A 71,711-nucleotide genomic window follows, 5' to 3' on the forward strand; every position below is an offset into this window, starting at 1 on the left:
TATTTGTTTCCATATGGCTGAGTTGATGATGCAAAAATACGATTGAAAGCGGGTTGAAAACTAGCAGAAAACTTCTGGTGGCAGGCGTTTCCTGTAAACGCAGCCCCATGGTACCGGGTAACAGAGGATTAAGGCAGAGCCATTTTAGCTTGGAGTCCAAATTCTATTTTGTTTCCTTGGGGACACGTTGTTGTTCTAATTCCTTGACTTCAGATACAACTGCTTCAGAAACTGTTTATTTCTGTTCATAGACTTCTTTTCTTTAAAGGACATAGTTACAAATCATTATAGCAAATTCAATTGTATCTGTTTGGAGAAATTTATGTGACAGAGTTTTTGGTTTTTTTTTTTTTTTTTTGAAAGTAGAGAGAAAGAAAAACTATCTCGTTACTGTTGTGTTTATGGGTGAGGAAAAAAAAAAAGAAGGAACTTGGTAAGAAAATACTTAGCAAGATGGTCTTTAAAAGCCCAGGATCTGAATCTTTAATTCTTTTCTTTTTCTTTTCTTTTTCTTTTTTTTTTTTAAAGTTCAGGGAAGATGGTCCTATTATCCTCATTTGCTTTTATACTGTTTTCATCCCACTCAACGGCGCTGAAGCTGTTCCTCAAAGCAAGTGGGAACAAAACATAATCTCTTAAAATATTTTTAAGAGGACATGCAGGCTTGGTATTTGTAAAAATATGTCAACAAAATGTGCTAACGACGTTTGAAAAAAAGTTGTCAGAGAGGCCAAGGAGATTAGTTAAGTAGAAGGGCTGATTTAGGACGGGGAGACGGATGGCTAATGTCGTTTTGGCTGACATTTACTGAGTCAGTTTTAAGGTTTTTAAGGTCTCATCACCATCAGCCCATTTAACCCTTAAAGGCGCCTGATGCATTGGGGACTATCATTCCCATTTTACAGGTGAGGTAGAGAGGCTAAATCATCGGGCTGCTGTCCCCCAGCAGCTGAGCAGTGGAGTCAGGATTTGGATCCAGGAAGCCTCTGGAGACTGTATTTTATTCAGTTCCGGTTTCTGGGAAAACTTGCTGTGTTAGTGTTGGGAGCTGCTGCAAGTGAAGTGGTGAAGTAGCTGGTTTGGGATTAACTATGCTCCAGAAATTTAGGGCAACTCTCTGATCTTTAGTTTAGACCCAGGGATTTTTTTGGTCACTCTATGCCTGTCAAGGGTATGGTTCAGACCTTAATCTCCTCTCCAGCACTTCTCCCAAATCCCAATATTCTATTGGAGGGCGTGGCTTGAGAGGGGCACACCTAAAGTCAGGAGATTCTTCTGTTCCACATCCTTTCCTGCTGCCACTCACCTCTGACCTCCTCCTTCAGGGGTCGCTCAGGCCTTGCTTGACCTTCAGTTTGGAGAAGATGCCCAAGGAACACTGAAAGGTGGGTTGTCTCCGAACTTCCTGGAGGATCACCCAGATTGAGGTATGTATCTTTTTTTCCAGGGAATTCCACGTACTTAGTCTACATTGGGTGGGCGCTCAGATGATTGAAAGTGACTCAGTTCTGGAGAGGACAAATCTCTCACCTCTATAAACACACTTCTCTTCTCCAACCCATGAATAAATACCCTGGCAGGGTCCTGCAGTGGGTGAGTTTCTGTGACCGTGGGCAATAATCTTCATTATAATAGTGCGTCTTAATTAAATGTTTACCATGTGCCAAATTCTCTGCAAAACATTTTACAGGTGAGGATTTATTTATTCCTCTTAGATACACTTGTCAGTGAGTATTCTTACCTCCATCTGTAAAATGGGGAGAACAGAGGCAAAGAGAGCTTAAGTGAGGTGGCAAAGGCGGCACAGCAGGGTAGTCCAGAGTCTTGGTTTGAACCCAGTTTTATGAGCTCAGCCCTTTAACCACTATCCATATGACTGCTCGGAGTTGCAGCTTTCTAATCTGGGCGAAGAAGGTACTGACTCTGCCTGGGTATCCAGTAATGGTGCATACAGTGTGCTTGGCCTATAATAAGTACTTAATCAATGATCCCTATTATTACCCTCTAGCCTCCTAAGGCCAAGGTAAACAACTTAGGGTGAAAAAGAATGGCATGTGGCAGCATGGGGTTTGGAATTAGACGGGGCGAGAATTTCACTTCATTTTTTTTTATTTTTTATTTTTTGCGGTACGCAGGCCTCTCGCTGTTGTGGCCTCTCGTGTTGCGGAGCACAGGCTCCGGACACGCAGGCTCAGCGGCCATGGCTCACGGGCCCAGCCGCTCCACGGCATGTGGGATCTTCCCAGACCGGGGCACAAACCCGTGTCCCCTGCATCGGCAGGCGGACTCTCAACCACTGCGCCACCAGGGAAGCCCCACTTTAGTTTTGTTGTAGCACCTCAAGGAAGTCAGAGAAGTTAGTAAGTCAGAAAGCAAGTTAACCTCTGATGGCTGTAGTTTCCTCATCTGGCAAATGAATTTAAATATACTTAATTTATATATACATTTACATTTCTGTATATTTACATAAGTATAGATAGGTTATCAGAACTAAGTAACAGCTTGATTGGATACATTAGATGTGGAGTCAAGACTCTGGCACATAGCAGGGGCTCAATAAATTATTTCTCCCTTCTTATCCTTTTTATCTCTTCTATTGCTATTGTCCTCGTTATTGTTGTTGTTATTGTAGACGTAGCCTGAAAATATGAACACAGTTAAATATCTGAGTGATTTCAGCAAAGGAGACTACCTGCTTTACTACTTTAGAAGTGCTCTTAATTTTATCATCTGTTTAATAAGCCTCTTAATACCCCAGCCAGGTCATCATTCCTCTGCTCAAACCATTCAGTGGCCCTCAGGCTCATTCAGATAAAATCCTATCTTTACAAAGTCCCAAAGGCCCCAGGCAATTTATATGCATACCCTCCATTCTCATTTTCTGAGTTGTCTCTTCTTACTTCACGCCAGCCACTCGGCCACCATGCTAGCTGCCTGGTAGTTCCTTGAGTCACTGGATACACACTTCAAGGTCTTTGCAGGCCAACCTTTTAGCCTCTTTCCCCAGAACCCCACATGGCTCCCACTGCAACCCTATTCAGATCTTTACTCAGACGTCTCCACCTATGAAGTCAACCTGCAGTAGACTTTTTTTTTTTTCTCTTGGCCACTTCTTGGCATGCGGAACTTCCCTGACCAGGTATCGAACCCGCACCCCCTGCAGAGGAAGCGCGGTCTTAACCACTGGTCTGCCAGGGAAGGCCTGGACTAGCCTATTTAATATCCCCCCGCCTCCCACACCTACCCGTTCCGTTTCCTGACCCCTTCGCTCCCCTTATTTTTCTCCATAGTACTTACTTAACACACTAGAATATTAAATGTTCACTTTGTGAGGATAGGCGTTTTGATCGGTTTGCTTTCCTGCGGCATTCCCAGCACCTAGAACAGTGCCTGGTACACAGTAGGTGCTTAATAAATGTTGAGTAAGAGAGTAAATGCATGAGTGAATGAAAGAATTCAGGGAGCATATTTATTTAATTAAATAGAACAGCTAAATATTGAGACACTTCCTGTGTGCCAGCAACTGTGACATGGAGGAAACTGGCCTTCCCTTCAAGGAGGTGTGATTCATTCAGGTGGGCTAAGCGTAATCCAGCAGATGTCACAAAGCAGGGGTGAGCAAGCAGTGACTGAACAAAGAGAGGGTGGTGGCATTCGGAGTGGTCCTTGGGGAGTGGGCAGGATGGCTACAGATTGACTTTTGCACATACATGGCACATGTATTTGGAGAGATTCAAAGTGACAGTGGGACAGGAAGCCGTCGCAGAGCAAGGAGACAGGTAAGCAGAGAATGGTTTATCAAACGTTTATCAGAAGGCAGTAGCTGGAGATACTAAACATTTTATTCTCTGTTTTTTTTTTATTTCCCAGTGTATTCAACAGTTTGGAATTTCTTTTTAGTAGGCATATGAGTATGCTTTACATGTAAAGCAATTAAAATATTTAGCTATCACCAAACTGTCCTGGATCCTTGCCCACACTTGAGAATTAACCAGCTTTTATTTGTGTATTTCCATATATATATTTCTTATTTATTTATTGAGATATAACTGACATATAACATATTAGTTTCAGGTGGTACAGTATAATGATTCAGTATTTGTATATATTGAGAAATCATCAGCATATATGTATTTCTTATGTGTGTGTACATATATATTTACATTAATATACACATATATACACACGTATACATATATGTATACATACACATGTATGTGTATGTTAATGTAAATATAGGTGTACATGTATATGTATACATGTATATGTAAATATATTTATATATAACACACATAAATATATACATGTATTTCCTTTGGAAATATATTTATTTACATTAATATACCCATACATATATACATATATATACATACATATATGTATACATAAACATGTATGTGTGTATTAATGTAAATATAGGTGTACATGTATACATATATATGTATGTGTAAATATATTTATATATAATATACACACATAAATATTATATACATATACATGTATTTACTTTGGAAAATATATTATTGTGTGTGTCTTTTTTTTTTTTTTTTTGCCGGACGCGGGCCTCTCACCATTGTGGCCTCTCCCGTTGCGGAGCACAGGCTCCGGACACGCAGGCTCAGCGGCCATGGCTCACGGGCCCAGCTGCTCCGCGGCATGTGGGATCTTCCCGGACCAGGGCACGAACCCGTGTCCCCTGAATCGGCAGGCGGACTCTCAACCACTGCGCCACCAGGGAAGCCCCTGTGTGTGTCTTTTTAAACAAAAATGGCATACGTTTTTGCAGCCTTGTTTTCTTACTCCACAATGTCTTGGTGATCTAGCCACACCACTTCATTCTTTCCAACTGCTGTCTATATTCTTCAGTTCGGATATACTGTAGTTTATGTGGCCATTTTCCTTTTTATGAACACATAGGTTGTTTCTAATTTTTCACTGTTTTAAAATGCTGCAATGAACATCCTTGTGTATGCTTCTTTAAGTACCCGAGTGATTATTTCTCCAGGGTAGGTACTGTAATTATATGCTTTTCTGTTTATTTATGTTTTAATTTGTTTAATGTCTATTTCTCCTATTAAAATGTAAGCTCCATGAAGGTAGGAATCCAATTTGTTTTGTATCTTATTCTTTAGTTACTATCTAGCCAAGTGCCTGGGACAGAGGAGTGCTCCCAAATAAATATTTATGGAATGAATCTGGCTGAAAGCTTGGCTGGGGCCGTAGTTTTGCATCCTAAGAGAGGGAGGTATGGCTTCTTTTGGTAAAATTAGAGATTTTTGCACGGGACAGTGGCAGGATGGTTATTTGTGGGGTTCGGGGAAAAGTATTCTGGGTCAGGAAGAAGACAGGTACAGGAGGACCGGTTAAGAGATTAATACACAGATCAGAATGAAACAAGAAACAAGGCCTGTGGAAATAAGAAGGAAAGGGTGCATTGAGAGATTTTGAGAGGATAGCATCTGTAAGATTTGCTAGCTGCTGAGCTCTGACAGGCAATGTGAAGGAAGGCATGGATGTTTGAGACCTAGTCTAGGATATTTTCATCTTACAAACCTATATTGCTTCCCAACTCTGTGAAAAGCACTCTGCTAATTGCTGTAGGGATATACTTTGCATGACCTTTCTCCCCTACCTTCAAAGGAGATTCGCAGACTGTTGGGGAAGACTGGCCGAGTTCACAGGGACACCAGGAACGCCAGGGAGTGACTGAGATGGGAGGGGACTAGCCCCAGGGCAATGGAGTAAAATATGGCTGTTCCAGAATGCGGGGGAGGGGAGGCACATTGGGTGAGGAGGTTTCAACTTTGCCCCGGAGCCACACACGGCTGACTGGTGAATATTCAGGAAATAGGGTGTCAGGCAATGTGTATCAGTGCTGATTTTTATTTATTTATTTTTAATTTATTTATTTAATTTATTTTTGGCTGCATTGGGTCTTCGTTGCTGCGCGGGGGCTTTCTCTAGTGGCGGTGGGCAGGGTCTACTCTTTGTTGCGGTGCGCGGGCTTCTCACTGCGGTGGCTTCTCTTGTTGCAGAGCACGGGCTCTAGGTGCGCAGGCTCAGTAGTTGTGGCTCGCGGGCTTAGTTGCTCCGCGGCATGTGGGATCTTCCCAGAGCAGAGCTCGAACCCGTGTCCCCTGCATTGGCAGGCGGATTCTTAACCACTGCCACCAGGGAAGCCCCAGTGTTGATTTTTAGAGGTGACAGAGTTGAGGTTTGACGTTGGGTTCAAATTGCCCATTGGCTTTAGTCTGTAAGATAGGGAATCAAACTGTTAGCTGTGTGACCTCAGTTAGCCTACTTAACTCTTCTAAGCCTCAGTTTCCTCTTTTTTAAGGAAAGGCAGTAATAACTCAAGGGGTGACGATTGATCAGATTACAGCTGGTGCCAGGCACGGCGATCAGTGACTGCTGTGATTCTGTGATCCTACCCTTGGCAGAAGGAGAGGAAAATGGGGGCTTGAAGCAAGAGGACTGTAACTTCTTCATGTTTGCTATGGCCTCTTTGTTTAACCAGGATGAGATCCTTCAGGAGATAATCTCTCAAGGAAGAAACACTTGAAATTCAATAGTTCTTTCGGTTTTACTACTATTTTTTTTCCCGTTGGCATCCCAGCGCTTTTGGAATAAAGTCCAAAGTCTTCACAGGGCCCACCAGATCCTGCCAGAAATTTTGTCTTTATTTTAAGACACGTTGGGAGTTTGGGGCAGGGCCCTGATGTGATCAGATTTGACTTTTGAAAAGATCAGTGCAGATTGTGAAGAGCTCAGTGTGACAGAGATGTGATCGTCTGCATCTCTCCTGGATTGGCAGCTCTGCAAGCTCAGAGTCCACTTTCCTCACAGCTGTATCCCTGGTATGTGGGAAAAACGCTGGGCCCATTACTAGGAGAATGTAATGTGATAGTAGATGGCAGGCACCTGGTGCACAGCATTCACCCTCATTTTGCATCCAGTATTTTAATGAGCAGCTATTATGTGCCAGACATGGTTCAAGGTCCTGGGGATACACCATGAGGTGTTGGGGTGAGGCTTGGCCGGTGTCTGCACAGAAAAGGAGGCCATTGTGATGAAAGACAGTGAGGGAGGGGGAAAGGGTGGGAGAGGAGCTGAGGTGGAGACCTAGGCAGGGGACCCGGGTATGAGGAAGGTCGTGTATCTGTAGGTAAGGACAGAGGCCCTAGAGGCAGGTGCTGGATTTAGACTCCTGGTTCTGCTGCTTATTGCCAGCTACTTAATCTCTTTGTGCTCATGTTCTTTGTCTATAAAAATGGAAAAATATACTCCCTGCCTCGCAGGGTCGTTAGGTGGATTAAATGAGTTACCAAATGAAAAGCACACATGAACTCAGTCAACGTTAGAGCTTATCAGCTAAGCCTCTTGGCAAGCTGGCCCTGTTTCTGGCATAGAAGTTTTTTGAACTGTCAGTGGTTTAGTCCACCCAGCCCATCCCAAGGCAGAGAAATGCAGGAGGCTCTGCTGGGTGTGAGTTTGGACAAGTCCCCACTCTTGATGGAGTTAACAGTCTGGTTCAGACCAAAAAATGAAAGAAAATAAAATTCCTAACCAACCAACTATATAAACCATTCACTACACCAGGCATCTCATCCAAAAGGGAGAGAAAAGTGAGTTCAAAGACTCTGAATGCGCTTTTAGCAAAGTGCGGGACCTCTTGGGTTTCAGGTCTGATGTAAAGGTCATCAGGGGAGCTGAGTTCCAGGTGTACCCAAAGATGAGTCCAGACACAAGTGGAGCCCCCTGCCGAGTTGACACTCAGCAGTCAAGACAAGAGTCATGGTAAAAACGACCCTTTGCTGTTATACAGCACAGAGCTTCCCCGTGGTATGACGGGGGCAGCCCCACTATCCAATGAGGTAGGTCAAACAGAGGTTAGAAGCCCCATTTTACAGATGAGAAAACTGAGCCAAGACCCCAGTGACTGGCCTGAACACCCAAACTTCAGGTCCCTTTTGGCTGGATCTCACTGCGGCTGAGTTCTGTGCATTAGTATTATTTCTATATTCATTTGTCTTGAACACATTTATTGATCCCTGCTATAGACAGGCATCATACTAAGACTTGGAGATACAGCAGAGAACAAATCACAGTATCATGTATTTCTATGGAGTTTAGACTCTAGTGGGAGGAGGACAGGCAGAAATAATTACTATAATGTGTGATGAGTATAATTGCATTGGTTTGAGCTCGGGGGGTACCTGGCAGGGATGCATGATCCAATGTCGGTGGCTGACCCAGCTCTCTACCCACGCTTTCTTCTCCATCTACATTCCCTTCCTGGAGAGTCTCATGCAATTCTATGATCTTATGTATTCATTATGGTGGAGGACTGTGGGAGAAGGTCTGAGGTTGAAATCTAGAAATAATTTCTGGACATCTAAATAGAGCTGGAGTAGACAGCTGGAAATATATTTTGGGATTTGAGGGGAGAGGTCTGGGTGGGAAATATATAAATTTAGGAGCCTTATAGATGGTATTTTGAGCCATTGGACTGGATGAAATACTTAGGGAATGAGTAGGAAAAAGACTAGGCTCCAGCACTGGGCCCTGGGGCACTTCAGAGCCTGGAAGTCCGGGGAAAAGAACCAGCAGAGGGGATGAAGGAGCAGCCAGTGAGGACTGGTGGAAATCAGGAAAGCGCGGCGTTCCAAATCAGGGGAAACGTGTTTCAAGGAAGAGGACAGGGTTGACTCTATCGAGGGCTGCAGATACAGCAAATAAAATGAGAGCAGAGAATTGACCATCTTTTTTTTTTTTAATTAATTAATTTATTCATTTATTTATTTTTGGCTGTGTTGGGTCTTCGTTGCTGTGCACACGGGCTTTCTCTAGTTGCGGCGAGCGGGGGCTACTCTTCGCTGTGGTGCGCGGGCTTCTCATTGCGGTGGCTTCTCTTTGTTGCGGAGCACGGGCTCTAGTCGCGTGGGCTTTAGTGTGGCACGCGGGCTCAGTAGTTGTGTCTCTAGACTGCAGGCTCAGTAGTTGTGACACACGGGCTTAGTTGCTCCATGGCATGTGGGATCCTCCTGGACCAGGGCTCGAACCCGGGTGCCCTGCATTGGCAGGCAGATTCCTAACCACTGTGCCACCAGGGAAGTCCCTGACCATCTTTGATATCCTACTGCTACCAGGGTCAAAAACCAGTCCTTGGGACTTCCCTGGCGGTCCAGTGGTTAAGACTGAGCTTCCACTGCAGGGGGCATGGATTCTATCCCTGGTCCGGGAACTGAGATACCACATGCCTTGTGATGCGGCCAAAAAAAACAAACAAAAAAACCCAGTCCTTCCCTCTGTCTTTACAAGGTCCTGCCTTATTATTTCCTTGCTCCCCTGTCCTCACCCGCTGGGCCCCGATGCACTGGCCTCCTTGCACTGCTTTCCCTAGGTCAGCCTGTATTCCGCCCTTAGCCTTCTCACCTTCTGCTTCCTGCCTTAGTATGCTTTGCCACTGGACTTCCTGGAGGTCTCTGCTCCTCAGGGAGCCCCAGTCCAAAAAACAGCAGGCACCTTCCCCTCTCCACTGAGCCTGTGTGTTGCCTGCCTCCCTCTAGAAGGTAAGCTCCAGAACAGAAAGAACTGCGTTTGCTTTGCTTACTGTAAGCTCTAGCTCCAGTGCCTAGAACAGTGCCAGGCCTGCAAAACTCTGGGCTTACAAGCTTTACACAGTGTGCCTCAATTTTCCCAAGAGTCTTATGAAAACAGAAATACTATTTATATAAATAATATAATTATATTATTATATAGTTTTTCCAGTTTTATTGAGATATGATTCACATATAGCACTGTATAAGTTTAAGGTATACAATGGAGTAATTTGGTGTATGTATACATTTTGAAATGGTGACCACAATACATTTAGTTAACATGAATCATTTCACATAGTTACAAATATTTTTTTTCCTTGTGATGAGAACTTTTAAGATCTACTTTCTTCTACTAGAATATATTGATATTATACAGCACAGGGAATATAGCCAACAATATAATAAATTTTTTTTTTAATTTAAAAATTAAAAAAAATTTTTTGGCCACGCCACATGGCATGGGATCTTAGTTCCCTGACCAGGGATGGAACCCGTGCCCACTGCATTGGAAGCACAGAGTCTTAACCACTGGACCACCAGGGAAGTCCCTATAATAACCTTAAATAGAGTATAATCTACAAAAATTTTGAATCACTATGTCATATACCTGAAACTAATATATTATAATACTGTAAATCAACTATACTTTTTTTGGGGGGGGCCACACCAAGAGGCTTGCAGGATCATAGTTCCCTGACCAGGGATTGAACCCAGGCCACCTTAGTGAAAGTGCTGAGTCATAACCACTGGACCGCCAGGGAAGTCCCTAAATCAACTATACTTTAATTTAAAAAATTAAAAAAAAAAAATTTACCTCACCCTTCCCCGCCTCCTCCATCTTCTTCTTCTTCTTTTTTTTTTAAATTTATTTTTGGCTGTGTTGGGTCTTCGTTTCTGTGCGCAGGCTTTCTCTAGTTGTGGCAAGCGGGGGCCACTTTTCATCGTGGTGTGCGGGCCTCTCACTGTCGTGGCCTCTCTTGTTGCAGAGCACAGGCTCCAGACGCGCAGGCTCAGTAGTTGTTGCTCACGGGCCTAGTTGCTCTGCGGCATGTGGGATCTTCCCAGACCAAGGCTCGAACCCGTGTCCTCTGCATCGGCAGGCGGGCTCTCAACCACTGCGCCACCAGGGAAGCCCCCATCTTCTTTTTCTTCTTTATCACACATTTTATGGATCAGGAATTGAAACCCATGAAGATTAAATATTATTCTAGGATTAATGCACTGTCAAGAGGTTGGAGCAGGAACGTTTGAGCCCAAGGTTGGACTATTGGAGAGAAGACCTTCCAACACCTTGTCAGAGGGCCTCCCCCCAGAGAGCCCAGAGTTTAAACCTCTCAGGGGGAATAGAAGCTGATTTCCTGAAAGACTGGAGGGATAGAACTAGGCAAAGGGAAACACAGGGCTGGATCCTCTGGGTCAGAGAGAAGGCCTTGTGGCTGGAGCTTAGAGCTCTAAGCAGAGGGCTTGCCAAGACTTGAGGCTGGAGACTTAGGCAGGGGCCAGATCTACAGGGTTGGCAGGCAGGCTCTGGAGTTTGTTCTTTTTCCTGAGGCAATAGGAAGCCATTAAGCAGGGTGGTGACACGATCTGATTTACACTGTAAAAGATCTCTTGGGCTATGGGTGAAGAACATAACTAAGGCAAACCTAGAAAGGAAGAAGCTTGGAGACACCTTGGTATATTTGGAGGAGTGAGAGATCGTGGTCCTGTGCAGTAGCCTTGTGTTAGAGATTTGAGATATATTAGGATAGAAATTATAGGCCCTGCTGATGGATTAAAGGTGTGTGTGTGTGTGTGTGTGTGTGTGTGTGTGTGTGTGAGAGAGAGAGAGAGAGAGAGAGAGAGAGAGAGAGAGAGAGAGATAGAGAGACGGGAGGTGGGGCTGGAGATGAAATATCAGTTTGACTTCCAGGTTTTGGCTTACGTGGGTGGCTGGAAGATGGTTCCATTTATTGAGATGATGATGAAAATTGCATTTCAATAGATGTTAGTTACTTTCCTCTTCCGTCACCTCCCGCTCACCCCACAGCTCCCCATTTGGAATATTAGATGAGTACAAAAGCTTTAAAGAGGTGCTCCAAAAGTTACATGACCCCTGTAATTTATTTTTCTTCTAGTTTTACTGCGATATATTCAACATATGCCATTGCGTAAGGTTAGGGCGTATGGCATAATGGTTGACTTTTCACAATCACGAAATGATGACCATAATAAGTTTAGTGAACATCCATCATCTCATATAGACACACACACAAAAAAAGAATAACTTTTTCTCCTTGTGATGAGTACTCAGGATTTACTCTCTTAGCTTTCATATATAACATACAGCGGTGTTGATTATACTAATCATGTTGCATATTGCATCCCTAGTACTTTATATATATATATATTTTTAATTGAGGTATAGTTGATGTACAGTGTTATATAAGTTTCAGGTGTACAACATAGTGATTCAAAAAATTTAAAGGTCCATTTACAGTTACTATAAAATACTGGCTCTATTCCCTGTGTTTACAATATATCCTTGTAGCTTATTTATTTTATACATAGTAGTTTGTATCTCTTAATGCCCTCCCCTTTTCTTGCCCCTCCCCCTCTTCCCTTTGCCTACTGGTAACCACTAGTTTGTTCTCTATATCTGAGTGTTTCTTTTTTGTTATATTCTCTAGTTTGTTTTATTTGTGACCCGTGTAATTTTTAAAGGAAGTTTACAGTGACAGTTTGAGTGGAGTCAGCCTTGGAAAACCATCCAGGATATTAGAGAAGATGCATAGAAGTTGTGCTTGTAAAGTGGGGCAGGGTACTCACCAAATTTGCCAATGGGACAGACACAGCCATGATTGGTTAGTCAAGCTGGGATTGCATCTAAACCTCTATTTATACTGAGCCTTATTCTTGGCCCCTCCCTTTTTTGGTTTGCTTATAAAAACCAGCAATCACATCTCTTCCAGTATTGTTCCGAGTCAGGTGGACCGGCCAACTCAGGGAGAGAAAGCCTCCTGGTTGCAGACCCTGCCTCCACTTCTGCAAGGTAATTTCTGCTATTTATTTTTATCATGTATTATTATGATGTTTTGTAGGGCGTTTAAAATTGTGAGATGACTTGAATGGGATGAATAAACTTAACAGGAAAGAGAGAAGTTTGGTGTTCCCTGGAGTCGCTGGTGATCTCTACTTCATTTAGTGCATTCTGTCCTGTTAAAAGAGCTGCCCTTCTTCATTTCCTTCTCAAATGTCCCTTGTAGTTTGCAGAGCTGGCAGGTTTGCCTAACTTTTTCATTTTCTTTTCCTGCTAACTCCTCACTGCAGTTTTTCAGGTTTTCCTGCTCTGAACACTGAATTCTTTTAAGTCTGTGTTGGCTCCGTTTCAGCTCCAGGGATTTACATACAGTTTCCAAATCGTTTCTCTATAATAGTTCCACAGTAAAATAAATACTTGCGAAAATAAGATCATAACGGCATCCTCCTCTGCTAATGAAGGCTAACTCTCAAAAGATGATTCCAATGAATGTTAAATATAGCAAATTAGAAGGGTTTTTTGTTGTTAGATCTGAGAATGCGGTGGCAGGCAGGAGCTGGAGAGAAAATCAGAAGTTAACTAAAGCCAGAGGGCTCCTATCACTGGGATTAGATCAGAGATAATGGTGCGATTTTATAAGCATACACTGGGAAATAGATCTTAAGGGGGGCTGGTCTGTTTGGATAATTGTGAAAAATGAGGTGTAGGTGATGTGCGTCGCATTAAAAAGAGGTGAAGTGGGGTCTTTCGCTCTCTCCCCGAATAACGTGTGCCGAGCATCAGCTCACATTTGAAGGGACATTTCTGGTTCCATTGTTTGTGTCGCCTGCGTCTCTGCAGCACCTGACTCCTTTAGAGATAGTCTAGCTGGGGTGGGGGGGGCGGGGGGGCGAAACAGGATTATGTGTGGGCGGAGCTAAGTATATGGAGACCAACGTTCGATTTTCGATTTTCATTTCATACGATAATAATGAGTTCCTGGCTTTACTACAAAACCGAATGTTCCTGGCGTCCTCCTGTTGCTTTTGGAGTTTTCATTCTTAATTGTTTTAACTATACACGCTTTCCAAGTAAATCTTAAGTGTGAGTCTCCACCTTCTAAGGGGCCGGAATGTGTCCCACAGACGCCCTTACAGCGCATTCAGATCACTCTATGTCCATTTAAAAACACAGTATGTGTTTGCAACCCAGCACTCAGCCATTGGCAGAATTTTTCAACGACTTCCCAGTTTTGTTGGCACGTCTCCAGGAATAAGGTTCTTTGTAATTCTTTGCTCAAACGTAAGATCGCCTATAAAACGCTTAGCGGATAGATCAGTTAATAAAATTACTTTCAATTTGAAAATCTACAATATGGTTTTTTTGTTGTTGTTCTATTTTTTATTTTTTGCCGGGCCGGGGTGGGGGTGGGGAGGGAGGAGAGAGAAACAGTAACTAACAAACCATATGATGCTATTATGCTCACAAAGTGGTAGTTTTGCGAGGGCATAGGGAAAAGTACCATTTTTTGCTCAGAAAATAATTCAGTAGCAACAAGGTCTGAGGGCCAGGAGCCTCATTGTTCTTAGTGAAACGATTATGTGTCAAAACATTTGATTGTTTCCCTATTCCTACTGAAAAGTTTGGACTTTTATTTTGCTCAATTTTGACACTAGGATTTTTAACTATCAGTGCTATTGTGTTTACAGCTTTCAAGGTTTCAGAGTTCAAAGGTTATCTATTAACATGTAGAGTGAGGCTACACTTATGTGAAGACTCAATTTGGTTTCACTTGTTCATAGTTTCTTTGTTTTGTAGCAGTGCCCGAAGTCATTTGTTTTGGTAAGTTAAATGAAGTTTCTTGTTTAGGAAGAGTGTGTCTATGGACTGTATTTTGGTATGTGACTATAAGACTTTAAAAAATATTTTAAAGAAAGATATTCATCTTCCCTGAGAAAAGGAACTCTAGTACTAGAAGTGATCAATATCAGTGTACTTGAGTGAGGGAAAAAAAAAAGAGTTCTGGCTTAAGAATCTACTTCTGGAACTGCTAATTAATTAAGTGTGAGTAAGTAATTGGTTCACTTCCTTTTTAAAAAAGACTAACCAGACCATATGTGGGGTTAGTAGTTATATATAAAATGACAGCAAAACATCACACTTGGCAAATTCTTCCCCTTTGCTGAGAAACTGTCTCTCAAGTTCCATTTCCTACTTATTAAGGATTGCACTGCTCACCAGCGGAGCATTTATGTAGGGCTTTTTTTGTCCTGATTTATTAAAAATATACTTCAAGGGCCTTTCTTGATATGTTTTAAGTTTTTCCATTTTGGACACACCAAAGGCCAATAAAAAAAACACAACAAAACAAACTTGGCTATTTTGTGGTGACTTAACATAGCACCCTTTACTTTTGCATTCGTTTGCATCTTGGGGCAGAGAACTTGGTGGATATGATTGTTGCTTCTTTGGTTCCTCCTTGGGGCTTACTTAAAATGGGGGAATATCACTGGCCTTCGGAATCATAACCTTTTCTTTTTTAGTGAGCAAATAAAAAGAATAGCTGCGAAACGCTTTCAATTAAGGGGAGGGGGAAGGCTAGTTTTTTTTTTTTCCCTCCAGTTTTAAGCCTGGTTTCATCCACGTGGATTTCTATCAAAGCCAAGTGGATTCTTGGCATCTAGGCCAAGTTTAGAAACCTCAAGTTATAGCAGCGCAAGCTCAGCCCTTTCAGAAAAATAGGAACAACTAAAAGTAGCTTTACGGAGATACTAATTTAAAAAATATTTTAATCATCTTATCGACCTTTCTCATGCTTGAAGAAAATTTGAAAAAATGTTGTTTGTGCACAGTTGCCTTCTAACCTGCCCAAATGGGGGTAAAGGCTTTTCGTTTGTTGGTAATGCAGGATGACCCAGGAGTTCGGGCGACCAGCCCCTCCCCTCGCCTGGGCACACCTTGCATGGGAGGGGGAAGCGGCGAGGCAGAGGCCTGGAACTGCGCTTGCGCACTGCCCTCGTGGCCCCCTCCCCGCGTACCTGTCACTGGAACCGCCGGGGCGCGCGCGGGCCACGTGAAGCCGGATGGCGGGAGGCGGGGGGTGTGGGGGTGGTGGAAGGCGCGCGCGTGCGCGGGAGTGGCAGGGCGAGAACAGGGAGTGCGCGCGCTCGGCCGCTCGCTCGCGTCCGGGAGGCGGAGGTCCGTGGCGGTGGGCGGGGCAGGGGCGCGCCTGCGCAGATCACGTGGATGTGGGGGCGTGGCAGAGGGCGTGGCCGGGCGGCCGGTGAAGGCAGGAGGCGGGGCGTCTCCGAGCGGCCGGGCCGAGGGAGGGCGCAACAGCTGCTCCTTGAGCACTTTCTGACCGAACAGTCCCCCTGCGCCTGACGCGCCGCGCCCCGGCGGCTCTAGGGACCCCCCGCGCCTGCACTGTCCTCGCGCAGACGAGTAGGGGGCGCCCGCGCCTTTGACCCCCGTGAGCACCCCCGCCCCGCTCACCTTAGCCCCGCGCCTGAGGTGAGCCCGGCCCCCAAATCCTCCAGGCGGGGGTGGGGGTGGGGGACGCTCCTTTTGGGGGGGACTTCAAGGCGCGAAGCCCCGAGGCGCCCTGGGGGATGGCCTCGCCTCTCGCGCAGTGGCCCCAAGTCTCTTTTGGGGGGCCGGTGCGGGCGCGGAATCCGGGAGGTGTCCGCACAAAAGGCCGAGAGAAACTCCCCGTCGCCTCCCCTCCCTCTTGCCTTCCCCGCCCCCTCCCCTCCTCGCCTGCTCCCTCCTCATTCAAACCTCGGCTCGCTCGTGTGGTGTCAGTTCAGTCCCGGCCGCCGCCGAGCGAGGAAATGGCCGAGGAGCCGGAGCCGCAGGTAAAGGGGGCGCGCCCCCCGCCCCCGCGGGGCCCCAGGGGGCTCCTCGTCTCGCCCCTCCGGCGTCCCCGGAGCCCGCCCTCGAGTTTCCCGTGCTCGTTATCTCGTCCCCTCCCCGGACGGTTCCCCCGCCCCGCCGGCCCCCCCCCCCCACCGTTCCTACTCTCTATTTCGCTCCTCTAGGGCGCCCCCTCCCCTCCTGGCTTCTGAGCGATTCCACTGGCGAGAAGGTGTCGGGCGAGCCCCCGGTGTGCACAGACTGTGTTTGACCATCACACTTACTCTGGGAAACAGTCTAGATGGCTTGGGGGCGGAGAAGTGCCCCCTTCTCTGGGTCGGGAGCCAGGGGCCCGCCGGAGGGAGCTCGGGGGCTGCGTGGGGGGCTGTTTCTGAAAAGTTGGGTGGCTCCGCCGGGCAGGTCTCCCCGTTTGCCAACTCTGCCGTGGGGCGCGGGCGGAGGGGAGCGGGCCGGCGCGGGGTCCCCTGCTATGGCCCGAGAGGGGCCGGGGCAAGTTGGAAACAGCCAAAACAATGCGTCCTAACAGGCATCCCCCGCAAACAATGGCCGGGACCGTCCGCACGGGCCGGGCGGAGGGCGCGTCTACAGGGGCCAAGGGAGGGGCTTGGCCTCGCCGCGGACCCGGCCGCGCACCCCAGCCAGCCCTCCGGGCGCCCCCAAATCCGTCCCCGGGAGTCCCGGTCCTCTGCCCACCCCTGAGCAGGCGGTGCACCGGGCTGCGTTTCCTGCATGTGTGATGAGGGTTTTTTTTTCCCCCCTTTAATTTTAAAATATTTTTTTAACTTTTTTTTTTAATAACCCTTAAATGCTTTAAGAATATATCACTCAATTCTAGTGGGAGACGCAAAGCCAGCTGGAAGCAGAACTAGGAACTCTAAAGGGCAGGAGGGATTGAAATGTTAGCCTAAAAGTGTTTTTTTTTTTTAAAAGGGAAGTTTCTGCCAGGAGGCGCTGAGTGGCGAGACCGCTCAGTTTCAGATGTAGAGCCCTCTTCACTCTTGATTTGGCCCCAAAATGCGAGCCGCACGGGATGGGGAGGGAGAGGGGGAGGAGGGCGCTGCTGGGGGCCCTGGGAGGCTGGATTTGGGATGGCCCGGGCGGTCTTGCTCCGAGGGGGCCAGACCAGGCCTGCGGGGTGCGCAGGCCGCGGTACCTGCGCCCCGGGGATCGGAATAGAAGTTCAAGTCCCGGGTTGGAGCCCACATTTTAGGATTCAGGGTAGGGCCACCGAGGACGGGAAGCCGCATTCTTGGGCGGGTGGGTGGGGGTGGGGTGGGTGGGGGGAGGCAGTTTCCCCCCAGGGCTTATTAAAGAGAGGAGAGGGCCACCAGTGGCCACTTCTGGGACCCGAAGCAGCTTGTTCACACTTGGAGCAGTGTAAACTTTTTTTTCTTTCATTTTGTTGCTTTTTCCAAGAAAAGGATAGTCACTTCAGAGTTTGAGGCTTTGCTGTGTTGTTCCCCTTTGAAATTCCTTGAGCCTCAATTTATCTTTCTGGATCAGCCTATAGGGCTTGGAGCGTTAAGCTTGAACATTCCTTCACGTGTATTAAAGACAGGCGGGTGCAGTGGTTCTTTGGTCGGTCTGGGGTCCTATGTTATTGACCGCCGTGCAAACGAGCAGGTTTCCTAGTTTTCTAGATCGTTTGGAATCATTAAGGTGTATGTTTTAAGAAGCCTAGGTCTGATTTAGTTCAGGTTGATTCAATTATGTCTTCATCGCTTTTGAGTTGGTTGAATGAGTTGACATGAGATTAAGCCCAACAAAAGAAAAGGCAGGGTAACAGCAGCTGCCAGCCAGGCCTGGCCACTAGGTAGGGGTCCTTAGGGGGCCTGTACCTTCTCTTTTGTATGTGTCAAGAAGTACATTTAAAATGTTTTCGACTGTACTTTTTCCCCCCTGGAATGGATGGACTGTCTTGATTGATAGCAAATAAGACTTAAAATAGTGAATTTTGTAATACTTTGAGAATGAGTAATAGATCTAGATTTTCTAAAAAGTCTTTAGCGCAGTAGTGACAAGTGTAGAGCAATAACCTAATTGCTTTTTGTCTGAAAAGTGTAACAGTCAAACCACTAGTTTGTGCTTGCTTAGTTAATGTGTGCTAAGAACTTTTAAGGTGTGTCCTTAATGGTAGATGACTTTTTCTGAGAAGTCCTGTTTATTTTAGATACTGTTTTGTTTAGTATTCTAAAGACTGTAGTAGTGCGTGTGCGTGTGCGTGTGTGTGTGTGTGTGTGTGTGTGTGTGTGTGTGTTTAATCCTGGTGTTTTAGTGGAAGTCGACCCCCACCCCACATTGCTGCCATTTTAAATCAGTTATATAAATCCTGAATTCCAGAGGTAGGGACTTATTTAAAAATTCAGTTGTCAATAGCTACAGGCCAAATTTATCATTTATTTGGCTTGTTTGGTAGAATAGGGTTAATAATCCGATTGTTTGGAATTTTAATTATTTGGCGAGACGAGGGAGGCTGCTCCTTTAGAATTGCACATTGATTTTGCATGCTGGAGGAGGGAGTAGGGGAAGATTATGACTTTTCTAGGTAAAGGACACAGACTTTTTTCTTTCGTGTCCAACTTCTTTCAGTCCTTTTATCTTCACAACACCGTCGAACACTGCCGTTTGACCTTTGCTGTGTGTTTTTAATAACTTGTGAGATCGAAGTTTAGTAGTTGTCTTGGGTTCATATTATTCCCTTTCACTTCTTAATCAAAAAAAGGAACTAATACACCACTCAGATAAAACTTGTAGAAAATGTTTTGCTCCTTTGTCCTGAAGAATCTATTTAGATAACAGCTTGGTTGTTTTTTTTTTTTTCCCAAGTAGGGGAGGAAGAGGGAGGGGTGAAGGTTTTGACTTTCCCAGTAAAGGTTTAAGGTGGAGGTCGGTCTGCGTTCTCTTAATAATCCTCCATTTTTGGCAGTGGAACTTAAGGGAGAAATAGCAGCCCCTGTTTTAATAAAAACCCCTTCCAGTGGTCCTTTTCAAGAGGAAATCTGGAAATAAGACTCAGTCATCAAGTCACTTACAAACTGATGAAATAATTAAGGAATATAATGGCCTGGCAAGGACAGAGTCCCTCTGTCTCCTCATTTCAGATAAATGCTAATCACTTCTCTCTCTTTTAACAACATTTATGATGAAATGGCCTGTTTTTGCCACAGCAGGGTTGCTTTGCCAACCCAGAGCACTCTTAATTCTGATATGCTTGATTAGAGCCTCAGGGGTCCCAAAAGATGTGCTGTTTTCCCACTTTGTAAAATTACATTCTTTTCTCACAGTTGTCGCAAACATGATATTGGTTGATAAGAACTTTTGAGTAGTTTTAATGATTCTTTACTGCTTACAGTCTCCTACTTTAAAAAAAAGATAGACTTTTATCTCTCTTAAGACTATAAATGATTGGACCTTTTTTACATTTTACATGAAGCTTTGTTTCCATTTGCTCAAAAAAAAAAAAGAAAAGTCAATTCAGATCATTCCAGCTCACAGATGCCACTATGGCCTGTAAGCGTTTTCTAGCTTGCTGGGTATGACTTGTTTTAAATGGTTCATTTCTAATTTCAGTTTAATTGTGTAATAGTGTGTTTAATAGATGGATTGGAAAGGTGAAGTCAAAGAACTGAACAATGGCTATGTATTTTCAAGCTTCAGAATTACACAGTAAGAATGAAACACATGAGACAGTTGGATAAACTGAGTATTCATTCCTGTAGAATAAAATAAATGTAAGGAGATTTTAAGTTAAATGACTTTATTTGGAATATACTGAGTAGTTTTCAAATTGCTGAGGTGTGCTGCAGAATAAAAAAAAAAACTGGAAGGTATTTACAGAACAGCCACTGAAGTGGAATTAGAGGAATCCAATCATATTAAATACTCTAAATAGTGAAGAGTTTAGTTACAGCATGTAAATGAAAGTCCTGACAGTGGAAGAGTCTTGATTTGTATGCCTCATCTTCAGATCTTTGGGGGAGGGGTGCTGACTAGTTTAAATGCACGTGGAAGAAAGAATGAGTTACACAAAGACAGCAGGAAATTTCTTAAATCTGCGGGAGGGAAGCTTGATCATCATAGCTGAATGGCCTCATTTGGGGCAGTATAAAACCTTCTGAAATGTTGGTGAAATGTTGACTTTTGGCAGTAAGGTGATCTGGATTATTTTTCTCCAACTGATACTATGGTTAGGCAAATTTGCAGTGGTATGTAGGGCAAAGGATTGGGAATTGAGACCATGAGGGCAGATAGAAATCTGACTTTGAGGAAGTGGGAGGACAGGGACCATCCTTTCCTAAAATCGGCAGCTATTGATAAGTAAGCTCAATTCTTGTATAAATCTATCTTCCCAGTAAATAGAGGGGCAGCCCCTGTCAGCCAGGTGCCACCACACGTTGCTCATTTATGCTTCGGGCTGGAATGCTCATTAGAACACTTTATATTTGAACATTTGTTGACGGACTCTTCTGAACATCCCCATAACTTCCTGCCCAGGGTAACAACATAACTGAGTTACTGGAAATTTGGGGCCAGTTTGGTAATTTTGTGATAAAGTTGAGAAATAAAATTACTAAACCCGAAAAGACAGCTTAATAAGTTGTATGAGAGAATTAGTTTAATTCTTTACCCTTTGTCCTCGAGCTTTACCAGAGTTGCTCTTGGCCTGTACGGCCCTCCACTTGCTATGGGAGAGCAATCGTGGAGTGAGCTGCTAGTTTTTTAACGGGTTCGTGTAATGTTTTGTGTGTTGGTGTTCATTAGTTTCTAGTGTGTCGGGGAACCTTCTGAATTTAAAATATAGTTCTATGGACTGGAAATTGAGAGTCCACATATGTATTGTTCCTGAGTCAGCATTAGGAAGAACACTTGTTTTTATATTTCCTACCTGTAACAAATCAGGATAACCTCAGAACAGTTCAGTTATACCAGAAGAAGTGTTTTTGTGTTTTTTAAATTAGTGGATAAGTTCTTTTCAGTTCAGTATATAAGTCTACTGAGCAGTGATTGTATTAATTGAAGGGAGACTTTTTTTTCTTATTTTTGAGAGCAAATAGGTGATTTGAAAGAGCCAGACATACAGCTTTAGTATTTACTCAACAGAGATGGGGAGGGGAATATTTAAATGTGGCTAAAGAAAGATCTCATGCCTTAAAAGGCATTGCCCTTGTTTACATATAATCTGAAGTTGATTAAATTGGCTATAATTAAGAACATTCACCATTAGGCACTGTGGAAAAAGAGGTGTAGTTGTGTAGGGTAATGGGTAATATGATGGTTATAGTGATTCGTATATCTGTGTGTGTTATATACACACAGATATACATATACACACTTGTGTGTGTGCAGTGTTTTCTTTGTAGAGAGTTAAAGAATACAGGTAGTTTTTGTTTTTTTTTTTAGTTTGTTGAAATCTCTCTGAAGTTAGTCCTGTCCAAAATCTTTGCAAAATACTTAAGGTAGTACTGGTTAAGTGGTAATAATAGAAACTCACGATAGCAGTGTGCTTAATCTTGCTTAAGTAAAAATTAAAACAATTAATTTCCCTTATAATTCTTTTTTTCACGTCAAGATGGAATTTTTAAAAGCCAGTTTACAGGCCACAGTATCTGTTAATATTGATAATACTAAAACTAAAAATATGTGGTGTTTTAAGTTCATATTAAGATCGTTTATCAAGCTTAATTAATTTAGGAGGAATCAGGCAGAGTTCTTAATCATGACGCTGAAATATGCTAGTAGGAATATACTTTTATCCTACTTCGATCTCTAATCCCATGTAGCACCGAGCACCTACACAGAATTTCAAGAAAATGAGCCTTTATCCCATCGGATCTTCGCAAGCCTTGCCTTTGAACAATCATTTGCTTTCGAATAGATTGTAATGTTGAATGTAAACTTCGAATATTTTAGTCTTTCTCTCTCGCTTAACTTTTAAACATCTTTCCACAGCTATGTTGGGGAAGTTGGGTTGGCCATCTGTTCAGTGGGTGTGACCTTGGTGATTTCCTTGCAATAGTGTTGAAGGATTTAAAGTTGTAGGTTTTGATTGCTACTGTAGATTACTTTGTAGAGTTCTCTTCACTTGTCAGATTAAGGAAAAAATAGTATGTGCAAAATAGAGAAGGGAAACCTATAGAAAAACCGGCAGTTTCCTAACCACATCTTGGAGATAATTTTGAAGTTTAAAGGATACAAATGAATTGGCCGGAGACTAGTAGTTTGTTTAGACTGAATGTTTTAGTGATCATTTATTTGGACGCTTAGGTAACTTGGGTGGTGGTAGGGGGAGTAGATTTGTAGGAATACTGCAAATTACTTGACTATAAATAGAATTTTTAAGTGTGTTTGACAGGTTTTGAGGGCCTTGAATACCTTATTGCTCCATAATATGGTAATAAATATTCCATGCCAAGACATGTCAGATAACCTGTTCAGCCGAGGTAGGGATGTGGGGTCTCTAAAGGCGACAGTTTGAGTACAGCTGTACATTAAGAACAGTATTTCCAAATTAACATTGTCAGCAAGGTGGCATTCACCTCTGATTTACTGTGCTTAAGCACAAATTATGGTGCTTTTCATTAAGCATTGTATACTGGGTAGTATCAATATTTGCTAATTTCAAGGTCGATAGGTATTGGCAGAATTCATAGTAAATTTACTCACAGATGAATATCTGCTTTAAAAAGAGATAAATGACCTAAAGAACACCAGACTTATATTTCAGGTGGTTGTAGCAGTTATGGCTTCTATTCTTTTCAAAGCTTATGTTGTGGTGAATTAGAAAAAAGTATCTACTTAAGTGATCACAATATAAATTAAACCCTAGTATTCGCTCAAAATATTAGGTTATACTGAATAACCTCTTGCCTTAGGTGCCTTAGGTGTGTCTGGCTGATGGTCAAGTGCTGTCATTAACCTGAGTAAAGGTTAAGAAAACTTGTTTTAGACGTTGAAAAACATTTTTGCTGAGCGCCTTTCAATAAGCTGAGTGTGTTCAGAATGCTCACTTTTCTTCAAACTAAAAGCAGTTAGACTGTAGGTGTTGGTTTATAACGTCTTCCCTACCCCCTCCATCTCCAGTTCTTTGTCGAGACAGACAATTCACTTTATCAGCAGTGCCATTGGCGTACTGTTGGCGTCCGTGTGCTCCATACATGGAAACGCCGAAAGTGCTGGGGAGCCTGTGTGTGCACACTTCCCTCAGTTGGAATGGTGATATGTTGCTGTTACCAGTAATTAGGTTACGATGTCTGGTTTCCTTAAGTTCTGTTATTATTAAAGTCTTTATTATTACAGGCACTCTATAAAGATTTTTGTTGAGCAGACTGATTTTGAGTGTAGTTATTGATGTATAGTTTAAGGAAGTGTTTTGTCTGCATTTAGTTTTCTAAGTCGAGTTGAGGGTATTTGCTTAGAGAGATGTCCCTAGCAGGCCCTGCATTTTGGGTTTGGTAGGTCAATAAGGAGAGTGGTTATAAAGCCAGGTGATGCAGTTTTGCTTCTACTAGTTAACTTTATGGTATGATTATATATGATTCATTTTTTATTATACTCGTAACATTGCAGAAAATGGCAATTAGATGGCAGCCTCAGATAGCTGTGTAGAAGTCTTGATGAACGTTCAAGTTAATTTTAATATCAAGTCAGTTACGGTTGGTGACTGTGGCCAAAAATGCACGTACTCATTCTCTACCTGTACTGATTATGTGGTGTTTCTTGAGAGCCTCACCCTGTGCCAGCGACCCTTTCTAGGCACTGGGGGGCAGCAGTGAGCCAGGCCGACAGGATCTCTGCCCCTGGGATCTTACTTTAAAGGGAGTGGCCCATAGTTTCCGTATCTTTTGGGAGAATAGTAAGGATTGCTTGTGACCCTAGTGCTGGGGACAGCTGGGCACAGTTAATGACCATCAGAATCTGTCCCAGAAACTTCCCTGGAGGAAGAAGTCCTTGGGTTTTGCCTGGGAGGGTCTTCTTCCCCAGCTGACTGCACCCCAAGATTCCCTGGCCTGGGACATCCTTCCCTCCCTCCTGTTCACCCTCTTGGGCAAAACTGAAGCTCTTCTTTCTCCGAAGGTTTTTCCCACTACCCTCCTTTACCAATCCTTTAGGTCTTGTGTTGGAAGCTGATGATGACTTACTTAACCCAGATATTTAACATTTCAGAGATAGAGTTGAAACTAAATTGTCTTTCTAAGACAGGAATTTCCAGTATATGCTGTTACCCAATGTGGGAAATAATAGGGATGTACCCACATCATGTTTGATCCAGATACTGAGTTTAGGATTGGTGTCTTTTGGGGAAAGATCATTTATAGAAAAGTGGAGTTCCCCCAAACTTAAAAATGTCACAGACTAGTCAAATTTCTTATAAAAAAAAAAATTATGTTGAGGTCTGACCTGGGGGACTTTGATTTTGCCAAATTAGGACATTAAAAAAAAAAAAAGCCTGCAATTGCCACTCTTTTGTTTTATGAAAAGGGTATTTTGGCATCAAAAAGTAGAAAGGACCTCAAATAAAGGACAATCTTTATTCAGATTGGAATTAATTCACATAGCTTTGTGTAGAGCTCATTGAGCAGTTTTTCTCTTTCTCATTCAGCTGTTGGCCAGTGAAAACAGTGTTGTCGGGTTTGAGAACTGCTTTTCTAGAGTGTGTGCTGTTACTTTCTTCAGTTAAAATATTACCTGGGACACTAGCACTCAGTAAATATTTGTTGAATGAGTAAATGACTACACAGAAACCCGAATTATCAATCACAGATCCAAATATCATTTAACATCTTGATTAGCATAATCATTAAATATTCTTTTGAGTATGTCTATCCATAAATGTAGATCTAACCCCAGGACCACAGAGTTTTGGAACCTGGCAAGTGGTCCTGTAATTTAACCACCCTCATTAAGTAGACAGAGAAAGGTGAGGTATGTAGTGGTGCCAGCTTTAAGGTTGTGGCTTGGCCAGGACTGGAACTCAGGTCTCTGGAGTGGTCTGTTCTGTCCTACCCAGCAGCTGGTAGTCAGCCCATGTGTTTATTCTCCACTGTGATTGCAATAAAAGACTAACAAATTAAGATAAAACACTTTAGTCCATTCTTTCTGTACCCTAAACTTTGATCTGCAGTCTTATTTAGAAAAGCTTAATGTTAAAGATCTAGTTTACTCAAAACTAAAGATAACAGGGAGTATGAGAATTTTCTTTCTCTGAGCGTAAAGAGTGGAAGAAATGTTTCCTCCTCCTCTGAGCCTACAGGCCCTTCCTTGCTCTTTGAGGAAGTGGAGAGAAGGAAAGTTGTGTGTGTTTTTTTAGTATAACGTTGACTGTGGTGGGAATAGTTTGCATGTCTTTTTGTTTTCTTGGGTAGAATTAACTGACTTCAGTTAAAGGAGTTGGGACTATTTAAAAACAATTCCTGTGCTTGCTGTAAAGGTGGAGGGTGTTGGCTTTAGAGGTTAATTCTTCTGCAAGAGTGAAAATTAGCTTCTAGATCGGACCCTGTAGAGTTAAATCAACTCATGCATTTTTTACCTGGTCAGTGTATATGTGAAAGGTGGATTAGAAATGAGAGGATCTATTTTCTGATGAAACACTAAGCCACGTTGAACCAGCTATGTTGAGGATTTTATTTTAAATGTGTACATTCACAGAGTAGCTTTGTGTATATTTGTTGTTTGGACAAGGAAGCCCTACCCTGCCTGACGCTGTTAAAAGCAAACTGGGATTTGGGCAGTGGAATGAAGGCCAGAATATCCAGTGAACCAAAATACATCAATATCAAGGCTCTGCTTTGCCAGGAGGAGCAGCGGTTCTGAGGTGTGTTTCTTGAATGGGGATTTTAGGAAAGGGTTCCATTTTCTTGTGCTTATGTTGTTGACTTATGTATGGGTAATCTTTGAGTGTGCTTTTAGGCATTTGTGTTTCTTGTATGATTTGTCTGTAAGACGGTTTGAAACTCTGGCTTTTGAAATTTTACCTAAAGTGCTTTTATTGTTATTTTTTACAATTCTTATAGTCTCTATACTTATACAGGTTGTTTGTAAGGATACACATGTGCATTTTAATGGCAGTTAAAACATACTCAGCTGAAATTGACAATTTCTGTCCTGAAACTTTACATTTTAGATGTAAATCATTAAAGCACCAGGTTTTCAGTTTAACTGCATGAATTTCTGGCAGTTTGATAAGGGTACTGACTGGATAAAATGCTAATGATTTAATTAACGAGCACTTTAACAGGATGCGCTGTATTAGTTAAAAGTGAAGCAGCTGAATTAGGTACATTCTGTGCTTCGTGGGAAGGACCACTGTGAGTCATCGGCCAGCCTTCTCTTTTCTCTGACTGGAGCTATAGCCGTTTCTATTTTTTTTTCCTCTAGGTTTTGGAAATCCCTTGTCTCCAGGTTGCTGGAATTGACTTCTTGCTCAACTGAATCACTCACTTGATGAAGACAAAGAGAACTAATGCTTTGTGCTGACTCACCTCTGAATCCAAGCACTGGGGAGTCTGTCTGCCTGGTTTGTGGAAAGATCCAGTGATTGTTTTTATCACTAAGCTTCCTGAGACTTCTGAAGATAAGAAGTCAGAGGAATATACACTTTCTTTTGAATTTTTATAACATACTTGCTCTAGTTTTGAAGCCTCGGGCTGCTGGGCGTGTGAGTGACAAGTCTTTACAAGTGGCCTTATTCCAACTCCAGAGATTCCTCACCCAGATTCTAATTTTATATACAATCCTCAAGAGACAGGAAACATGCCAACTCAATCCCTCTTGATGTATATGGATGGACCAGAAGTTATTGGCAATTCTCTTGGCACCCAAATGGAGATCGATGATGCCATGACAATAAAAGGGACCGCTGCTGTTCCTTTCAGAGCCACACAGGAGAAAAACATAATCCAAATAGAAGGGTATATGCCCTTGGACTGCATGTTTTGCAGTCAGACCTTCACACATTCGGAAGACCTCAATAAACACGTCTTAATGCAACATCGGCCTATCCTCTGTGAGCCCGCCGTTCTGCGTGTTGAAGCAGAGTATCTGAGTCCTCTTGATAAAGTTCAGGTGAGAACGGAACCTCCAAAGGATAAGAATTGCAAGGAAAACGAAGAACTTTGCTGTGAAGTGTGTGGGCAGACGTTTCGAGCCGCCTTCGACGTTGAGATCCACATGAAGAAACACAAGGACTCTTTCACTTACGGGTGTAATGTGTGTGGCAGAAGATTCAAGGAGCCCTGGTTTCTGAAGAATCACATGCGAACGCACACAGGCAAATCGGGGGCCAAGAGCAGACCACAGCCAGGCCTGGAGAGCCCGGTGACCATCAACGAGGTGGTGCAGGAGCACGCGGCTGAGAGCGTCTCATCTCCTTACAAGATCTGCATGGTTTGTGGCTTTCTGTTTCCAAATAAAGAAAGTCTCATTGATCACAGGAAGATGCACACCAAAGACACTGCTTCCGGTACCCGCAGCTCACAGACAGACACGCAGCAGGAGGGAATGCCATCTCCGGGGGAAGAGTTGCTGCAGTTCTTAAACCTAAGACCCAGGTCTCACCCTGAGGTCGCGAAGAAGCCGGCCAAATGGATACCTCAGCTGGACCCGTTCACCACCTACCAAGCCTGGCAGCTGGCCACCAAAGGGAAGGTCGCTGTGTGCCGAGAGGTGAAGGAGCAGCCGGGCCAGGAGGGGAGCACCGACAACGATGAGTCCTGTTCAGACAAAGAAGAGCTGGGGGAAATTTGGAACGCGAATAAAAGCCATCCCGAAGGTTCCGGAAAGTCCAAGACAAGTAAAAGCGGTTGTCCAGGTCTCTCACAAGATAAGGAGAAGCCCAGACACCCCGCCGGTGAAGTGCCTTCCGTGGACACAGACCCCAAGTTAGCCAGTAACAAAGAGAAGCCGACGCATTGCTCCGAGTGTGGCAAAGCCTTCAGAACCTACCACCAGCTGGTCCTGCACTCCCGGGTGCACAAGAAGGACCGTAGGGCCGATGCCGAGTCGCCGCCCATGTCAGTGGACGGCAGGCAGCCAAGCACCTGTTCTCCGGACCTGCCCCCGACCCTGGAGGAGAACGGAGCCATCGATCGAGAAGGTGGCTCTGAAGACGGGTCCGAGGATGGGCTTCCAGAAGGGCTCCACCTGGGTAAGCTGCTGGGTGGTGCACTGTCCCTCCTCTGCTCGGTGCCAGAGGACACTAGCCGGTTATCAGGGTGGGGAGGTGGGTTTGAGTGCCGGCTGTTTCTGGTGTCATCCCCCTGTTGTAAGTCCCTTAGCCTCTCGGGGCCTTCACTTTCTCATTTCTGTAACAGTAGGGTGGAGTTATAAGGCTTATCGAGGTTTCTTCCTGTTCTAAGAGTGATGTGATTTCATACTTTGCTAACAGGAGACACACATTATTTTATTTTTTTTAAACCAATCTTTTAAATTAATTAATTAATTTTTGGCTGCGTTGGATCTTTGTTGGGTCTTCGTTGCTGTGCGCGGGCTTTCTCTAGTTGGGCGAGCGGAGGCTACTCTTGGTTGCGGTGCGCGGGCTTCTCATCACAGTGGCTTCTCTTGTTGCGGAGCATGGGCTCTAGGCGCGCGGCTCAGTAGTTGTGGCTCGTGGGCTCTAGAGCGCAGGCTCAGTAGCTGTGGTTCGCGGGCTTAGCTGCTCCGCGGCATGTGGGATCTTCCTGAACCGGGGCTCGAACCCATGTCCCCTGCGTTGGCAGGCAGATTCTTAACCACTGCGCCACCAGGGAAGTCCCAGGACACACATGATTTTACCTTGTGCATCGGCGCTGCTTCGCTGGGGCAGTTTTGCCCCCAGTGGACATCTGGCACTGTCTGGAGACAGTTTTGGTCGTCACCACTGTGTTGGTGTGTGTGCCGCTGACACCCAGTAAGTGGAGGCCTGGGATGCACTACACATCCTCCCAGGCACAGGGCAGGCCCCCCCCCCCACCCGTACCAGTAGTGTCAGAGTTGAGAGATGCTGGCCTTCCCTTACAGTTTCCCAGCATTTCTGATCTTAATCTATAAAAACAAGTTATCCTTATATGCAGTGCACTTCCCTTTCTGTCAAGGGCCAGCTTTCACACGTTTATTCCAAACGGGTATCTGTGGGCACAGATCAGTACTGGGAATGGTTGTCAATCAGAGAAAGAGTATTAGGCCATTTGGTGCTGCCTGGTCCCCTATCCTTTGTGTCTGGGGGCAAGTATTCATTCATAGCTCATTCACTGAAACAATTTGTAAAGTAAAGAGAATGTGAACACACCAAAGATGATGTAAAGATCTCACTTGCTCAGTCAAAATTCTAATGTACTGATGGCATTTATGGGAAACGGAAGCCATCGCTGAGGTCCTGTTGACCTATCTCTTGAGTCCCAGTGGGCGTCATCTAGGGCGGAGGATTCCACCTGTGGTTCAGATCGTGCCCGTCTTCACGTAAACCACAGCTTCTCTACCCATTTAATAATATTTTGTTTGAACAGAGGATTCTGCTGCTGGAGAACACTGAATAAACCCCTGCATAATCAACACAGGAATGATGAGATCATTAATTAGTCTTAGAGAAACGGTATCATTTACAGACTGGTCTTGGGTTTAAACATGCTGGCCTCTTGCATTGTAACTTGACAGTGTGTTGATGTCTCTAAGAACCCCGGGTGTGAGATCCAGGGTGAATGTGACCAGATAATACATCTTCTCTGAAGCTGGTGCCCAGTTCTTTTTCTGATCACAGGATGGGTGTGAGAGCAGCAGTTTTCATATCAAATATTTAGCATGTTTAGAGTTTCCTGGGAGACAGGAAACCTAGCACTTAGCATGCTTACAATCTTCATTTTTCAGAAATCTAGAAAACGCATTATGGTGTCTTAATGACATCATAAACATGACTTTAAACCAGCCCTCCAGTTTTCTAAGTGATTCCTCTTAGTGGCAGTGCTGTTTGTGGGCCTGCAGTAATGGGGAGGTAATTAGGCCTGTGAGATAGATGCCCCGGTGCCCTGAAAGAAATGAGCTAGCCGGTCACATTCTGCCAGTAGGTGGTGTGGGCAGAACTGGGTGGAAAACTTGGGCCCAGTCGGCAGGCAGATAGAATAGCCCATGATAGTTGGGAGCGCCAAGACTTGCGTTGAGTCTGGTTCTACCACTGCCTTGTTCTGTGACCCATTTCGTGTTGCTTAACCTTTCTTTGCCCTGATTTCCCTGTTTACAAAATTGGTTCATTGACCCTTGTCTTCCACCTCCCAAGGATGATTTCAACTGCCTATTTATAAAAAGTCCTTTAAAGGGCAGCACAAGCAAAATCACAGGTGGTGCTGAAGGACCAGGAACCAGGTAGATGTGGACATTTCCCAGGAACCAGGTAGATGTGGACATTTCATGCCCTTTGTGTTAGAATAAAGGCGTTTCATAACGTTTGGGATATGATGCAACATACCGTAAATCCTGACACATAGCTGGAAGTAGGAAATTGCAGTGAGGTGCAAGCCCAGCTACAGAGTTGGGTGTGATTGTCAGAAAGAGAGCTGGGCCATTCTACGTTAGGGAATGGACTTTCATGAATTAATATTATGATGTGGTCTTCTAGTCTAGATTTATTTTATTGTTATGTACTATATCAGCCTGGCTTTCTTTAGATTTACTTTTAAGATCAAAAAGCAGAGTAAATAATTTATCTTTATTGTTTTCAACTTTAAGCTATAAATGGCTTTAATAATAGTTGTTCATGTAAATTATTTTTAAAAGTCTTCATGACACCTTTTTAGATCAAGGGTTGTCTCTGCTGTCTTAGAGTGTCCAGAGGTTTAGAGGTGGCTACATTGTCTTCAGGGAAGTTTAGGGGTGACAGAGATTTTATAGTCCTGTCTTTTTTTTTTTTGGCTGTGCCTCGTTCCCGGACTAGGGATTGAACCTGGGCCCTCGGCAGTGAAAATGTGGAGTCCTAACTACTGGACCGCCAGGGAATTCCCTATATAGTCCCGTCTTTATTGTACCTGGAGGCTCACCGTGGTTTAGTTATAAGTTGCTTTTTAAAATCAGTGAAATCTATAATCTAGACTGCGGAATGTGGAAGGAGCCAGGAAGAGGCCATTTAGTAGGGAATTACAGTTTTTCAAGGCAAAAGGACAAGTTATGCTAAATTTAAAGAGATGACCTGACTTATGTTGTAGTCATATTGTGATTTATGTAATATGACATAATTTAATAATATAAGAGGAGGTTCATCTAGAACTTACGCCCATATATGGCAAGCCGGTACTTTAACTGCAGCACGGCTGTCTGGGAGGGCTGCTGTGTCCTCCTCTCATTAGTGGCCCCCCCAGGACCTTCATTTACTCCCCTGTTCTGATCAGGCTGCAGAGAGTGAAGTTTAAAGTTCAACCCTGGGTCATTTGGGGACAGATTTTGAGTTGTCAGGTACATTTAGCCCGTGTGAGTGCTTGTGGGTAATACAACCTGCTTTCCAAAAACGTTGCTAAATTTTGACAAACTTTCCTAGGTGTTTGCCCAGGGCCAAGCTTTTTTATTTTCTGTAAAGATTAAGTTGTGCTCACTGCCCTCTAGTGGTAACTTGCTTAAGCTTAAGACAAAAAGCTTTTCCTCTGGTGGTTGGGAAAGTCGGTGATTTGTATTGGCTTGGTTTTCTAAATTACTTATTCTGAAGAATCTGGATATTCCAGCCTGTGTGCAGGTCCAGCTTGAGTTTGCCAGGTTCTGCGTGTCTCAGACTTGTTGGGAGAGCGGACAGCTGCCCGTTGGTTTCAGTCTATTAAATGTTCCTGTGATAGAGGTAGATGAAGAACTGAATCTTACAGTGAACTCTGCTGTGCTCAGAAAAAAAACTGATGCACACTTGCTTTAATACTGCAGGCAACCTCAAAGCAACATTTGGCATGTTTTTAGCCAATACCTAATATAAAAATTATTTTATACTTTCCAAAAATGTTTCTATCAAGAATCTTTAAGTCAGCTCGCCCTGTTCACATACTTGAGCCATCTTCTTACATGAATTATTTTTGTTTCTGTTTTAAGATAAAAATGATGATGGAGGAAAAATAAAGCATCTTACATCCTCAAGAGAATGTAGTTATTGTGGGAAGTTTTTCCGTTCAAATTATTACCTCAATATTCATCTCAGAACACATACAGGTAAGGAACTTCTTAGATTTGTTTACAGCATGTATTAGTTGAGAGGATTATGATGTAGTTCTGTGTCTGATTTTTTTTGTTGTTGTTGTGTTGTTCAGATATTCTGCTAGATCCTTGGACTAGCTTAAGGATATATGTGTAGTCTGTTGATAGTTGTGAAGTTAATTTCTCCTTTATCCTAACTCTCATCTTATTAAAACCTCTTTAACATTTTTTAATGCCACAGCTCTTTCGCATTAATTTTTATGGTTTAGAATGCAATGAATATATTTAACAATCATTTATTTATTTTTAAGTTTATTTTAATTAATTATTTTTGGGCCGTGCCACACGTCTTGTGGGATCTTAGTTCCCTGACCAGGGATTGAACATGTGCCCTTGGCGGTGAAAGCGCAGAGTCCTAACCACTGGACCGCCAGGGAATTCCCAATAATCTTTTCTTTAGGTTGTAGAAGCAGCTGTAACATAATGGTTTAGGAGGCTGTGTGGACTTGAATTTGCACATCTGCTCACCGGCGTACAACCTTAGGCAAATTACTTAACTCTTCTGCGCTCCCATTTTCTTAGCTGTAGAAGTGGGATAATATTCACTCCCATAGGGCTGTTATGAAGATTAAATGAGATAATTTTAAAGTGTGCTTTTTAATTTTTTAAATTAAAGACGTGTTCACATTTTCAAATATTTGGGGTAGAAAGGGCGATGAAGCAAACAACTCATGACAGATCCTGGATGTGAAGATTAATAGACAAGAAGGGAAAAGGAAAGGACCCCATTTTCTATGTCTTATTTGTTTCGATGCCTTTCATAAACTTCTGTAATAGAGTGACATTTCTTGTTTTAGGTGAAAAACCATACAAATGTGAATTTTGTGACTATGCTGCAGCCCAGAAGACCTCTCTGCGGTATCACCTGGAGAGACATCACAAGGACAAGCAGACCGATGCTGCTGCTGAAGTCAGGAACGAGGGGAAAAACCAGGAGACGGAAGATGCACTTCTAACCACTGACAGTGCGCAAACCAAAAATCAGAAAAGATGTTTTGATGGTGCCAAAGATGTTAAAGGCAGCTCACCTGCAAAGCAACTGAAGGGGATGGCCCCTGCCTTTCAGAACATTCTGGGCAGTGCTGTCCTCTTAGCAGTACACAAAGATACTCAGGATTTCAGTAAAAACGCAGCTGATGACAGTGCCGATAAACTGAGCAAAAATCCTGCCCCTGCTTATTTGGACGTGTTAAAAAAGAGACCAGCAGTTGAACCTCAGGCACACAACCTCACCTGCAGAACAGAAGTGGACGTGGCCCCTCACCCAGACGGCCGGGTGGCCCATCACGTCCAGGTCGGCCACAGAGAGAAGAAAGTGGAGGTCGATGCCAACTGTCAGGAGAAGCCCTTAAACTTATCCCTCGGGGCTTCCCACTGCTGCCCGGCAGCTTCTTTGGGTAAAAGTGTGACCACGAGTACCACCTGCCCGTTCTGCACCTTCAAGACATTTTATCCAGAGGTTCTAACGATGCACCAGAGACTGGAGCATAAGTACAACCCAGATAGCCACAGAAACTGTCGGAACAAGTCTCTGCTTCGAAGTCGACGGACCGGATGCCCCCCAGCTTTACTGGGGAAAGATGTGCCTCCCCTGTCGAATCCCTACAAGCCCAAGCCCAGGCCCGCCTTCCCAGCGCAGCCCAGACCCCTGCCGTCCGAGAAAGCGAAGCCCACCCCCCCGGGGCCCGGCAAAGCCCCTCTGACTTCAGGGATCGACTCCAGCACTTTAGCCCCCAGCAACCTGAAGTCCCACCGGCCGCCGCAGAGCCTCGGGGGGCTGGGGGCCGCGGCCCGGCAGCCGCCTTCCGAGATGTTCGCCAAAGCCAGCGCGACCCCGGCCGCGGATAAAGCCAAGCGGCTGGAGCCCAAGCCCAAGCCTCAGCCTCCTGCCGGGGCCCCGGCCCAGCCCGCCCCAGGCGGCGCCCTCAATGGCTGCAGTGACCACACCCCCAGGAATGACGGCCTCTGGGCGCCACCGGCCCGGGACTACTTCTGCGGCCGCGGCGCCGAGCCGGACGAGCCGCTCCCCAAGCGGCCAAGGGTCGGGGCCCCGGCCCGCGATGGGGACCAACCCGGCCCCCACTACCGGCGGCCCTTCGACCTCCCCAAGTTCCATGTGGTGCACGGCCTCACGTCGCTGCTGCCCCCCGAGTGCGCGTGCCCTCCGCCCACTGCGCTGCCTGCGCGGCCCCGCTTCTTGGCCACCGGCGAGGCGGATGCGGCTGTGCTGCCCGCGCAGAAGCCCTTCGCTGCGGCTGGAGCCCTGTTCCCCTGCGGCCCCGCGGGCCCCGCGGCCGGGTCGGCGCTGGAAGGTGGGTGTCCTGGAGATGGGGGCTTCCGGGAGGGCGAGACGTTCCGAGACCGGGCAGTGGTTCGGGGCCCCCAAACTCGGCCCTACAGGATGAAAGCTTATTCCCCAGTGTTTCATTTCACTCTTTTAATTTAATTTTCTCCCTGGTTGGGAGGATGGTGAAAAGCGCTTGAGGACCCAGGAGTCTGATGTCAGGTGTCATTTACGCCCGCTCACCTGACTTCGTCACGGTCCAGTTTTCTCCTTTGCACGTGTGTGTTGCGTCCAGCGCTCCAGCCCACCCTGGGAGGTGGGAACCCGGAGGTGGGGTACTTCTGTCCATGTCTCACCACCCCTACTAGACTGTGAACTCACTCAGGGCAGAAAATGAGTTTTATATAACTTTGGTATGCAGCCCTTGTCAGGTGCCCAGCACAGGGTGGTGCCAGGGGTGCTCAGTAAATACCCATGAGGACCCTTGATCCACCAGAGCAGAAGGCTAAGAACTGCTGGTTAAACAATCTTTTGAACAGCTTGATGTTCAGACTTACAGAACTGCACTGCCTTCTTTAGCCTTTGTTAAATAGTTAAGTGAATTGTAGAAAGCACAGTTTTTCCCTGTATTGTCCATTACGCTCATAGATACTTTGGTGTCTTTAACGCCCTTGCTAACTCATGACAGTTTCATAGAGGTGTCTGACACATACCTGTGCCTGCAAAAAAGTAGATCAGAGTGTCGTGGGGACCTGTCCCCCTTGGAAAACGTGATGAAACCACCATGCCTTCTTTTGTCGGATATAAACTCTGCAGGTTTGTCCGTCCCAAAGGGACAAATCCATTTTGAACCTCTCAGTTTGTATTTATTTCAAATTAAAGATTCTGTGTGGTGACAATGCTCTATCAAGGATGGCTTGATGCCAGTTGATCTGGTAGGGACAGCAAATTAAACAATTGCTTTCATACAGTCCAGTGACTTTTATAAAAATTCTGATGAAGATATAATTTTTGCAGCCTTTTGATTAGAAGCGTCCCCTTTTTTCCCCCTCCTCAGCACTTAAAATGGACATGAGTCATAACTGTGTCTTTACTTGAAGAGAAAAGGCTCTGTGTTGCAAGTAAATCAGTCTTTTTTTCCCTCCTCCTCCACACAGTTTTGGTTCATGATACACAAAGCTTTAAAATCCTTATGCTGCTGTTTCCTTTTAGCTTTTTAATTTTTACTGATGACCACCTAGCACTTAGATAATTTTAGCTTTAGTGACTTAAAATTCTGTGCTAAGAAATGTCCTCGTGGCATTTAAAACCATTTCACCTTGTAAGTAACTTTATAACATGTATGCATCTTATGTGTTCTGGTCACCTTGTCAGTTAGGAATTTTGAAAATTGACTTCTAACATCCCACACATTTTACCTAACTGTTGAACTTAATTCTAAATGCCCTTTTATGCTTTTTTTTTTTCAATCAGGAAAAAGGCCTGTGTCCTATCAACACTTATCTAGCAGCATGCTACAGAAGAGGAACTATGAGAATTTTATTGGGAACGCACATTATCGACCAAATGACAAAAAAACTTGATTCCCTATTTTGGGGATGAAAGGTGAGCACATATAATGCATTGGTTTTACTTAATTGAAAATAAACCATCTAGCTTATCCAGTATAATAATAAAAAGTAAAATTGCTTTGAATTTGACTTTTGAAGTGTCTTAAAACAGAGTCCTCCCGGTCTCTGCATATCAGCGGCGATGATAATGGTAAAAACAACAATAGCAACTGGAAGTTACTAAGCATTTGTTTCATGCCAGGTGTTGAGTGAAGTGTTTTATCGCCATCAGCTCATTTAATCCTTCTTACAGCATCAGGTCAGGGGTTAGCCAACTGCCTACCACCTGTTTTTGTCAATAAAGTTTTATTGGCACACAGCCACATCCATTCCTTTACGTATTGTCTGTGACTGCTTGGTGCCACAGCAGCAGAGGTGGGTAATTGGGATAGGGACTTCATGGCCTGCAAAGCCGAGAATATTAACTGTCTGGCCCTTTACAGAACAAGTTTGCCGATCCCTGGGTTAGGAGGTCCTGTGCCCACTTTACAGATATGGAGACTGAGACTTGGATTATGTAACTTGCCCAGCGCCTTACTCTGCCTACTTTTGGTTGTAGGTCTGCACAGTCCAAGGCCTGTGCCCCAACCCTCCAGTTTAAGAGCTTGTTCAAAGCCTTTATAAATCCTTATCTGTTGGGGGAGGGGAGTGGGACAGAGCAAGTAGGTTTATTTCGACTTTTTGGTTCACATGGCAAATGTATCTAATGGTAGCTACCCCAAAGCCTCAGTGTTCTTGGAGTTGTACACGTGTTAGTTTAGTTACTTCCAAGTTTGGGCAGAGGGCATGATGTCTGTGTGAGAGTCACACTAGGATGCTTTTAAAAATAAATTGAATGGAAAGATTGGGGCTCATGGACCGATCTAGTTCCCTCCCAGATGACTCTTGTCCTGTCAAACCACCACCATATCCCCATGGAGCAGACTCTTGACTGAGTGCCTGCTAGATCTAGGTACAGAGATAAAGGCTCATGGACTAGGGCAGAATTTCTTCTTCTGTTTTCACTGGGACACATGGGGCCCGTCAGCCTCTGCAGCTCTACATCCTTCTCTCCTGCTCAGGTGATGCCAGTGGTGTGAGACTGGTGTCATCACAGGAATGAGATTAAATCCACTCTGCCTTAAAACCTGAAAACAGAAAATTTATAGGTTGTAAGCAATAGATTATTTGCACTGCATGTAACAGCAGATGGGAACCGTCCTGTTTATCCAGCTCCGGCCTCTTCCTGCAGCCTCTGGGCTACTCTGCTTGCATTTCTCTCTCCCCGGGAACATTCTTCCTGCACCCTCTTTGCCAAACAACCTCGTTCTGAGACTTCAGGACCAGCTCACATATCATCTCTGCAGAATGTTTGCCGGGAACTGGGGCTTCCCTGTTTGTGTTCCGTCTGAGCTGTGGTTCTTACCCATTTGTGCCCATCTTACCTGTGCGTCGGGCTTCCACTCCGAGCTAAGCTGAGGAGGTGTCTCCTTCGTTCAGTGGCTGGCCCATCGCTGGGAATTTCAGCCATACAAGTCGATAGGTGTTGGCTGAACAAATATTGTTACACTCTGTGCCATGAATTTCCCTTTCATAGGGTATAAACTTCCAGAGTTTCTTATAGGTGGCAGTTGCCTTTGGCAACTGTCAGATATGAATTCTGTTTCTTGGTTAAATCATCTTCATTAAATCACTGTTAAGTATATATTAGCACCCCCTAAATAGTGCAGCTTTTATTTATTTAGACTCCTGAGACTTTGGTCACAAAATTTAAGCTTAAATGGAACCCATTGCATTTCTAGATCCCTTTAGCTCTATTTATTTATTATACTTTTTTTTTCTTTTTTAAGACTTTCGTATACTGTATTTAGTTTTATCCTAATCATCTTTAAACCTTTCCCCCTCCCCCCCTTAGGTCTTGATGGATATAAATGTGTACTCTCCATGAAATTGAATTAGTTCATCTTTTGAAAAAGCAGATGGTGAAAGCTACTGAAATAAGCTGTGATTGTACTGTACATATATAAAGAACACTACGGTTTTGTAAAGTTGTTCTGTTAACTTTTGTACCAAATAGCAATAAAAACTATAGTTGGAACAGTTGGGTTGTACACAAATGGAGACCGGACATCTCTATTTTGCCCTGAATAATATTTTTTTTAGAATTGACCAAATAAGAAGTGGAGTTTTTTTGCATACTTGAGCGCTGCTGAAAAGAAATCATTTGGGCTGGGGGGTGGGATGGGGAGAAAGTATATAACGCTTGCACCTCAGGTAAAACTGTAAATATATGTTGTAAACCTGCTTGTTTAAAACTGTGTGTATTCTTTTCTCTAATGTTGCTCATCACTTGGAGCATGTTTCTGCTACTTGTCCTCTTTCATTTAAAATGTATGTTTTTTAAAAAATTTCTCAATGATTTGTATTATGTTAAATCCTCCGCAGTCTGTTGTCTTAACAGAATTGTTAACAGAAGCATTGACCCCCCTATGAATATGTGCTGCATGTACGGAGATCAGCCATTCTGAATTTGGTGCCCTTTTACTGCAAATTTCGGTATGTCATCTGAGAAAGACCCAGATCCACAGTCCTTTTCTGAGGGAATGGCATGGTTTGTGGGATTTTTAAGTGTGTGTATCTACAGGGAAACATTTCCTCTGTAGGCCAGCCACACATTCAATAAGCGTACCAAATCGTATGTGGAGTTACTTAAATTTGTTTTCTATCAAATTAATCATTTTTGTTGGACAATTCCTGGGTTTTTCTGGCATTTGCCTAAATTCATATATAAAAATATAAACACTAAATTGTACATGTGAATTATATATATATTGGAAACAATTTTAAAAGAAATGAAAGTTTTGGGGTAATTTTAGGTTTGCATTTGGAAGTCTTGGTGTGTCTGGCATTTGGGTTAACTGTGGACACACTCAGGTTAATTACAGACACGTGGATTTTGCAGGAGTGCGTGCTGGCTGAGTTTTCTGGTACTCAGGGGAGAGGTAATCTGTTTTGAGACCTCAGTTGTCTTCCCATTTTTGGTTGTTTTGAAGCAGCAGCGTTTTTCTCAGTGTACATGCAATTTGGGTTTTAATGAGAGGCTAGCCACCAGCTGGCTTACTAGATGTTTTAAACTTCTATTCTCTTAATCCGCTGTCCCATGGCTGAGTGTATTCTGCAGTACCTGGGTTTAGCGACCACAAAATTCTTCATTAACAAAACTGTTTCAAAAGTAAATTTGCACTGTTAATTTTTCTTGCCCTGCCCTTCTCCATTAGAGCAAGGGTAATGTCCTCAAAGAATCCTGATGTTTTTTTGTTTGTTTTCATTATGCAACATGACACCTACTCGATAGAAAAGTCTTAACTCCCAGGTGAAAAGGGAGACCTGGTTTGAGATCAGTCTGCTGGCATCGTGATGAAGTGCTTTGTATCAGGAAAGTGTACACTATTTACCTTTCTTCCTGTTCACAAGCTGAGCCATATGTACATAATCTAGATTTTTGTTTTCATAGTTTTGCACTTTTATAGCCTACTTTTGAAGATTAACACATTTGCAAGATGATTGACCTGATCCTTACCTAATCCAATGAGTGTTACAGAAAGCTTGCTGTGATGATAAATATAAATCCTAAAAGGGGATACATGATAATAGAGGGCTGAAATTTAAATCTGTATTTAAAAAAAAAAAAATCACCAAATCTATTTGAAAACAAGTCAGTTCGTGTTATGCTGAAATTTTTGGGGGCTTTCAGATTTCTCCTTCTTAACCACATTTCTGAGTGCATAAAAATATCAGTTTTTTTTCTTTCCACAGCCCTTGTACTCCAAAATGTGTTTTTTTTTTTTTTTTGTCCATCAGTATTAACTATTGGGATACTACTGGTTTTGTGTTTTTTTTTTTCTTTGAGACAACAGTACATATAATAGAGGTACAATCTGTTGGATTTTTGTTTATGTATTTATTTCATTCCAGTTTGATTTATTTTAATTGTTGATACTTAAGTTGTCAAACCATAGACATTACTTGTTTTATTTATGATATATTTCAGCTTAAAGTTATGTTATTATATGTGGATGTAAATATAGATTTGGTGTTTTGCAGTCTTGGGCTTTGGTCTTTATTGTGTCCCTGCTTTCTGATTTTGTTTTAACTTTTTATAAATGTAATTTTAGACATACACCATAATAGATGAATATAATGAGTCCCCATGTGCTCGTCAGCAACACTTTGCCAGTCTCTTTGTGATTCCCCACCCCTTTCCTGAGTATTTTAAAGCAAATCTTAGACATAATTTAATTTCATTCCTCAGACACTTCTAAGTATCTCTGACAGATAAGGGCTTTTCCTGATCACACCTAACTAAGCGGAAAACAATTTCTCATAACTGACCTCCATGTCTGTCTGCATTCCCTGGTTGTCTCAGAAACGTCTTCTGACAACTGGTAAGTTGCAGTCAGGATCCAAACAAGATCCACTTACTTGGTTTAGTTGATAGGTTTCTTAACCCGATTTTAATCTTAACCTTCTACCCCACACCCACCCACCATGACACACACACACACACACACACACACACACACACACACACACACACACACACACACACACACACACACACACACACACACACACACACACACACACACACACACACACACACACACACACACACACACACACACACCCATGACATTTTATTTATTGAAGAAACTGGGTCATTTGTCCTGTAGAAGTTCTCACTTTCTGGTTTCATCTAACCTGTGTCTCCAGCCTCTATATGTAGTCCTATAAACGGGTAAATAAAAGTCTAGAGGTTTAAAGTAGATCTCAATTTTGGGGAGGTGGGGGCTTCTTCATCCCATCGCACTTCAACTGCATCACCTCTGGACACGTACAATGTGTGACTGTTAACTACTTTCATGTATTCAACCCTTTTTTTCTGTACGGTTTCTCAAATAGCTAAAGTCCAAAATTTTTGCATGGATAGGCTGACCATATCTTAGCCCGGCTCAGGCAAGTGCTGATAAAGAAAGAAGGCAAGAGCCCTCCGTGGCTGTGTAATGTTAAGAGGGTGAGAGAGCTGAACTTCCAGAGGCTGCACTCGACCCCCTCCTTGGACAGACGAGGAGCCCGAGGTCCCCAGAAGGCCACATGTGATCCCAAGGCCAGACAGCTTTGCTGGGCATTATGAGGGAGGCGTCTCTTCTGTTACACTCGCCTCTCTTTCCAAGGGTCAGAGAGAAGTGCAGAATCTCAGGTTCATTTTCAGACTTGGTTAGACCTAAGTCTGCCCTTCCTTCCTCAGAACTTGGCCATTTGTGGTGCCTGGGTGACATCTCTGTGCCAGTGTCTGGGACTTGGGCACCTGATGTTAATCCAATTGTACAGCCTTTCAATGAGATTCTACTTCCTAGTGTGAATGGGACATACTCATGTGACAAAAGATTTCCAACCTGTGAGTTCATGGAAAGTTATACCAAAGAAGAAAAAAAAAAAATCACATTTTTTTTCTGCCCTTTACCCTTATTTGTCACAGTGAAATTGCATCCTCACTTTTGCACACACATCAAACTCGCTAACGTCTATGGCTCCTATGGACTGTAGCCATAGAATCAGAATCACCTGGCATGTCTCCCAGTCCGACCTCCCCTGGAGCAGGGTTGAGAAACCTGAATGCCTACCAAGCACACCAGGTGATTCTTATTTACTCCAAAGAGTGAGACGTTACCTAAGGTTCCTGGATATTCTATTTGGGCAGCTGTAATCTCATCATAATGATGGTTAAAGTGTCCCTGGGCTTCGAGCCTCACAAGCATCATTGTCAGTGGACTGATTGCCATCCTCAGTGCCCCAGGGACTTTCACTTTAACCCGCAGCAGCCCCAGCAGGGATTTTAGGAATGGGTGGATCTTTTCCTTCCATGCCTCTTGACATGGCAGGACCCGGCAGGACCCAGGGTTCAGGGCTCTGTCCGCATTGGTCCAGCCTCAGGACTGTCCACGCCCTGGCCCTGCCCCTGAGCCCAGATGTGTCGCTCACAGCTGCCTCTTGCACATCTGCACCCGGGTCCCCAGCTGGCATCTGAGCTCAACGCGCCCGGAATGATGGCAGCCCATGACAGCCCGCCTTCCTCCCTCTGTGGAATGGACCAAACCCTTTTCAGTCACCCTGGACTCCTCTTTCTCATTTCCCGTCCAATCTAAGAGCACACTTGTTCCCTCTATTCCTTCAAAACACATCTGGACACATGGCCGTTTCCCGTCACCTCCATTGCCATCACCCTAGACCAAGATACGAGCTTCACCTTGATGACTTCACGTTTTTAGTCTCCCCTCTTCCCTCTTTAACCTCTTCTTCCATCTAATCACGTGGCTGCCAGAACTATCTTTTACAATAGAGGTCATTTTACCCCATCCTTGCTCAAACCCTGCAATGATCTTACATGACTCGCAGTATAAAACCCAATCCTGGCCATGGCTTTGCTCACCAGGCCTGACCCCTGGTTTCCCCCATCCCCTCCTCTCACTGATTACGGCAACCACAGGGGACTTGGTTGTCCTTCTGGAACATCTTAGGCACCTTCCTCTTTCAGCAGTGATGCCCTTGCTGTTTCATGCCTGGTACCTCCTTTATACCTGGTACCTTGGATAATCCACGTTCAAGTGCTCATGCGTCACCAGCCCCCAAGTCTCTCCAGCCCTCTCCGTCTCTGGATCTGGCATTATTTTTCTTCCTAGCACTCAGCACCACCTGCCATTATAATGTGCATTTGTTTGGTCTTCCCCCAGTTGCAGGTGAACTCCCTGAGGGCAGAAATTTGTTATCAATGTATCCCCAGGCCTATGCAGAGCTTGGCACTCTTAATATTTGTTGGCAGAACGGATGGATGGATGGAAAGATGGATAATATATGTGGTTTATTCTAGCCCAGTAATTCATTAAAGACGAGAGGTGTTTGCCTAGAATTATGTCAGAATAACCTCATACCTTTGAAATTAATTACTGAGTTCCTTGACATAAGCATTTCCATGGCAACAAATGTAATTCACGCTCACCACTGCTTAGTTTATTTTTGCTTATACATCAGTATACAAAGTGAGAGGAGTTTTACCGAGAGGATGATTGTGGGTGGGACTGGTATTTTAGAGGAATAAATGCTAGGATTAATAAATAGCTAGGATTGAGAGAGCTTTGGTCTGGAGTACTTGAATGATTGCTTTTTTACTGGGTGTGCGTGTTTGTGAGGGTGTGAAGGATGTGAAGATGGCCTTGAGGGCAGAATTTGATAATCAGGTTGCAGGAGAGCAGAGATAGTGCCTGGAAAAGTGTATTATTCACGTCTGAGAAGTTTAGCCATTCACAAATCACCGATATATATGCAGAAAAAGTTTTCCTAGGTCTATGCCAATCCAAGCATCATTTGTTGTAGGAAAGGTTGACAGAATTTGGCCATTCTGAAGACTTTTGGCTTCAGAATCCCTTTACACCCTTAAAAATTCTTCAGGGTCCTCAAAAGTTTTTTATGTGGGTTATGCCTATTGATATTTACCATATTCTGGTTAAAATGGAATTAAAACTTTAATTCATGAGGAAAAACAAACCCACTACATGTTAATATAAATAACATATCTTTTCATGGTAGATAACAAAATTTCCAAGGCAAAAACATTTTATGAGAAGAATAGCATGGTTTCACTTTTTTGTCACTGTCACTAGTGTCTTACTGCCCTGCATTTAGTCTTTGGGGACATCCCACACCATGTGGCCTCTGGAAAACTCCACTCGAGAGTGTGAAAATCAAATAATTTCCTGGTATTAGATCTTTTGACCCTTGGACCCCCTGAGGGGTCTTTTGGACCCGTAGGAGGTCCCTGGACCACACTGTTAGGACTTTTGGAATAATACAGTTGACTGAGGGCTTTACAGAAGACAGAGGTATTGCTTGATGCCTCCTGTATACTCCATTAAAAAACCCTGATTTTGCACAAAAGAGCAAATACTGCATGATTCCACTTAGAATAGTCCAGTCCACAGAGACAGAAACTAGAATGGTGGCTGCCAGGAGCGAGGGGTAGGGGAGAAAGATGAAGAGTTTAACGGGGACAGAGTTTCAGTTTGGGAAGATGAAAATGTTCTGGAGATGGAGGGTGGTTATAGAAGCACAACAATGTAAATGTGCTTGATGCCACTGAGTTTTACACTTGAAAACGGTTAAAATGGTAAATTTTGTGTTATGTGTATTTTACCACAGTACAAAAAACCCATTAATTTAAAACTACAAGCACAATATGTCTTTATGAAGAAGCAAGCTTCGTGTAAATCTGTAACGTAGAAAGTGAAGCTTCCTCCTCTAAAGTAACCACTTTAATAGTTCAGAATCCATGTCTTCTGATTTTTCGTTGAGCATTTACTTAATAGAAAAGCATGAAGGGGCTTTACATGCATTATCTTAAGGCGGAGAATTTATTCTCACCATTTGACAGATGAGGAAGCCGAGGCCCAGAGAATTTAAGTAACCTGTCCATGGCTGGTAAAGGGGTTGAGCTAGGTCTGTACTTTTAACATAGAGATGGGTAGCTGGCTATAGTTTCTACGTGAGTTTTTGTAAAGTGTGAATATTTCTGTGAATTAAGCTAAAGCAGTTACTGGGGTTTGATTACATTTGGGACCAAACCAGTCTCTAGTCATGAGGAAGGCGATGAGCACAATTCACTTTTGCCAAATTGCATTTGAGAGGTGCGTTCTTAAAGACAGTCAATAATCGAACACTTTGAATAATTCAAGACTATTTTCCCCGTGGAACTGACCAAGACCCCAGATATTTTAACCCTGGAAAGTGCTAAATAAACTACACCACCAGGTGGCGCTGTTGTGAACAAGCTTCGTTTACTCGTCCAACCAGCTTTGCTATTCAACTATTTGGGACAAAATTTCCCAAGACAGAGCAATAGTGATTTGTGTTATTGCAAATGCTGCAGGGACTATGAGACTCTATTAATGTGATTTTATTGAAATATTTAACATTTTTGTAGTTCAACATCCCACGAGCTAACCTTTATGTTCATTACTCAGTGACTGTAACTCTGCAGTAGAATGACACCACTTCTATTTTGATGTTTATTTCCGGGAATGCCCCAAACCCAGTTTAATTAAAAAAAAAAAAAAAAAGGAAGAAAGAAACTGGTCACCATCGTCTTCTCCTCTTTGCCTCAGATGTTGGCTTCAGAGAGAGCCAGGGGCAGGATGGAGATGCCTCTGCCTTCTAGTTTACAGGGAGGATGTGGGGCAGGAAGGTACAGGTTCAAATCAGTGATCCTGGAGAGTGGGGGGAGGGTGTGGTGAAGTCCCAACATTAAAGGAAATCTAGTCCTGGAGGAAGGAGCCTCTCGGCTCGAGGAGGAGCGGATTGACCTTTGCCCTCTCGCCCTCTCCTCTTTCTCTACGAACCCATCCTGCTTTCCTGTCTCCCTGCTTCTCTTCCCTCCCCCCTCTCCCCCCTTCTAAGGTGACTCCATCAAGAACTTCCGGAAGTAGATCTGGCTTTACTGTGGCTCGTGCAAAGGTCCTGGGTTACTCAAGAACAGTGAAAAGGCGCAGGTGGCCGGCTGGCCAGGTGGCTGAGGAGACAGGAGATGGGGACCTGCTGGCTGTTGGAAGGATTTGACTTTTGCTCTGAGCATGATGGGGAACTACTGAGGGCTTTGAGCAGAGGATTAACATGATTGGACTTAGTCACAGCCGTATTCCAGCTCCATGCCGGGGCATGGTCATTGAGTCACTGAGGCTACCTCCAAGTGGGGTTGAACTTTCACACAGTAGAGACCCTGTGGGGCTGCTCATCCCACTATGTTGAACTTGTTTCCCATTCCTGGAAGGCCCCACCTGTTGGTGCATCTGAACCCCATGAGGAAGGTCGGGAGGGCTTCCTGGAAGTGTCACCTAATCTGAGACTTGCACATGGACCTGAGAGGGTTTGCGCCTGCTGTTCCCTTCCAACTTCCCTCTGGAGGTTGAAGGCAGAAAGACCCACTTCAGGGATCATCAGTAGGTGGGATCCACTTGAGTAAGAGAATTTTCTGCCAGGGCAGGGTTTGAAGAGGCTGCAGAGGTGTTGGTTAGCCGGCTAAGGAGTTTCCATTATCATGTGGCCAACAGATGCAGGGTGCAAAGCTGCAGGACGACAAGATCCATGGTTTTATCGACCAGAAGCAGTAAGGCAATGTCAAAAATCAACAGCAAGACTTGAACTTTTGGTTGAACTTGTATTAACTCTCCCTCATTATTATCGGTTAGTTTTGAAGGTGAGCAGGCAAGTGTAGCAAATTGGAAAATGGAATCCTCTAATGACTCTTTTTATTGCCTTTTGCTGATCCTTAATATAAAGCAAATAATCGTAAATCACAGCCAGCTCAATGGCTTCCTTTCATCTACAATACAAACGACGCCTGGGGTTGAGAAGTTTACAGATTTTCAGAAGTAGCATCCGCCTGACTGGACCCCAGCTGACACAGCGAGGTCTTACTTTATGCAAATTTGAAATTGTGAGTTAGACACATGTTAGCGTTCCATGGTACGCACCAAATTTGCAATAGTGTGAATGCTGCAAAATTAGAAATTCTCTGAGAATCTTCATTCAGGCAGTGTGGACTGAAGGTTGGGGACACATCATTGCCACATGGTGGCGCCCGTCATCAGGTAAACAGAAACGTGTGTGCTCCTTTGTTGAGATGTGAATTATGTGGCTTCAAATGATGCATTTTCTTCCCTTGAAAAACAAGCAGCTGCTGTGTAGTTCCAAGCTGGATTTGTCTTTGAAACTAAAGGGCATGTGACATAAGAAAACATTAAAAAATTCAACTGAAATGTTGTAGCTGATAGCGTTTCCTTATGTCATAGCCCGTTCCATACTGTTGAAATGGCCATTTATGTAAAAATAAACAACATCACACATGCAAATGGTTAAAACAGACAAATAGTGTTTATAGTGCAAAACGAGGGTCTTGCACTACCTCCCTACTCCCTCAGTGCTGCTCTTCTGATGCAAGACCGTTTTTCCAAGCTTCTACTGGCATTACCAGCGTTATGGCTACTAGCTCTTGTCTCTCGAATCCTCTCCATTCCACTGTGCCAGGATTTTTAGCTTGCCCGTTGCAGTGTTTCTCAGTGGGGGCACTGTTGGCATTTTGGGGGGGACAAAGTTGTGTGGCGTGGGACTGACCATTTATTGTAAGATGGAACGTTAGCATTCCTGCCCACACCCCTACCCAAGGTGGAGGATCTACCTGTTACGTGAGAAAAATATTTCCAAGTGTCCTTGGGGTGGGCAGCATCTCCTTCAGTTGAGAACAGCTGCTCTGCTGCGGACCTTCTGCCTCCCCTCTTGTGAAATGATGATAATGATGGTGTCTGCCCCGTCTCATCACATCTCTGCTTCCACTTCTCAATTTATGTTATTTGTACTTTTTCTGTTCCATGTTCAAGACTGGTGACACTTGATCTGGGTTCTGTAACCATAAGAACCATAAGAACTTGGTCCATACTTATCGAGTTTGATTCTAAAAGCTGAAAAATCGGTAGTTATAACTATGCCAGTGTCTCTATGCCTTTACCTATTCTGGATATTTCATACAAATGGACTCATACAATATGGACCTTTCTGTGCCTGGCTTTTTCACTCAGCATCATGTTTTGAAGGTTTACCCATGTGACAGCAGGAATCAGTGCTTTGTTCCTTTTCATGGCTGAATAATATTCCATTGTATGGATACGGCACATTTGTTTATCTTCCATTTGTTTTTTTTTGTTTTGTTTTGTTTTTTTAATGCGGTTCGCAGACCTCTCACCGCTGTGGCCTCCCCCGTGCGTTGCGGAGCACAGGCTCCGGACGCGCAGGCTCAGCGGCCATAGCTGACGGGCTCAGCCGCTCGGCGGCATGTGGGATCCTCCCGCACCAGTGTACGAACCCGTGTCCCCTGCATCGGCAGGCGGACTCTCAACCACTGCACCACCAGGGAAGCCCTATCTTCCATTTGTTGATAGGCGTTTGGGTTGTTTCTGCCTTTTGGCTGTTGGGAATAGTGCTGCTAGGAACTTGCACGTACACGTTTCTGTTTGAATATCTGTTTTCAGTTCTTTTGAGTATATACCTAGGAGTGGAATTGTTTAGTCATATGGGTTATTGTATCACATACACTTTTTTTTTTCTTTTATTTTTCAATAGGAAAACCCATTCTTAGTGTGTTACTTTCCCCCAGACCTTTAGTCTAAACGATAGTAATTGCACTTTACGATTGAGTCTTGAGTGCCTGGAACAGTGATAAACAGGAGTTGCTAAAGAAATATATTTTATTTTAAGTATTACTAAATATATATTTAATGAGTAAATGAATGAATAATAGTGACTGAGGCAACCCTTCATGGCAAAATCCACCAAGACTTCTGTTGTGCTAGTCAGTGAATTGGTACCCTATTAATTACAACATTTGAAAAATTGTTATATAATATGGGCATAAAATTCTCTATGAGAACTGATTATAGTGAATGTTCATTGACTCCTTATTCATGCCAAGGAGCATAGGCTGTATTTTGTTTTTAGTTTCTGGTTTTTCTATCTCAGTCTCACAAGTTATGTGTGGCGCCTGCTGGTCCATTTTATTGATTAGAAAACTGAGCCTGCAGCCATCAAAAGAAACGAGATTGAGTTATCTGTAGTGAGGTGGATGGACCTAGAGTCTGTCATACAGAGTGAAGTAAGTCAGAAAGAAAAACAAATACCGTATGCTAACGCATATATATGGAATCTAAAAAAAAGGTCATGAAGAACCTAGGGGCAAGACGGGAATAAAGACGCAGACCTACTAGAGAATGGACTCGAGGATACGGGGAGGGGGAAGGGTAAACTGGGACAAAGTGAGAGAGTGGCATGGACATATATACACTACCACATGTAAAATAGCTAGTGGGAAGCAGCCTCATAGCACAGGGAGATCAGCTTGGTGCTTTGTGTCCACCTAGAGGGGTGGGATAGGCAGGGTGGGAGGGAGATGCAAGGGGGAGGAGATATGGGGATATATGTATAGGTATAGCTGATTCACTTAGTTATAAAGCAGAAACTAACACACCATTGTAAAGCAATTATACTCCAATAAAGATGTTAAAAAAAAAAAAAGAAAACTGAGCCTGGGAGGGGGTGTCCACTTAGCAGTGGAGCCTAAATTCACACCCTCATCTTAGAGCAGTCTCTACTTAATTGGACTACTTTCTCTGGAACACTCAGAACCTAGACACGAGGACAGGTAGAGAGGGAACTTGAGTTTTATTAGGGAAAGCCCATTAGAGCCACTTCCTTAAACGGTGGCCCCCGGAAAGGTTTTTTCCCAGGCAATGGTAATGCAGCCTCTGTCCACACGGGGGCAGTATTTGCTCAGAATAGCAATCGTAAGGGAACAAAGGCCGCAGTCACCAACAGTGGGCTGGCTGCTGGGTTTCTAGGCCAACTTTAGGAAATTAATCAACGACTGTAGATCGCTGGGTCAACAAATATAAAACAGACCAGGCATCAGCTCCGAAAACCACAGCGAGGATTCTCACCTCTTCCATGGGAGGGAAAGGGCTCACAGCACACGCTCCCACATGTCTGCCTGACGATTGCATCAGAGCTGCCCAAGCATGGTACCTGGTTTACCCCCTCCCTGTGCTGGTTGTCACAGACAGATGAGGACCCAAAGAAAGGGCACCGCTTCCCCGAGGAAGAACTTTCTAACTCGAGGGCAGCCAAGTGCATGACAAACATCTCAAAAGCAGCTGAAAACGACTGTCCAAGAAGACCTTCCATTGGGTTGGGGAGGCCAGGGTGCTCAGATTTTTGGAATTTCATTAACCAATAACACTGAAAAACTGGTGTCATCATAGGGGTGGATATCAAGTTTTGATCTTGCCAGTTAAGGGGATAAAAAAGTACAGTTGGCTTTTACTATTGCCATGATTTCATAAAAGACAGGGCAAGACAGTTGGAAAAATATGATTGAAGACTAAAGGGTAATCCTTTAAATTGGATAAAAAAGAAAATTTCATGAAAAACAAATCCGTGAAAACTTCATTAAGACTCGAGGAGACATTCTTCTAAAGGTGTTAATTCTTTTGGCTTGAGAGAAACTTGTTAAGGAAATCAAGATTCGAAGGGCAAGTAACTCGTCTGAATTTCCCTAAATGCATTGCTTGTTTCTACCAGACTGGAGGAGAGTTCACCTTTCCTGAGCATTTGCAACGGGCTGTGCATTTTCTTTCTTTCCTTTCTTTCTTTCTTTCTTTTCAAATTGAAGTATAGTTGATATGATATTACTTTTAGGTATACAACATGGTAATTCCATATTTTTGTTTTTTATGTACTGACATTTAATTCTCGTGACTCCCCTTTGAGACAGGAACTTGATATCATTCCCGTTTTACAGGGAAGGAAACTAGACCTTGAGGCGTTTATGTGACCGGCAGACAGCTGGTGAGGCGGAGGTGCTGAGATTTGAACCCAGAATATGGAGCGAGCATCCCCTCCCCACCACCGCACCTAACCACTGGGCCACAGAGCTTTGCCGTTCCCTGGTTGCTCCAGGTTGCTCTGGAAAGAAAAGACGTGGGTTTCCTGATAAATTAAAAAACAACCACCACCCCAGTAGACCCTCAAAAAGGAAAATCACCCGTACTTTTCCAGTTTCGAGGCAGCTAATGTGTGACCATGATTCTTTTCATTATTTAAAAAAAAATTGTTATGTTTTGAGGTTGAACTTTATAAACGAATTTGCATCCTCCCTGGCTCACTTAAAAGTATAAAATAAAGCATTTTCCCCAGTTATCAATATCCTCCATACCATAATTTCTGAAGGTTGTAACATCTCCCATTGATGAATGAAATGTGTATTTTGACGCTACTGCCCTGTGCTTAGTGTCCTGGTCTGTTTGGGCTGCTGTAACAAAGCACCACAAACTGGGTGGCTTATAAGCAACAGAACTTTATTTCCCACGGTTCTGGAGGCTGGAGGCCTGCGGTCGGGGGTCAGCGCGGCAGGGTGAGGGCCCTCTCCCGGGTGGCAGACTTCTCGCTGTGTCCTCACATGGTGGAAGGGGCTAGGGTCTCCTTGATAAGGCACCCTCCCACTCTGGAAGCCTTCACCCACACGACAAATCACCTCCCAAAGGCCCCATCTTCTAAAATCATCACACTGGGCATTAGGATTTCCACATATGAATTTTGGAAGAACAAACATACGGACCACAGCACTTACATTAAGTTGATCCAAGTGTTCATTGTTTATAAAAAAGATTGCATTGGATATCTTTGTGCATTTAGCTTTTTCACATTTCCGATTTCCTTCTGGCTAGATTTTTTGGAAGCAGAATTATTGGGTCGAAGGCTAGACTATTTATTAATTTTTTCCCCCAGTTTTATTGAGAAACAATTGACAGACATCACTGTATAAGTTGAAGGGCTACAGCATGATGGTTTGATTTGTACATATTGTGAAATGATTACACAACAGGTTCAGCTAACATCCGTCTTCTCATCTAGATGCAATAGTTTCAAGAGAACACAATGCTCTCATTTGTCTACATGTTGTCTGTGGTTTTTGTGTTACAATAACAGAGCTGAGTCGTGGCAACATGGACGGTTATAGCTGGCAAAGCCTAAAACATTTACTATCTGGACCTTCACAGAAATAGTTTGATCTAGCATCTCTTTAATTAATTAATTAATTTTTCTTGATGTACAGTTGATTTATTATATTAGTTTCAGGTGTACAATATAGTGATTCAATATTTTTATAGATTATACTCCATTTGTAGTTATAAAATACTAGCTATATTTCCTGTGCTGTATAATATATCCTTGTACTTATTTATGTTATACATAGTAGTTTGCACCTCTTAATCCCCTCCCCCTACTTTGCCCCTTCCCTTCCCTTCCCTTCCCCTTCCCTCTCCCCACCGGTAACCTGTATCTGTGAGTCTGTTTCTGTTTCGTATTATTCGTTCGTTTGTTTTAGTTTTTAGATTCCACAGGTAAGTGATAACATACATACAGCATTTTCACTGGACTTATTTCACTAAGCATGATACCCTCCAGGTCCATCCACGTTGTTGCAAATGGCCAAATCTCATTCTTTTTTTAAAAATTTATTTATTTATTTATTTTTGGCTGTGTTGGGTCTTCGTTTCTGTGCGAGGGCTTTCTCTAGTTGCGGCGAGCGGGGGCCACTCTTCATCGCGGTGCGCGGGCCTCTCACTGTCGTGGCCTCTCTCGTTGCGGAGCACAGGCTCCTGATGCACAGGCTCAGTAGTTGCGGCTCATGGGCCCAGTTGCTCCGCGGCATGTGGGATCTTCCCAGACCAGGGCTCGAACCCGTGTCCCCTGCATTGGCAGGCAGATTCTCAACCACTGCGCCACCAGGGAAGCCCCTCATTCTTTTTTTTTTTTTTTTTTTCCCCTCATTCTTTTTTTATGGCCGAGTGGTGTTCCATTGTATACATATACCACGTCTTTATCCATTCATCTGTTGATGGACACTTAAGTTGCTTCCCAATCTTGGCAATTGTAAATAATGCTGCTGTGAACATTGAGGTGGGTGTAGCTTTCCAAATTAGTGTTTTTGTTTGCTTTGGATATGTCTAGCATCTCTTTAGACTGCCTGTGAGTTCCCCTAAAGACATAATTCTCCTAGAAACTTTTTGAATATTACAGTAACAAAGCAGACTCTGAGTTAAATAATTATTTCCATAAAATATGTCCAAATTTCTGTTTTAACTCCTTTGTGAAATGAGGCAGAGTATAAATTTTTAAATGTCATAATAAAAGGCCATATGATTTAATCTAATATACATAGAAATATCATCTATAAATTTTCTTATGAGGGAAGAGAACGTATCTCTTTCTATTTAGTCATTTCTGGAGTCTGTTTAATCAGAAACATCTTTTTAAAATTATATTTCATTTTTCAGGAAAAAAATCTGAATGTAAAGAGGAGGCTTATTTCTCAAGGTCCCAGCATCCTAAAAGGGATTGTCTAGGTCCGTTTGGGCTGCTATAACAAAAACACCATAGACTGGAGGGCATAGATGACAAATATTTATTTCTCACAGTCCTGGATGCTGGAAGCCCCACAGTTATAAATACCTTAATGACAATAAGGAAGCTGAAAGCCAAGAGGCCTGGGGTCCAGTCCCAACTCCATTGCAACTTGCTGGGTGACTTCGGGTGGGCCACACAACCTCTCTGGTCATCCCTGGGGAGATGGAGGGATTGTATTAGAGCAGAGATGACAAACTCCAAGGCCATTAAGGCCAGTAAGTGGCTCAGATGTGAGGGGACATGTGTACCTGTGAATTGGGGAGGGCGGCCTGGGGACCTGGACCCATTTAAAGGGAGCAGCGGCTACTTAGCTCTGGCTGACCGGTGCCAGGTGGGAATGCAAGTCCAATGTCACCAAATCTTCAGATTTTTAAAAAGAAGCCAGAACCCAGGGTATTTACGTGACATCTCCCTTTATAAAAAATACTGGTTCAAAATATAAAAGACACATGTAGGACAGATGAAACACATTTGCAAGCTTCCAACTTGTGTGTTCTGGTCTGTGCAGCTCAGATAATGATGATGATGGTGGTGATGGTGGTGGTGACAGACACACACAGCACACAGACACACACCAACGACGCGCAGCTCCCTGTGCCCGTGGCCTTGCTTCCACTCTTCCTTTCAGGCCAGGAGCCCCAGCCCCATGCCGCCGAGAGGGCACTGGCGGGGCCTGTTTGCCAAGTGCAGGGTGAGGCCACGCTTTTCTGCTGAAGAAGGTGCTTCAGGAATTGATGAGTGACTAGTTAATGCTGGCTCAGAGCCGGCTAATCACGGGGCAACAACAATCATCATACTTAGAGACAGACTAGAAGCCTGAGGTCCCAGCCCGGCTGTCCTCCTCTGCCCCAGAGACCTGACTCTCTCCTTGACACTTCCTGGGCCTTGGGAATGGGATGGAGCAAAGGAATCACGCAGAAGGAGGAAGGTTGCCTGGAAAGCTGGTCTGGGCCTTCCGCGGAGCCGAGAACCTGGGTGTCCGAGGGTCCTGACGTGCGAGTGGGGACCTGGAGGGGCAACACAGTCTTGCCAGATTTTCCAACTTTTCCAGAGACTCCAAAACTCCAGGTTTTTTTTTTGGTGGTAAAAAATACATAACGTAAAATGCACCGTTTTACCCATTTTTAGGGCGCACTTCTGTGACATTAAGTCCATTCACATCATCGTGCAGCCATCGCCACCCTCCATCTCCAGAGCTTTTCACATTCCCACGCTGAAGCCCCACGCCCGCTAAACGCTAACTCCCTGTCTCCCCTTCTCCAGCCCCTGGCAACCCAGCCCCCCATCTACTTTCTGTCCCTGTGAGTTTGAGCAGGTGCTTTTGTTGTTGTTGTTGTTTTTGGCCACACCGTGTGGCCTGTGGGATGTTAGTTCCCCGACCAGGGATTGAACCCAGGCCCTGGGCAGTGAGAGCTTGGAGTCCTGACTATCGGACAGCCAGGGAATTCCCAAGCAGGTGTTTTTTCAAGAATGAAATCTCCTCCTTTGAAAAAGTGGACTCGTTTACCACAGGCCGCTGAAAGGTATCCATGGATTTCCAACGTACTTCACCGAACTGAACTCTCAATTTTCCCAGCAAATCTTTCTCCATCGTTGACCTCTCTCTCTCTCCCTCTCACCCCAAACCTCACGTGCTTCCATGAGATTGTGTGGAAGGGACGCAGCCAGCAGCCAACCCCATCAGGTCAACATTCCGCGTACGTCTCTAACCTGCTGGCCAGCCCTTCAGTCCTAAACATGCAAAACACCTTCACCGGGACCTGAGCCGGCACCATCATGATCCTCGAGGGTCTCCCTGCTTCCTGCGGGGCCCTGCAGCCTGTTCTCTCCCCAACAGTTTTGGTGGCTTTGGAACCAGGCAGCCTGGGTTCACATTTGGACTCTGTTCCTCCTTATTCATGAGATTTTGTGATTTTTCATGCCTGTGTGTCTTAGTCTCCTCAGCTGATGGATGGAAATAATAATGGGACCCAGACCCATCTTAGAGGATTAAACGGGTTCATCCATCTAAAGCCAATTAATGCTAAGTAGTAGCATTGTAGTTATGATTTTGAAATTTATTGTCACTATTTGCATGTCTATCTATTTCACACTGAAACGGTCCCTTGAGAATAGGGACCCAATCTAACCGATCTTTGTTTCCCCAGAGTCTGTCCCATGCTTTGTACTTATTTAGTAAGTGCTCAGTTAATGATTGGGAAAGGAAACAGGAGGGAAGGCAGGAAAGAGGGAAGGGAGGAAATTATTTCAGTGGAAGGTGAGGACACACTTTAAGATATCAGGTCTGAAGGGAAGACCCCTCCCAGGGTCCCTGGATAGCTGGGGTCCCCACTTTCACTCCAGATCATAGGAATGCATCCCCCTCCTGTTATTGCCAAGTAACAAATACCCCAAAACTTAATGGCTTAAAGCCACAAACAGTATATTACGTCTCCTGATTTTGTGGCTCAGGAATGTGGGCAGGGCTCACCTGGGCAGTTTTCCTGTTCCTCATGGTGTTCAATGTGATCCCTTGAAGGCTGGTGCATGGGCTGGTCTGGAAGTGAAAATGGCTTCAATCTGTGTCTGGTGTCCTGGCAAAGATGGCTGCAAGGCTGGGCCCTTCCACGTGGCCTCTGCAGCATGATCTCAGGGAGTCAGAGTCCTTACACGGAGGCTGGATTCCCCCAGAGCGAGTGTCCCAAGGGCAGAGCTGCAAACCAGGCTTCTTATGAGTAGCCTCGGAGGTTCCAAGGCACCACTTCTGGTGCATCCTACTGGTCAAGCAAATCACTGAGGCCGCTCAGATTCCAGGTGGGGTAGAATCAGATCCCACCTCTCCAGGGAGGGGCAGCAAAGGCCTTGTGGCACGTTCATCCACCATAATCTTTCCCTCCATTGCAGGTCCGTTAAACCAGGGGTCACTAGGTCTCATGGACATTTTTTTCAGCGAAACCCCTGAATGAGGTTTTGTACAGATGTGCAAAATGTGCATTTTTTTTTTTCCAGCGAGATGAGCTGTCAGGAAGATTATGAATCACTGCATGGTGGTCTTCCTTTTTACTGAGCCTTATCTAATCCCAGTGCTCTGCAAAAATTTCCCAAGAAAACATGCATAGTCTTGTAAACTATTCAAATAATGTAGAAAAACCTAGCCACTCTTGAATTCTCTGCTCTCCCCCATCCACTCCTCTCCTCAGAGACAATCCCTGCCAGCAGTTGGATGTGTATCTTTCATGATGTTTTCCCATGCATTACATAGACGAGTAAGGTTTTTAAAAATGCAGATAGCCTCGTTCTCCTCTATTGTTTCTGTAATTTGCTTATTTTTCACTTTTAACATTACGTAGAGGAGATTGTTCATGTCAGTACCCTAGACTTACTCCGTGTTTACATCCAGCCTCGTTGAAGCCGGCCAGTGGTTGCATTCAAAACACGTGAGCCCTTCTTCCACGAAGGGATCTGGAGGTTGTTGCCAGCTTGCACCACGCTGCTGTAAACAGCTTCACTCTGTCCACTAGGTGTTTCTCTTGGGCAGGTACCAAGAGGTGGAGTTGCCGGGTTATTGCGTATGTGCATATCCCATTTGAATTTTTGTTGCTGAATTCACTTCCAACATAGAGGCACAGATTTACATGCGCACCAGCAGGGTCTGACAATACCACACTTTCCATACTCTTGCCAAAGTTGAATCTTCTCAGTCTTCTCAATTCTTTCCAGTCTGAGAGCTGAGCATCTGACCATTTTACGGAGCATTGCTATCCAGCTGACAATGAAAAACATGGCGTTTGGGGTCAGGGAGAACTGAGGTCCTGGGTCGGCCACTTGCCTCTAATGATGCTATTAAATCATGTGACCTCAATGAGGTCCGTTGCCTTCTTTTTGAGTGGGCACCATAATGTCACCTCCTGTTAAAGCTGCAATGATGGGCCCATGAAATTGTATGGAAGGTGCTCTTAGCAATGTCTGGAACATGTCAAGTTCTCAGTTATTGGCAACAATTTGTATTATTATTATTCCAAGAGGGTTTCCAGTTTAGCAGTTGTAGAGGGGAAGATGCTCTGGAGGACATCAGCCTTGACAATCAAAGTTGCTCCTCCGTCCTGCAGACCCTGTAGTGTAGAGGCTCAAATAGCTAAAGTGAAGTCTTACCCTTCAGTGGGATGGTCTGAAGAGGAACCATAGCCATAATAACAAACTTCACTGTGTCTACCATGCTGCCTGTGCTCCAATTAATCCTACCAGCCCCATGAAGAAGGTGCTGTGATTTGACAACCCATTTGACAGATGAGAAACCAAGGAACAGAGAACGCTTCTGAGATCACATCGTTTGGCAGAGCTGGGATCCAAACCTGTCAATTAGGCCGAGGGCCCAAGGGCTTCACCACGAGCCTGTAGGGTTTTCTAGATTGAACTTGATACAGCAGGTGTTGATGCTTTGACAATGACGTGGACCACTGGTTCCCTAAAGAGACACTGATGCTCTACTTTTCCATGAGACTGGGCAGCTGTTGGGTCTACAAGTGAGGAAACTGCGTGAAAAACAGAAGCTCCCAGGGTTTGGCCTCACCCCATCCGCCTGTGGTGTCCCCTTCATGTGGCACCCAGGACCGCAGGAGGGGAGGGGGAGGGGAGGGGAGAGAGTGAAATCACAACCTATTCTGGCGTGGTCACTGGCTCGGGGCACCTTCTCAGGTGCTGTCCTGGCCGGCTGTTCCCTGCAGGTGTGATTTTAAGGGAGTCATTTCATTTCTCCTGGCCTCAGTTTCCTTTTCTGTTAGTTGAAGATAAAACTATTTTATCGGGTGATGAATGTACGTGGAATGTAGGGCCTGGCACCCAGTAGGTGCTCTCTCCATGAGCTTTGGATGGAATTCACTCTACCCCTGAATCCAGGAAGGGGCCTGGGACTCAGGGCTTGGCGATTGGAACCTTGTATCTCTCTGGCCACAGTCACTTGTTCGGGGACAAGCATGTGACATAATGGGAACAATGGCCAGGGGGAATGCCATGCCCTGAACAGCTGGGGGTAATCTCAGTTTTCCCCGGGTCACCCGGGCCACGTAGCAGAGGAATGAACGCTGCAACAAAGTCAGAGTTCGGCTGGTGAAGAAGAAAGGGCGATGGATTCTGGGCTGATAACCAACTGTGCCCAGCACAGCGCTTTTCTCATGTTCAGAGCGTAGGAGGAGCAGAGAGATGAGGAAACTCACCCAAGAACAACCAGCTAATTCCAGATCCCACGCTCGCAATCATAACCGGTCGTTTGCATTTGTGCTTGGACCAGTTTGAGTTGGGTTTTTCTTTCATTTTCAACAGAGAGTAATCTCCATGAGGGCATGAACTACGGAAGGACTATTCTCCAATTTATCCTCGTGACCCAGCCTGGGGTTGGCACAGAGTCTGACAAAACAAATATTTGATGAGTGAATGACAGAATGAAACAAGAATGCCATGGGGGTCCTGGATCTTGAGGTCCTTGTGGAATTCCAGAGCCACTTTTCAGACTCTGATTTGCACAAAAATCACCTGAGATCTTGTGAAAAGGCAGATTGAAATTCAGCAGCTCCAGGCTGTGGCCTGAGATTCTGGATTTCTAACTCATTTTACAGGACCACACTTTGAAAAACAGAGTCTGGATGGCTCTGGTCTCCATGTAAGTCACCAGCCACGTGTGGCCATCAAGCATATGACATGTGGCTCATCTGAACTGAGATGTGCTATAAGTATAAAATACACACCAGATTTTAAAGGTTTATGTTTAAAAAATCTGAAAAACACATTTGATAATTTATATACTTATTACAGGCTGAAATGACAATATTGTATCATTTTTTATATTATTGTTTTAATAATATAGTTATATATATTATATTATTAAATTATAATACTCTAATGACTGTATTATTAAAACTCATTTCACCTGGTTCTTCTTGTTGTTTGAAATGGGGCTACTAGAAATTTTAAAGTACGTGTGTGGCTCACATGTTTCTCTTGGACGATGCTGGTCTCAAATGCAGGATCCCACATTTGAGGAAACATGTCTTCAATTGCTGAGGTTTTTTTCCCGACTGGACCGCAGGCCAACAAGGTCCAACAATGCAGAAAAATCACGGAGGAGGAAGAAGACTGAGAAGAATTATGGGTACTGGGGTTTTCTAGAAAGAGCCATGTGTCAATGGTGTCAGGAAAGGAATAGCATCACCGGTTGGGTGAGAGAGTGGATGAGGCTGGCGAGCCTGTGGAGATAAAGACTTTCTGTTAAGCAATTTGATGAGATTTTTGTTCCAGTCTGAAAAAAAACTCTGGCAAAAATTAAAATTTTTTTTTAGCAAGAATTGGTAGGGATGGGAGCAAAGGGGATTTTCATGGGCACACTCCAAGCCTGAACGATTTCACTCCTAGGCAGATACCTAGAAAAACACATGTGTGGACAAGTCGTCAACTGCAAAGATGTCTGTTTTGCCACACATTGGAAACAGACGAAAGGTTCAACATTTGGAGACCGAATAAATAAACTGTGTTCTGCTTCTAGAGTGGGAAGCCATGTTACCGCAGAAAGGAAGGAGCTGGAGCTACCCTAACCAGCATGGGTACATTTCAAACACTAACGTGGAGTGAGAAAAGCAAGTTGCAGGATAAATGCAGAATGATACCATTGGTATGAAGTTTAAAAAACATGCAGAATATTGTCTATCATACAGGGATAAAAATGTAAAAGATATAAAGATATGCATGGGAAGGCAAACATTAAATTCAGGATCGTGGTTATCTTAGGGGAGAAGGAGGGAAATATGATCAGAGAGGTGAGAGGTTCACAGGGGTCTATTGTAAAAAAAAAATGGATGTAATTATTTATTCATTAAAGAAAAACAGCTACTTAAAGACGCAGTCCATAATGAGCATGTAAGACACGGCCACTGTAATTTTACTCTTAAATTTTCTTCTATTGCTCTGTCTACTGTTTATTTTTTAATAACTTGTTTTCATTTTTGTATGTTTATCACAGACATACTTTAAAGACTCCAATCAATATACATGGTTTGTTAACTATATAAATTTTTTTTCTTTTTCTTTAACTGGGTGGGAACAGAGGTGTTTGCTCTATTACTCTCCAGCACATTTTTATAAACCTGAAACGTCATTAAAAAGTACCCATTCATAAAATCATTATAAAAAAATGTATCAACCATTATATTCAAATGAATCAAAGAATAGCTTTGTGTCTACAAATTTACTGATCTTAAACTTTTCTAAAACTGGGACTCATCCCTCTCGCATCTCACTAGCTTCTTTGTTTTCTCGGAGTCGTGACTTTTCTTCCCCGTTTCCCACCCATTGGATTCGAGTACCGTTGTGAATTTTCCTAAACTCTGCTGGGTGTGGTGGTGGAGATGGTTTGAAAATTATGGTCAATACTACAATGGTGGCTTTGCTGGGTGTGGTGGTGGAGATAGTTTGAAAATTATGGTCAATACTACAATGGTGGCTTTGCTGGGTGTGGTGGTGGAGATGGTTTGAAAATTATGATCAATATGACAATGGTGGCTTGGGTGGCAGCTGGAGAACTCCTGCCTTTGATATCTGGGTAAAAACGCCTTGACATCCTCCTTCTCTAAGCTTGTGCTGTTCTGAAGCTTTCCCACAGATGTCTGCTGCTTCCTGTGGGGATTTAGGGAACGTGGGGTAGTCCCTCCCTCTCTCGGGGTCACGTTGCTGAGTGTGATGCCTATTTCTCCTCCCTGCCTCCCTAAAACTCTGTCTCTCCTTTGTTTAAAACTATAAAAATCCACTCAGATCAATTATTTCATGGGTATCAAGGACACTCTTGACCAATTTCTTTGGACAAACAGAGAAGGGTTCACATCCCAATGTGCAAATATCTTTTAAAGGGATCCGTTGGCATTGCTCTACTTAAAATGTCTCTATGGGTGTCTGTTGGTTTTGTCTCGCTTCCTTCCTCTTTATCCTGGTGCTGCAATTGGTATTTTCTTTGGGAAACCAGCTTACCTCACTTTTGGGTTTTTGGGTGGACCAAGGCTCCCTGGGGATAAGACTAGCTAGGGATTTTATAAAGAAGAAGAGGGTGGGGGCTTCCCTGGTGGCTCTGTGGTTGAGAGTCCGCCTGCTGATGCAGGGGACGCGGGTTCGTGCCCCGGTCCGGGAAGATCCCACGTGCCGCGGAGCGGCTGGGCCCGTGAGCCATGGCCGCTGAGCCTGCGCGTCCTGAGCCTGTGCTCCGCAACGGGAGAGGCCACAACAGTGAGAGGCCCGCGTACCGCAAAAAAAAAAAAAAAAAGAAAGAGTGTGACTGCAACAGGTTTGCATACGGCCATCAAGGTCAAATACCTAGTGAATGCATGATTTGGAATTTGAACTCAAATCTAACACCAAAGCTTGTGCTCATAACTGCTATGGTATAAGGATATAATAATAATGATAACGAACATTTATCAACTCCCAGGCTGTATCTCTATTCCAGACCTCTCCACTGAGCTTCAGATTTGTATAACCAGCTGCATGTACAATATCTCCACTTGAATGTCTAACAGGCATTTGTGATGGTTTGAAAAAAATATTCATGAATTCTTTCATACAACGTCCTTAAGGAGTGAAGCTTAAGTTCTCTCTCCTTGAGTGTGAGTTGAATTGATGACTTTCTTCTAACATAATATTATGGGAAAGACAGCGTATGATTTCTGAGGCTAAGTCATAAAAGGCATAGTGACTTCTGCCTTGCTCTCTTGAATCACTTATTCTGGGGGCAGCCAGCTGCCATCATGGGAAAACACTCAACAAGTCCTATGGAGAGACCCCTGTGGTGAGGAAGTGCAGCTTCCCACCAACAGTCAATAAGAAACTGAAGCCTCCTGCCAACAGCCATGCTGAGTGTACCATCTTGAAATCAGCTCCTCCAGCCCTAGTCAAGCCTTCAGATGAGTGCAGCCCGGGCTGATAATTTGACCCCCGCCTCATGACAGATCCTGAGCCAGAACCACCAGCTAAGCCACTCCCAAATTCCTGACTCACAGAAACTGTGAGATAATAAATATTTGTTGTTTTAAGATGATAACTTTTGGGACAATGTATTATGTGGCAATAGATAATCAATACAGCATCTCAAACATGACACGTGAAAAACTGAACTCGTAATCTTCATCCTGCAAACACAATGTTCCCTCTGTCTTCTCTATTCAGAAAATGGCAATGTCATGATCCTTGTTACTAAGGCTAAAACGTTGAAGATATCCTCAAAACCTGTCTTCATGTCACATCCCAAATCTAATGGAAGAGCAAATCCCCATTGTTCTAACTTTAAACTGTATCCCAAATCCAATCATGTCTTCTCATATCCTCAGTTACCATCCTGGTCCACCACCATCACCTCTCGCTGGATTCGAGTACCATCGTGAATTTTTTTGCATCGTGATGCAATTGCCATCCACCTAAATTTTCTTTATCCCTCACACTCCTAGAGTCAGTTCTATATACAATAGCCAGAAGGATCCTTTAAAATTATAAGCTGGACTATCAATTACTCTGCTCCAAAACCCTCACGATGACTCTTCCTCCATATCTGTGAATGGCTCCCTCCTTTCACTTTCTTTAGATCTTTCCCAAAGAAGCACCTTCTTACTTAAGGAGGACTTTTCTGGCTCCTGAGCAGTTTCTGTAGTGTATATATTCACATGTCTATTTACTTTCTCTCTCTCTTCTAAAATGACAGCTCTTTAAAGAAAGGGACTTTGTTATCTAGTTTGTTGACTCTTGTGTCCCCAGCATCTAGAATGATTCTTGCACACAGTAGGTGCCCTAAAATATTTATTGAATAAACACACCGTTGTTTTCCTAAGAGCTATTGTCTTTGATGTATATCAGAACTCCCTGGGAAGCCAGTGAAAAAAGAGAGTACCCATTTGGGTGCCCAGGGCATCCAACACAATCCTAGGTACTCAGCGTCTGATGAAAACCAGGTGACTGTAAGATGCATCCCTGGAAATGTCTATTGCATTTGTCTCCGAATCTTTCAGCAAAATTTGTTACTTCTGCTTTAACAGAGGCAAGGAAAATAGTAAAATATATTGAAATTGGTTTGTATTAAAAAAACTCCTGTGTAGTTAGGGCAGTAAATTATAGACATAGGATTCAATATAAGCCATTAATTGAATATTTTAGTGTGAGTAGAGTTGTACTGAGTCTTCCTTTGGGGATTAGAGTTTATTTCCCAAGCTTTTGTTCACTACATCATGAGTCTTTTTAATAAAATGATCTCATTGCCTGACAGCCCGACAAGGCTTTCAGTGATGCAAGAGGATTTTATCGGGTGTGGTTAACTCAGAAAATGGTTCTCTGAAGACACTTTATGACCAAATATTTACTAATGTCCCTTAGCAGGCCTGGTTAATTTCAGAATACCTAAGAAAGCCAATAAATGTGAACAAACTAGGATGTACACACACACACTCACACACACACACACACTCTCACACACACACATCCACTGTTGCCACTCTGCTTCAAGTAGATAAAAGCCAAGAAATGTAACTGAAATAGGAAACTTGATGTTATCATGACCTTGCTCTTAAAAGTTGTTGGGCAGATGAAAGTGATTAGGATTGGTGGGCAAGTCACATAGAGATTCAAATCAATCCATCCATTCATCCATCCGTCCATCCATCCATTTGAGCAGGTGGGCATGTGCTTTACAATAGTTGGGTTCAAGGTTTAGAATTCATTAGTTTTCTACATTAGGAAAATTCGTTCTCCTCTTCATCCATTAGAATTTGATGGATGCAAGAAACAAACTAGACTCTTCAGTTTTGAAATGGTACAGGGTAGTCGACAAACTACCCGCTGAAGGACTGGGCTTGGGGAGGGCAGGACACAGGGCAGCTCTGGGGTTCCAGGGACTAGGGGTGAATTGAGTCTCTCCTGGAGGAGAAAGAAAGTGATAGGCCTGCACACCTGCCCACGCCTCGGCACAGTCTGGGAGAGCGTGGTAGGCCGCCTCTGAGACAGCCCCACTGATCCCCACCTCCTGGTATTTATGCCCTTGTGTGACCCCCTCCCCTTGAATTTGGCTGGATCTAATGGCTTGCTTCTAATGGATAGAGTGAGGCAAAAATGAGGGGATATCACATTGATGATTAGGTTACAAAAGAGTCTGACTTCTGTCTCATTGCACGGTCTTGCTTACTGTGATGAAGCAGCTGCCATGTGTGGGCCACATACGGAGAATCGCACATGGCAGTGAACTGACTGAGGCCTCTGGCCAACAGCCAGTGAAGAACTGAGGTCTTCAGTCCCACAGCCCACGAGGAACTAATCCTGCCCACAGCCACTGATTTTACCTGGAAGTGGATCCTGCCCCAGTTGAACCTTGAGATAAGACCACAGCCCTGGCTGGTACCTCGATCGTAGCCTGTGAGAGATCCTAAACCAGAGGGACCCAGCTAAGCCACACCTGGATTCCTGGCCCACAGAAACTGTGAGGTCATACATGCCTGTGGTTTTCAGTTGCTAAATTTGGGGACAATTTGTTATGTGGTGTATTAGTTTGCTAGGGCAGCCATCGCAAAGTACCATGAACTGGGTCATTTAGAACCATAGAAATTAATTTTCTCATGGTGCTGGAGACCAGAAGTCCAAAATCAAAATGTCAGCAGGTCCACACTCCCCCTGGAAGCCCTAGGGAAGGACCTGTTCTTCCCCTCCTCCTGGCTTCTGGTCGCTTCAGGCTTCCCTTGGCTTATGGATGACCATCTTCTTTCTGTGTCTCTTCACATAATCTTCCCTTGTGCTTGTCTGTCTCTGTGTCCAAATTCCCCTTTTATATGAGGGTACCAGTCATATTGCATTAGGGTCCACTTAATGATCTCATCTTAACTTGATTACATCGGAGAGACACTATTTCCAAGTAAGATCACATTTACAAGGACTGGGGGTTAGAACTTCCTTTTTTTTTTTTTGCGGTACGCGGGCCTCTCACTGTTGTGGCCTCTCCCATTGCGGAGTACAGGCTCCGGATGCGCAGGTTCAGCGGCCATGGCTCACGGGCCCAGCCGCTCCGCGGCATGTGGGATCTTCCCAGACCGGGGCATGAACCCATGTCGCCTGCATCATCAGGCGGACTCTCAACCACTGCGCCACCAGGGAAGCCCTCATATTTTTTTTTTGGTGGGGACACAATCCAACCAAACAACCAGCAATTAAATAACTAACATAGAGAGTTGTTTCCTAAAAAGGAACGTGGGCAGTATTATTAGAAGAAAGAGAAAAACAGATGCTACACTATAAAAAAGACCCCTATATATTAGAAGTTCCCATCCAGTAACACTGAGGCATCTAATACAGTTGTCACCAGGCACATGTGGCCCTTGGGCACTTGAGATGTGACTGGTCCCACCTGAGATGTGCTGTGAGTACAAAATATACACCAGAATTTGAAGACTTAGAATAAAAAATATATTTATCAATAAGCTTTTCTATTGATTTTATGTTAAAATAATATTTTGGATATACTGTGTTAAATGAAATATATTATTAAATTTAATTCCACCTGTTTCTTTTATTTTTTTAGAATGTGACTACTAGAAAATGTAACATTAAGCATATGCGGCTTGCATGATATATCTGTTGGGTGTTGTTTCCCTAGAGGTTGGGATACTTCTATTCTGTCCTATTTAAGGGGAATTCCTTCCGCGCTTAGAGTTAAACAAAGCTTCCAAGCTCTACAAAACTGGGGAAATGGGTCTCTCGTCTTGATTGCATTGTGATTAAAAGTGAGATATTCTCAAGGTAGCTTTACTCCTTCAAATCCAACTGGCTCACCATCCCGAGATTGAGCACAGGGGTCCTTTCCTAAAATCACCAAGACATGATGCCTTTCCTCCTGCTGTAGGGAGCCCCAGGTTTCCACGCTGGCACCCTGACTAGATGATCAGCCCCTCTGGGAGTGATGGGGAAATGTTGCATCACTGCATCTCCTCCACCTGCCCTCCAGTGCTTGGTCCTTAGGGCTGGACCACTGAGGCCTCGTCTCCTTCCCCCCCAACCCCTCACGCATCTCCCTTGGAGCTCCTCTTTCCTGGGACCATCCAAATCCTTGTAGCATCTTCTATTTGGAAACAAAGGCCTACTCGTTCCCCCCGGGAAAAGAAACACAGAGGTCCAGGCTGCTTTCAGAGCATGGGGGCGATGGAAATATCTTCCCCTATTTCTATATCTCAGGCTGAACAAGACGAATTAATATTTCAATAAATAATCCTTCCACAAATCCATTTGCTCAACAGGTATATTTATTGCTGTATTTCAAAGCTCTTTTCCTTGAATTATTTTCATTTATTCAACAAATATAGGGAGTGGTTACTCTGCTAGGCCCTACGGGGATTAATTGGTGAACGGGCACACACCACCCTCTTCTTGTGGAATTTACAGTTGAGTGGAGGAGACAGTGTGGAGCAGACATCCAAACAAAAATTATCAGCTTCTGGATCAGTGCTACTGGGGACAGTAGACGTGTTCTCAGAAGGTCCTCCAGTAGAAGCTCACCGTGTGTGTGTGTGTGTGTGTGTGTGTGTGTGTGTGTGTGTGTGTGTGTAGGTGAATCAAGGAAGGCTCATATAAGCTGAGAACTGAAGAATGGATGAAGCTGGAGGTAAGGAGGGTAGAGATGAGTAATGTCTTTTCTGAGCTCTTAGACTGAACTGGTTTGTTCATCCATCCAACCACCCGTCCATCCAACAAATACTTTCTGAGCATCTGCTGTGTGGCAGGCACTGTCCCTTACTGCATGGAGACAATCAGCCCGTAAGCCATGGTTCTCAACCCCAGCACTTCTGACACGTGAGGCTGGGCCGTCCTCTGCTGGGGGCTGTCCTGTGCACTGCGGGAAGTTTAGCAGCCTCCCTGACCTCCACCCATCAGATGCCAGTAACAACACTTCCCAGCCCTGACAATCAAAAATATCTCTGGACATTACCCAGTGTTTTCTGGGGTTAAGGGAAGAATTGTCATTGATATAAACAGATACCTCTATTATATCACATCAGGTGGCAATGTGTCCTGTGAAGAAACATGTAAAGTGGGTTAAGGGGATAGAGAGGGAAAGCATCACTGACAAGTTATCACTTAAGCAGAGATGTAAATCATATGTACGAATGAGCCATGCCCTGGAAAAGAGTGTTCTGGGCAGAGGGAACAGTCAGTGCAAAGGTCCTGTGGTGGGGTGACTTGGGCATGAGGGAGGAAGGGCAGGGATCCCGAATGGTTAGACAGGGGAGGAGGGGTGTGGTGGGAGATGAGGTAGCAGCTGAGGGATGGCTCAGGCAGCCCATGGTAAGGTCTTAGGGTTTTCCTCTGAGTGAGATGGGGGCCACAGGAGGGTTTTGTTTTGTTTTGTTTGTTTCCCTCCTTTTTATTTTTTTCTCTTTTAACTAACTGGGGTGGATTTTGTTCATTTTTTTTTTTTGGCCGCACCCCAGGGCATGTGGGATCTTAGTTCCCCAAGCAGGGATTGAACCTGTGCCCCCTGCAGTGGAAGTGTGGAGCCCTAACCACTGGTCCGCCAGGGAAGTCTCCACAGGATGGTTTTGAGCAGAGGTCTCTGTGATCTGATTCTTTGTTTTGAAGGGATTACACAGGCTGCTTTGTCATGAAAGACTCCAAGGTGGTGAGGGGGGAGTGAGGCAACCAGTCATGAGTCAGAATGAGAGACGGAAGTGGCGGTAATGATGGAGGAAACCAGACTCACAGACATAGAAAACAAGCTATGGTTACCAAAGGGGGCGGGGGAGGAATGTGGAGTTTGGGATTAGCAGACACACAACACTATATATAAAACAGGTAAAGAGCAAGGTCCTACTGTATAGCACAGGGAACTATATTCAATATCGTATAATAAGCCACAATGGAAAAGAATACGAAAAAGAATATGTATATCTGAATCACTTTGCCATACAGCAGAAACTAACACAACATTGTAAATCAACTATATTTCCAAAAAACAAAATGATGGAGGAAAGCTGAGGGGTTTCCAGAAAGCTTATAACCGCCCCTCCTCTCTGCTCAGCGTACTCTGCATACCTTGGTCTTAGGACTTAAAACGTGATCATAAATTATTTTATTGAAATGGTCTATTTATCTGGAGAAAAGCTCCTCGAAGGCAGATATCAAACCTCGAACTATCTTTATGCCTCCGAAAGTTGTCACAGGCTCTAGTATCTTCCAGGTGCTGAAGGGGGCCCCTAAGGGCCCCTTGCATTTGAACCTGGGTCTTAGGAGGCCCTGCGTAGGACCCGGGCGGTGATCATCGTGGTTAAGTGCTCGGACGACACAGTCGGACACAGGTTTCAACGCCGATGCAGCAACCTGTGAGTGTCGTGACTGCGCACAGCCCTGTCCCCCACCCTGAGGTGCAGATTTCTCATCTGTAAAATGGGGAAGACGATCCCAGTCACATGGGGTGGTTGTGAAGATTAAATGAGGAGGTGTGATAAAGTGGTTGGCAGGGGGTCAGAATGGTCCTCAGGACAGTGGCCTCACCTGGGAGCTGGGAAGACATGCTTATTCTCAGGCCCCCATCCCCAAAATTCTGAGCCTGGGGCAGGCCAGTGTTTTGTCAAGCTCTGCAGGTGGTCAGATGCACGCTTGGGTTCGAAAACCCCTGGTTTGCGAGAGCTCCAGTCTCCTCTGCATCAGAGGCCTCTCTCCCCCATGCCATCAGCTTCACTGGACGGCCAGCCTCAAGCCATCCCATTCTTCTGCAGCCCTGGAGCAACCCCGCTTCCACGACCCACCTTCAGAACCCTCTCCCCGTGCCCCCACCCCAGCTCAGCAGGCACACAGAGTTCAACCAAGTTGACAGGTGGATTCTCCTGAGAAGAGCTGCTGGGTCCTCTCGTCGAGGCGTGATTGACAGCCCCCTAATCAGTGGGAAGGGAATGGCACTCCTCTAGAATGATGTTTGCTCTGTAAATATTTGACATTATCTACCCTGCAAACCCGAAAGAGAACTTCATTTCTCTTTCTTTTCCGGGGAATACAGCAAGTCACAGAACACGCTTAAGTATAATTAGTCTGACAAGGCAGTTTCCGATTGGGACTGGGGACCTAGGATGCGGGAACAAGTGTAGGTGTCTTTGTCTCTCTGCTGTTCAAGGTGGATGAGGGTCGCTCACTTGGGGCGTGGGAACCCCAGCTCCCTTAGCTTATGAACCTGCAGACTGTCATCTGGGTGTGTCATGAATTCTTAGCCCGCAGGTCTGGGCCAGGGCCTGAGGCTCTGCGTTTCTACATTTCTAACAAGCTCCCAGGTGATGCTGCAGTGGCCGGTTTGAGGACCACACTTTGAGTGGCGGGATTCGCAGGACCTTCCTGCTGCTACCTCTAACTTAGTGTCCAGAGACGGCTTTCAGAAGTCATTTAGGACATGGCTTCTGGTATTAGACATGGGCTTGAATTCTTGCTGTACAAATCACGAGCTGTGTGACTTTGGGCAAGTTAACTCACCTCTCTGAGCTGGCACCATGGGCTGAATGAGAACACTTACGTTTTAGGGCAGTGTGACTCGACCTTTTAAAGAAGTTGCCTCTTTGAGCAACTTTTTTAGACTCCCCTGCATCAGTTGCCTCCCTCTCCATGAAACTTTAATGCCACAGACACAGTGCATCTGTTTTTGTACTTTGTGGAGGATCACAAAGCGTTGTAGCAGCTAAGATTTTCCCCCAGTTGGAAGTGATGTTACCCTGTTGAGAATGCTTCTTTTAGGGCAATGGTAAAGTCTAAGAGAGGTCATTTCTGTCAAGAACCCGATACAGGGTAAGTGCTCAAAAATGGTTAAGTATTAGTGTGTATTATATAAACTATATTAAACATAATATAGTATTATTAATACAATATACTGTTGACCCTTGAACAACACAGGTGTGAACTGCATGGGTCCACTTATACACAGTTTTCTTTCAACAGTGAGTACTGTAGTACGGCACAGTCTGTGGTTGGTTGAAGCCACAAACGCAGAACCTCGGATATGGAGGGCCAGCGCCCCAAAGTCCCGGGTTATTCAGGGGTCAACTGTATACTATATATTGTTATGTTATATTATGTTATGTTATATTACATTACATTATATTATCTTTTCCTTCAGTCTAATACCTACAGATTAGGTAGGAATGAAAGACAAAGACAGAAGAAGGCAAAGGAACAGAAGCAAGCTGAGGTGGCCGCAAGCTGTGACACAGCAGCCCCGGACCTGAGGTCAGGCCTGGGTCTCACCTCACACGGCGCGTGATCTCGGAGGTGTCGTTTCACCCTCTGGGTCCCTGTGTCTTCATCTCTACCCTGGACACGACACTCTTCTCCTCTCTCGAACGCTGTCAAGAGTCAACGCGAGAACAGAGGGAGGGGGCTTCCCTGGTGGCGCAGTGGTTGAGAGTCCGCCTGCTGATGCAGGGGACACGGGTTCGTGCCCCGGTCTGGGAAGATCCCACATGCCGCGGAGCGGCTGGGCCCGTGAGCCGTGGCTGCTGAGCCTGCGCGTCCGGAGCCTGTGCTCCGCGACGGGGGAGGCCACAACAGTGAGAGGCCCGCGTACCGCAAAAAAAAAAGAACAGAGGGAGGACCATCCCGGCCTTGGTGGGCTGTGCGGATCCACTGGCCTGGGGCCTGGGACTGGGGGTGCAGCAGAGCAGGGCGGCCAGGCGGGTGGCATCAGTCACCACGAGGGCAAAAGGGCCGCTCAGGGGTGACCACAGGGCAGGGGGCTTGTCCCAGCCTGAGGGTCAGAGGAGAAGGCAGGTCACGGCCTGTGCAAAGGCCGACACGGGGGTTGAGAGGACCCCATTTGGCTGGAGGGTGCGATGTGCCGGAGGATGTGCCAATGTGGGTGTCCTGGGCCGGGGGGAGCTGGACCAGGCAGGGTCTCAGGCGGCTGAGGCCGGGGTCTGTCTCCAGGGCACAGGAAGCCAGGAGAAGGGATCAATCAAAGGCTGAGGGCGGGCAGGGATGGCTGAGGGTGCAACTTGCTTTTACATTTGAGAACATCCCGTGTTTTCCCAAACTCTTTCCATTTCCCT

The 71,711-nt window shown here is 44.5% G+C and overlaps 1 protein-coding gene and 1 long non-coding RNA gene across 4 annotated transcripts; both read left to right on the top strand.

The window, feature by feature from the left end:
* The first annotated feature begins 1,340 nt into the window (after positions 1 to 1,340).
* On the top strand, positions 1,341 to 40,640 carry ZNF217 (zinc finger protein 217). 3 transcript variants are annotated; one of them, XM_033411224.2, is made up of 7 exons: positions 1,341 to 1,427; positions 12,554 to 12,633; positions 26,851 to 28,618; positions 32,503 to 32,619; positions 33,462 to 34,976; positions 36,422 to 36,553; positions 38,453 to 40,640. In XM_033411224.2, the coding sequence occupies exons 3-6, from the start codon at positions 27,226 to 27,228 to the stop codon at positions 36,529 to 36,531; spliced, it is 3,135 nt and encodes a 1,044-aa protein (XP_033267115.1). In that variant the 5' UTR covers positions 1,341 to 1,427; positions 12,554 to 12,633; positions 26,851 to 27,225; the 3' UTR covers positions 36,532 to 36,553; positions 38,453 to 40,640. The 3 variants fall into 3 exon arrangements, with proteins under 3 accessions (XP_033267115.1, XP_012393283.1, XP_033267116.1); XM_012537829.3 differs by lacking the exons at positions 1,341 to 1,427; positions 12,554 to 12,633 and adding an exon at positions 15,977 to 16,113; XM_033411225.2 differs by lacking the exons at positions 1,341 to 1,427; positions 12,554 to 12,633 and adding an exon at positions 16,309 to 16,457.
* Positions 40,641 to 41,286: 646 nt separating this feature from the next.
* Positions 41,287 to 48,677, top strand: LOC125961395 (uncharacterized). The gene is made up of 2 exons (XR_007472077.1): positions 41,287 to 48,316; positions 48,556 to 48,677. It is a non-coding gene; the product is annotated as an uncharacterized LOC125961395 (long non-coding RNA).
* The last annotated feature ends 23,034 nt before the right edge of the window (positions 48,678 to 71,711 follow it).

The sequence above is a fragment of the Orcinus orca genome, chromosome 16 (genome assembly GCF_937001465.1).
Source record: "Orcinus orca chromosome 16, mOrcOrc1.1, whole genome shotgun sequence".
NCBI classification, from domain to species: domain Eukaryota; kingdom Metazoa; phylum Chordata; class Mammalia; order Artiodactyla; family Delphinidae; genus Orcinus; species Orcinus orca.

What these genes read in the sequence shown, in the direction of transcription:
- ZNF217 (XM_033411224.2), top strand. Translation starts at nt 27,226, where the DNA reads ATGCCAACTCAATCCCTCTTGATGTATATGGATGGACCAGAAGTTATT. An exon ending in TCCAGAAGGGCTCCACCTGG is followed by an intron (nt 28,619 to 32,502) that starts GTAAGCTGCTGG and finishes TTCTGTTTTAAG; the next exon opens with ATAAAAATGATGATGGAGGA. An exon ending in GGCCGGGTCGGCGCTGGAAG is followed by an intron (nt 34,977 to 36,421) that starts GTGGGTGTCCTG and finishes TTTTTCAATCAG; the next exon opens with GAAAAAGGCCTGTGTCCTAT.